Source organism: Saimiri boliviensis, chromosome 20, assembly GCF_048565385.1.
Source record: "Saimiri boliviensis isolate mSaiBol1 chromosome 20, mSaiBol1.pri, whole genome shotgun sequence".
Lineage (NCBI taxonomy): Eukaryota > Metazoa > Chordata > Mammalia > Primates > Cebidae > Saimiri > Saimiri boliviensis.
This window is the reverse complement of record NC_133468.1, coordinates 24,102,376-24,174,464: the sequence shown is the minus strand read 5'-3', so window position 1 is coordinate 24,174,464 and position 72,089 is coordinate 24,102,376.

Sequence of the window (72,089 nt, the reverse complement as noted above, 5' to 3'; positions counted from 1 at the left end):
TCATCATTAATGGTACCTCTAGTTCAGGAAAGAAAGGAAGAGAAGAATCTCTTTGTTTCTGTCTCAGAATAAACTTTCCTAAAGGTGATCTTATGCTGGCAATTTGAAGACTATTTTTTTTTAACTTCTGATAAGATAGCATGTAAACTGCTCACAAATCAAACGTGACATATGATTTATTTACTGTTGACAATCCTGGTCCTGTCCAAAGCCACAGGAATGATAAATTAAGTGCTTCTTCACTTAGTGCTGCTGATGCTCAATGCAAACCTTTTTAAGAATGATGTGGAACAATTTTACAAAGGGGACTTAGACCAACACAATAACCTTCTGGGGAGACAATTACTGGAATGGGGGTACATATTCATCCATATTTTCTTTATATACATGTGCGTGCGTGCACACACACACACACACACACACACGCACACACACACACACAATCTGGGGCCCCACAAACCTCATCCTGTTTTTACTCTACACATTGCCCATGTGCTTCATCCACTTTGGTCTTCTTTTTGCAACACATCAAATTCATTCCTAGTGTTAGGCTTGTCGGAGTTTCTCATTCTGGAATGCTTTCCTCCAAATCTTCACATTAGCCTAGTGAGTTTCAAGCAGAGGCAGTTTTGTCTCCCAGGAGACATTTGGTAATGTCTAGAGATACTTTAGAGTGTCATGACTTGGAGGTGGAGCTGCTACAAGATCTAGTGGGTAGAAGCCAGGATGCTGCTAAACATCCTGCAATGTGCAGGGTATTCTCCACCATAAAACTGATCCAGTCCAGAATGTTGTGAATGCTGAGGTTCAGACACCCTGAGTTATAATTGACCTTTTTGCACATTTGAGAATTAGTGCAAATGTCAACTCACCTCCCGAGAAAGGCCTTCCCAGCTACCCTCTCTAAAGCAACCTTATTTTCTTCCACTACCTTTTCTTTCCTTTGTGACTTCAAGCATTATCTGAAATTTTATTTTTTACGTATTTATTTACTTGCCTTTTGCTTCTCTCCCCTCTGCAGAATGTACACTATACTTGAGGGATCTTTTCTGTTTTTTGTACCACTGTCTTCCCAAAGCCCAGAATGGTGCCTAGCACATAACAGACACTCAGTATACATTTCTTCAAAGGAAGGAAGGAAAAAAGAAAGAAGAGAAAGATGATAGATTGATAGCGAATAAAGACTGAAAAAACTTAACAACATAAAAAATTCTCCCCTTTGAAATGGTATGTGCCAGAAATGTGTAATAGACAAATGCCATTTGACCATCACATGTAATTGATATGTTCCCATAAGAAAACATTTGGCAACAGATACTGATGAGTCATGGATGTATGTACTGTGAATAGCCAACAACTTAGTTTTCAGATGAACCTCACCGAGTTCATTAACAATAGTTTTCAGTCTGAAGGAGTCCTGGGCTCCTTTTGTTTGTTAATAGCACAGCTGGAATCAAGAAGACTGATTTTGGGATCTAGTCCATCAGTGTGGGTATTAATGTTTGTCTCACCGGGACAACCTGAGATTCTTTTCTGTGTATTTGTTCTGAAAACTATAGGGTTTTTCTCCATGTATTTCCTTAGTTATGGCTGTTCTTAATTTTCACTGCTTTGTTTTCGCTGCTGCTGATCATTACATCCTGACCTCTTTACATGTTGAGACTACATTTCTGCACTTGGCTGCAGCATTTATAGGAATCTCTCTGTTCTCTGGCATCATTTATGGACAGTTCAATCATATGCTAAAAGAGAATTATCATTAAAAAGCCACCTGGGTTATCATTTTCCAAATAAAGTTAATACAACGGAATGCATTTAGTGCTGATAATACACTGAACATAGCTGAATTGGTATTTGATGACTGAGAAAGCAACTCAGGATAACAGTGGCCTCGTAATCATCACAATGCATTTGAATTATCCTTGCCCTACAGATGGGTGAGAGTGCTATGTCACAGAGAGATTCCCCGTGTGTGATGGCAAATGCATTTACTCCACCATGGAAAACACATGTTTCGTGAAGACATGACTTTATCGACTTTTTCTCTGGCTTCCTACTGAGCCTCTAAACTCTGGAACTTTCATCATGCTTCCATCCCCCACTCCCAGCCTCTGTCTTTATCCCCTAATTACATGAGCTTAACTTCCCCTGACCTACAGAGAGTCAAGAAAAACTGGCATATAAAGCTCCGTTGTGTTTTGGTCTGACCTATGGGTCCTTTAAATGAAGCCAGGATACAGTGTGGGGGTTTGAACTGCTAATGTCTGGACTCTCTTAAGAAGCATAAATCTCTTCAAACCCAATGGGGACTTGAATGCAGTGATTTCCAACCCTCTTGGATTTGTGACACCTTACGGTTTGATTTGCTGACACCTTCTTCCCCCTTTTTAAAAGTAACAGGTGTGTCATATGTTTATGTAAAAAATTAAATAAATCATCATTTATACTTTTTTATTAGCTTTATTTTTGAGGGTGAGGGAAGAGGGAGGCACTTTGGAGAATTTTTTATGACTATAATTGCTGTGTGCTTTAGGGCTAGCTGAAATGTAATCCTGTTGTATCCCCAGCCCTATTGCAGTGATGCTGGCTAATTTACCCTTGCTTTCTTTGAACTGTTGTTTGTATCCTCTTGTGTGATCCTTCACCATATGCTATTCCATGTTCTCAAACTGCTACTAGTATATTCTATAGTCCCAGAAATGTCATTACCCTTAGATTTGAGTTTGAAGCACTGAGTAGATGCACCATAAGAAATCAATTGAGTAATTGGAGACATCTTTGGTTGGGGCTGAGGCACAGCCCGGATTTGGAACACAAACTCTCAGTGTTTTGGATGAGTTATCAGAGAAGACAGAAGCAAATCAGCTCCATGATAGACTAAGTACAGGCTTTTCCAGTTCTGTTGAGAGAGCAGTGACAGCCACAGCATCAGTCATACTCGAAAGAAATTAGATCTTGCAAAATGGAATCCAGAGGGCATCGAAAGAAGGAATGCCATGATGTAGCTTTTGGTTTATCATTCCAGTGGCTTGCTCCCATTCTTTGATTATCTGGGAAGGACAACCGTGGCCATCATGGCTCTCTTGGTATCTCACCAGGCATGGTAAATGGTCATGGCCTCTATTGCTCCTCCCCTGTTTCTTCTCTGCTCACGGTGAGGGTCTGAGGAGGGCTCTTTCCTTGCCAGTGTCTCAGTCCTCGCCTAAGGATTCCAAACGGTGTGGTCTTAGTCTTTCTGACCTCTCAGTTTTACAATTTTGTATTCAGTTTATTTCTTTAGCTTTCATCTCAAGGATCCTGGGACAAGTTTTGTCAATGAGGTTGAATTGAGAGATCTATGAAAGGCATCCCATTGGATACCATGCTAAAGTCTTCCTTGACCTCTATAGTTGGTCAGCAACCTGGAGTTTAGTCAGCATGTCCAATCCTTCTTTCTTCAGGATGAACTTTCCATGGGTGGATCTCTCCAAAGAGAGAGTGAATATTCCTCTTACTCTTATTTGAATGCAATCAAAGTGTTCTGGGGGCCTCCCTTTACTAGAAAGCTCATCTGGTTCCTCCCTACCCACAGTACTTCCTAAGGGAAACTTCCTTACTCCTGTACCTCCCCTCAGTAGTCACGACTGGGTAGATTAGGGATAGCTACCTGACTCAAGGGTGACCCGTTAATGAGTTTTCCAGTGACACAGCTCAGTGTGAGAAATGAGCTGGAAAAATCCAAATCTTCCCTTAGGAGTTTGAACTGGGGAACTTGAAGAGCTCAAGGCAGCTAGAAGCAGGGACAGAAAAATGTCCTGAGTTAGAGTCATGGCCAGCCAGAAGTAGATGCGAGTAGAATTTCAGGTGGAACAGAAAGTACAAGGAAACAGAAGCATCAGTTGACAGAAAAGAATGGTCCAGAAATGCAGACAGAAGCTAAAATAACATGAGGAAGAGACCAGGAGATCTGTGTGGAAGGAAAGCCCTGGAAAGTATTCAGCCCTTAGATGTGACTCTATTCTTGAAACCTTCCTGCTTGTACTCAATACGTATATTTACAACAAACTTTCTGCTTTCATGAGCTTATTTGAGCCAGCCTTTCCTTTGATATCCAAAATGCCCAACCCTGACATGCTCCTGATCCTCACCTGTATGATTATTTTCATCTGGGAAGCCCTTTGGCTTCTTATAAAGGTATGACTGCTAGTGGCTGACCCTGGCATCCTGGATTTCTCTAAAGGGACAGGCTAACTGGGTTTCTGGCTCTAGGTGTTTGAAAACATACAAAACAATATTTTAGTTTGAATGAACAATGTCACTTTTTACTTGTGGACAATACAATGCCTTCTACAAAATTGCTGCAGCCGCAGTCACAGCTCTGATCCCTGTTTACCACTTTTCTACCCATGGACCTGTGCGGTTTAGCCTTGTGACTTGCTTTAGCCAATGGAATAAAGCAGAAGTAGTAGAATGCTAGCCTGAGACTAGGACGTAAAAGGCATTGCGAGCTTCCATATGTTCCTCTTGAGCTTCTGCCATCACCAGGAGAAGAACGTGCCTCATGGCGCTCACTGGTCCCAAGAGAATGAGAGATGTGTGGAGCCAAGCATCTCCAGCCAATGCCTGCAGCCTGAGCAAAGCCATGGTAGCTGACCTGGGAGCAGGTTAACACATGCTTGTCACCGCATGCAACTGAGATTCTGTGACTGGTGTGTAAAATCATAGCTGATTAATATTGTCTATTTTTGGCAGCTTTCTCTCTCCTTTGTATACTTCCTCTTGATTTTGCCCTCCTCTCTGGCCACTCTTCAGTCTTCTGCAAGAGCCCCTCTTCTGTTACCCTTCAGATGTATTGCTCAAGCTTCTGGTCAAGGCCTCCTCTAGTTTTTCAACATGTATTGTCTTTGATGAGCTGCATAGGTGAGTTCAGTATCTTTTACAACCTGATGACTCTCAAATTTCTATCTTTGGTCTAGACTTTTCTTCTTTACATTGGATTCGTATGTATTTATACAGATGCCTGTTGGTCACCTCATTCTAAATGCTTTGCAGACTCCTTGAAGCCAGTGTATCAAGGGAAGTCATCATCCCTTTTCCCAAGCCTCGACTTGTTCCTCCTTCTGTATCCTTTCTCAAGTGACTAGCACTATAGTTTGCTTAGTTGTCCAAACTGGAAGCCAAATTTCACCTTGATTTTTTTCTCTCTCTGAGTTTTTCAGTTTGCTATGTATTCGTTCACCAACATCACAGATTTCTGCTTCCTAAATATCTCTCCAAAATGACCATGATTCCCCATCCCCAGTATCCATGATTGCAGATCAGGACCTCCATCCTCTCTGACCTGGCTCACAGGAATCATTCCCTAAGTGGTCTCAGTGCCGCTAGTGTGGGTCCCTCACCATCTCTCCTCATCCTCTGGAAGTCCATTTCTAATACTGCTGATATGAACTTTCCAGTGAGGTGTATCTTAACATGACAAATGTCTCCAATGGTTTCTTTCTATACCTTTCAGGGTAAAGCCCAAACTATTTAGCAAGGCATATAAATCACTTTCTAACTTGGTCTTCTCTGCTTTTTGCTGTAATGATAAAGACCCAGTGTCTGTCCTCAACCCTGAAAGGAATGATGCATATGCAGAAAAGTATTTGGACTATAAGCACTAAGAAAAGGGTGCTATGATGTAAAAGGGGCCACCTAATTCAGGGAGGGCAGTGGGTGATGGAGAAGGTTTCCTTGATGCCTCAATCTGAGCCAAGGCCTGAAGGAAGAGAACACATCAGCCAGAGCAAGGGGCGAATGAGAAAGAGTGGCCCAGGCAGAAGGAACTGTGTGGGCCAAGGTCTGTGCTTGAAGTACTAAAGTAATCAAGTCTGGTAGAGTATAAAGTATGGTGGTGCTAACTGGGTCTTGTGAGTTTGTCTTATGAGCCATAGGAAGGAGTTTGGAGGCTACTAAAGCAGCAATTGATAAGCAAGATTAAAATGTTGATCAAGAAAAATCACCTGTATAATTACTAGAAGAATTTCTATTTGGGGGATTCTTGGGACAAACTTGATTATGTCTCAGCTTTGTAGTTTTTTTTTTTTTTTCCAGATCACACAGTTAAGATTACTTTAAACTGAATTTTTATTGACTCTATGAACACAAAGATGCAAGAAATTCCCAGAGGTCATTGAGATTTTACCCCTGCCTTCAGGCAGAACCACACGGAAATCTTTCCACGCAGATGGGTGTTTGTCGGCAAAGGTATCCAGCGACAAAGAAGTAATAGCTGCTTTTGTTGACAGATTTAGAGATGTTTTGCCAAACACTATCTTAAAATACTATGATTAGATGTAATTTTGTAAAAATGAGTCTCTAATGGAGGTGATTTGCTTGCTGTATCAGCTTAGGAGTATCTTCTATTTACAGTTTATTTAATTTATCTTTGATTAATTTACACTGAGTGCAAACAGTTACTCCATAATTATCTCTTTGCCTGCATCAGAATACATGCAACATTACGTTTGGAAAATTGTGAAGTCAGAAGATGTTAACATAGGAAACACCCATTAGTGATCTCTTTTACCTCCTTACCATCTAAACAAATGCTTTATGCATTTAGATTCATGAGGAGTTCTTCAAATCTCTGTCTCCCACACATTCTAACACAAAATTTTATTCATCTTTCATTTCATAATGTAATAGTTAATCTGTCACAAGCAACAATTTTTGTTTGTTTGCTTAGTTCTGCTGAACCCACTGTCATTAGGCAATGCCATCATTTGAAAAATATCTTTCAGGAAATCATATACTTGGATATCCTATGAACTTCTCATGAAACAAGAATTGCGTTTTCTTTAGTCATTTATTCTTCAATTTTTCAAATATTTATTGCACACTTGAGACATTGTTCTGGATGGCACTTCAGTATACATTTAACCCCAAATAATATAAGCCAAGGGTCAGCAGATGATAGCCTTTGGGTCAAACCCAGCATGCTGCCTGTTTATGTATGGCCTTTGAGCTAAAAATGGTTTATGAAATGACTGAAAACATTCAAAAGAAGAATACTGACATGTGACTGTTATATGAAATTCAAATTTCAGTGTCCGTAAATAGTTTTATTGGAACATAACTATACTCATTCATTTACATATTGCCTATGGATGCTTTTGTGACGCAAGGGCACAGTGAGTAGTTGCGGCAGGGACCATATGGTCTGCCAAGCCTAAAATATTTACTATCTTGCTCTTTACAGAAAATGTTTGCTGATCCCTAGCCTAAGGTAATCATGGTAATCTCATTTCCTTTGTGAATGATTGGTTTGGGAATGAACATAAAAACCTAATCCTGGGAAATGGAATATCAGGGGTCTGAGGGGGCTTCTGGAAAGGTTTCTTAGCGGCTCGTAAGGAGGCACAGGAAAAGATGGTTCCTTTCTTTCTTTGTTGTTCTTGCCCCTGAATGAGGAGCCTGAAGATGTATGTGGCTGCCTTGTTGTAGCTCTGAAGGCTGTGGTTACAAAAGCTCTGTATTGAAGGCATGGCCACCTCACTAAGCATGACAGCACAGAGGTGGGAAGAGCTAGAGTTCTCATGTAAATATGTAGCCATTAAATGAGGCCTGGATGCCATTCTGCCTTTGACCTTCACGTTGTATGAGATCACATGCTTACTTCATGTTTAAGTCATTTTGAGGTGGGGGTGGATGTAAGTTTCTGTTCCTTGGTGCCAAAGCTTCCTACATGGACATCTACAATACACTAGCCACTGTGTCAGGTGTTGGGAGTGCAGCAATGCCTAAAATAATATAAAATAAAATGTCCCTATTCTTCACTAGCTCAGTGTAGTAGGGAGACATTCTAGAAAAATAGGATAGGGATCATTTAAGGCTCTCTTGGGGACTCAGGGTGAATCTCTCAGAAGTACTAATGCTTGATCTGAGATTCGAATGGTGATTTGGGTATCATCAGGTCATTTATAGGACACCAACAATCCAGGAAAAAGAGGAATTAGAAAAAGAAGCAGGATAGATAAAACAGTGTGGTGTTTGGGGATAAGCAGAAGTAGTTCAGTTAGGCTGAGATGCTGCGGATGGAAGAAGGGACTCGGGTTTCCTTAGCATAGAACTTGGATGTGCTGTTGTAACAACCACTACCAATATTGCTGCTAGTACAGGAGCAATTCTTATAACTGTTTTAAAACTATGACAGGTATACCTCATTTTATTGCACTTCACTTTATTTTGCTTCACAGATACTGCATTTTTTACAAACTGAAGCTTTGTGGCAACCCTGTGCTGAGCGAGTCTCTTAGCACCATTTTCCTAACAGCGTATGCTCACTTTGTGTCTCTGCCACACTTTGGTAATTTTGACAATATTTTAAACCTTTTTATGACTGTTCTGTCTGTTATAGTGGTCTTGATCGGTGATCTTTGATGTTACTATTGTAATGGTTTTGGGGGGCCACGAACCATATCCACTTAAGAGGAAGAATTGAATTGATAACTGTTGTGTGTTCTGACTGCTCTACTGACTGGCTGTTCCCCATCTCTCTCCATCTCCTCAGGCTTCCCTATTCCCAGAGACATAACAATATTGAAATTAGGCCAATTGATAACCCTACAATGGCCTCTTAGTGAAAGGAAGTGTACCACAACTCTCACTTTAAATCAAAAGCTAGAAATTATAAAGCTTAGTCAGGAAGGCATGTTAAAAGCTGAGAGAGGCTGACAGTAAGACCTCTCCAAATATCCAAACTGTGAATGAAAAAGAAAAGTTCTTGAAGGGAATTAAAAGTTCTATTCCAGGGAACACACAAATGATAAGAAAGTAAAACAGCCTTATTGCTTATATGGAGAAAGTTCTAGTGGTCTGATTAGAAGATCAATCCAACCACAACCTCCTCTTAAGCCAAAGCCTAATCCAGAGCAAAGCCCTAACTGTCTTCAGTTCTATGAAGGCTAAGAGATGTGAGGAAGCTGCAGAAGAAAATGTGGAAGCTAGCAGAGGTTAACTCATGGGATTTAAAAAGAGAAGCCTTCTCAGTAACATAAAAGTGCAAGGTGAAGCAGCAAGTGCTGATGGAGAAGCTGCAGCAATTTATCTGGATCTTGCTAAGATAATTGATGAAGGTGGCTGCACTAAACAACAGATTTTCAGTGTAGACGAAACAGCCTTCTGTTGGAAGAAGCTGCCATCTAGGACTTCCGTAGCTAGAGAGAAGTCAATAACTGGTTTCTTTTCCTTTCTTTTTTTTAAAATTTTTTTATTTAGACAGAGTTTCACTCTTATTGCCCAGGTTGGAGTACAGTGGTGCAATCTCAGCTCACTGCAACCTCCGCCTTCCAAGTAGCTGGGATTACAGGTGCCTGCCACCATGTCCAGGTAATTTTTTGTATTTTGAGTAGAGGTGGGGTTTCATTATGTTGACCAGACTGGTCTCAAACTACCGACCTCAGGATATCCTCCCACCTTGGCCTCCCAAAGTGCAGGGATTATAGGCGTGAGCCACTGCTAGCAGCCCAAGAAATCAATACTCGGTTTTGGTGCTTCAAAGGACCAGCTAACTTTCTTGGTTAGGGGCTAGGGTAGCTGATAATTTTAAGTTGAAGCCAACATTGATTGAGCATTCCCAAAATCCTAAGACCCTCAAGAATTATGCTAAATCTACTCTGCCTATGCTCTAGAAGTGAAACAACAGAGCATGGATGACAGCACATCTGTTTACAGACTGATTTACTGAATATTTTAGGCCCATTGTTGAGACCTATTGCTTTGTGAAAAAGATTCCTTTCAAAATATTACTGCTTATTTATAACGAGTCACCCAAGAGCTCTGATGGAGGTGTACAAGAAGTTGTATATTGTTTTCATGCCTGCTAACACAATATTCATTTTGCAGGCCATGGATCAAGGAGTAATTTCAACTTTCAAGTTTTATTAACTGAGAAATACATTCTGTAGGCTATAGCTGCCATAGGTGGTGATTCCTCTGATGGATCTCGGCAAAGTAAATTTAAAACCTTCTGGAAGGGATTTATCATTCTAGATGTCATTAAGAATATTCACGATTCATGGGAGGAGGACATAATATCCACCTTACTAGGAGTTTGGAAAGTTGATTCCAACCATCATCAATGACTCTGAGAGGTTAGAGACTTCAGTGGAGGAAGTAGAGCCTAAATACATGAATGAATCACTGCAATCTCATGTCAGCACTTTAATGGATGAGTTATTTCTCTTGGATGAGCAAAGAAAGTGGTTCTGGGGGTTGGAATCTACTCCCAGGGAAGAGATTGTGAACATTGTTGAAAAGACAACAAAGGATTTAGAATATTACACAAACTCAGTTGATAAAGCTGCAGCAGGATTTGAGAGGATTGACTTCAATTTTGAAAGGAATTCTGTAGGCAATGGTATCAAATAGTATCACATGCTATAGAGAAATCTTACATAAATCAATATGGCAGGCTTCATTATTGTCTTATTTTAAGAAATTGCCACAGCCACCTCACCCTTCAACAACCATCACCCTGACCAGTTGGCAGCCATCAACATCGAGGCCGGACCCTCCACCATCAAAAAGATGATGCCTTCGTGAAACCTCAGAACACTGTTAGCACTTTTAAGCAATACATGTTTTTAAACTAAGGTGTATACATTGTTTTGTTACACATAATGCTATTGCACACTTAATAGACTACAGTGTAGTGGGAATATAACTTTTATGTGCACTGGGAGACCAAAACATTTGTGCGACTCTTTATTGTGATATTTGCTTTTTTTTGTACTGGTGTAGAACCAAACATTCAGTATCACTGAGGTATATCTGTATTCTACTAACCTATTGGTATTAATAACCAATACTTAATAACTAATACGTTATATCAACCAATACATTAATGTCATTTATTGAGTACTTACTAGATTAGCTACTTTAAATGTGTAATCTCATTTGATTCTCGTCAGAGTTCTATGGGGAGAGTCCTATAGTTATTCCAGTTCTAAAGATAATTAACCAAGGCCAAATGAAGTTAAAGGACTTGTCCAAAGTCACATAGCTAGTAGTTGTAGAAGTGGGAACAAATCTTTGGTCTTTCTTATTCAAAGCCAGTGTCTCTGAATAAAGACCGCATGCATAAAGCCTTTGGGACCCTGTACGATAGAGTTTGGTTATATCTTGTTGCATATTTTATATCCAGTGAATTCTATGACTCCTGCCCATTATACACAACCATTATCATGGCTTTCAGGAGCTATAATACAGTTGAGTTTCAAATATCTTTTTAATTTTTTGAAAAATACGCATTTGGAAATGAAGTGAATGTGGAAATTTCAAACACACACACATGCACGTACACACACATGTACACATATATATGTGACCTAAAATGAAACTTTTCAATACACTAATTTATGAAATAGAAATCTGAGGTGCAAGGAGAAAGAAGACAGTTGCAAAATTCAGAGGTAATGGCAAATAGCTGGATCCAGTGAAAAACAGAGCAAAGACTGAGCTGTCAAATATCGTGGTGTCAAAGATAATTAAGAAGAGTGGTTTCAAATGAGTGAGTCTGATGGGGAGTGAAGAGGAAGAGGGAGAGTCTCTGGAGTCACATGGGAGTAAAGTGACAAAGAAAGGGGCCAGAAGAGAGGCAGTGGGAAATACAGGAAGTAAGTTGTAGTTGGATCTGAAAAGCATGAGGTGCACTCACAGATGGGGCAGAATCCAAATGGGAGTGAAGGTGAGTTCTGTAGTCATGTATAGCCACCTGGGCTGTGGGTCAGAGGGCCAGCATCCAAATCCCAGCTCGGCCACTATACTGCCTACGGTGGTTAACTAAATCTTTGAAGCCTTGTTTCCTCCTCTGTAAAATGGGGATAGAAGTAACCCCTAACTTGTATGGCATTAGGAGGATAAATGCAATCATGTATATTAAGTGCTTACCACAGTGCCAGACACATAGCAAAGTGTTCAATAATTTTACTGTTGATATTATTATCCTGTCAAGGCGGAGCTGATCAGTCTTCCAAGCTCCATGCAGAATCCTCTCCACAAGGCAGACTGGCGGTGCCTGTCCAGGATAGGCATTTAAAGTCATCTGTTGCATTAATGAATGACTCTTACCACTTGAATTATTATTATTATTATTTTGGTTAGACCACTTCTGCAGTTGATTTACCCATCCTCGTGCAAGTATACAATGGTGAGAATTTTAATGCATGAGTGGTTTGGGCAACAGCCTCAAAATGTCTTATTTTTACTACGTATTATTATAGCATTACATTCATAGTCAGGGGTCAGCTGCCATTTCCTGAGGTTTATAACATGCCTGTTTTAATTAACATCAAACTAAATTTTGGCATACAGGTGGTCAGCCCAGATGTGAATGTTATTTTTAAAAGTGCCTTATGGCTGTTAAATCTCTTTCTTTAAAATAGCAAAACATATATGGGTGTGTGAATGTGGTGGGGGAAGAGGGGGGTGGAAAGCAGTAAAAATATGAAATACTGATTATTTCAGGCTTTCTTTAGACAAGCTTCAATGACGAAAAGATTTCTTCAAAATTGTTAAAATATGCTTACATAGGCCACAAACTAATACATTGAATAGGAGCCAGAATAACAATAAAATGATGTGGCCACACACTAGATAGATAAAAGAGAGTGTATGGAGGGTCACATGTGCACTCTGCAGTTTAGAAAAATAAGCACGGGACCTGAGTAATATGTCACGGGGATGCAGTTAGTAGAGGTAAGAGGCAGGTACAAGGTTCCTAACTTCTAGAGGAAACCAGGCCTCAAACCTTTAATTTCTCTAAATAGGATAGCTCGAATGTGTGCGTGTGAACACACAGCATACACATAAGTATCTGGTCTTTCTCTTTACGTATACAGACCACATACATATCTTAAGCTTGGTCACTAATAGATGTTTGTTAATTTAGACAAAATTAATGTTCTCTCCCTGAACCTTATTATTTTATTTTGAATCTAGCGTGCTGATGACCCATGCAAGTCATCACTGATATCCTCCCCCCCCCCCTTTTTTTTTTATCCCTATGACCAACCCATTGCCAAGGCCCATTAATTTTACCTCCTCTGTATTAATCAAACCTTTCCATTTCTCTCTGCCACTGCTTTCTCTAAACTACTGCAATCTCAGTCTGGGCCACTGCAGTAGCCTCCAGCCTCATCTGGTGACATCCACTCTTGCCTGCCTCCACATTGGTTTTCCACACCTCTTCCAGGGTTATCTATTTGAAATGAAATCGAAATATATCACCACTCAGGTTAGGATACTTCAGTGGCTTTCCACTCACTGCTTTTGGATAAAGACAAAACTTACCATGGCCTTCAAAGTCTTGGCCCTTCTTACTTCTCCTACCAAGACTTCCTGAATGTCTATGCTCTAAACAGAAATCTGGATTTCTTCTCTTCTCTTGTATTCCTCACATTCCGTATTAATACAGAGCCTTTGCACAGCCTGTCCTTTTTGCCTAAAATGATTTCCTCCTTTCTTTCTTTATTATGAATCAATTAGACATAAAATTACATAAACTGGGGACAGAGTCTTCCTCTCTGGAGTGAAAAGGCATGTGCAAGTGCAGATAACTATGGGAGAAAGAACATCCTGATTATATGAAAGTGTAAATGACAAATCTTGGTTTTCTGACAGGGAACATATTTAGGTAGAGGAGGAAAAAATAGAATCACTGACTAACCATTATTCAAGGACATTGACCCCATAAAAATGACAAGTTACATGTATCTCTCTCTTCTCAGGATCCCATGCGATCTATATTATGAGGCAAATGCTATTATCATCCCCATTCTGTAGGAGAGGAAACTGAGACCTGGATTCAAACGCAAGCTCCTTTTGATTCTAGAATTATAGCCCATTCCTGTTAATTGCTCAGCTACCTTCATGTAGAAGAATGAAAATGTACAAGCATAGAATTTTAGGCACCAATGGTAATAATGATCAATAGTCAGTACAACTTCTGGTGTCTAGCCTTGTAAATCAATTGTTTATCCAGTGTTAAAAGAACAAAGTCCAATAAAATTTTGCTCAATGGCAGGACATCATCATTAGTCTCTAAAGTTAATTGTGTAACTGGAAATTATTTGTTTCCAATGGAACTTCCTAACGGAAGTTTCTCTATCCTTGGATGATACTCTGGAAATAGCAAAGTAAGCAGGTCCCACCCACAGAGAAGGTAACCCTGGCTCTCTTGCCATGTTTATGGCAAACATTCAGTGAGTCTGCTAGAATTAAATGGCAAAATTCATCACAACTAATTTCTATTTGTCATCTATTAGGCTACATTGTTTTGTCCTCAACGTCAGGTTAAATAATGAAGCTCTCGCAATGGAGTAAATTAACTTCCACTTTATGTTCATGTCATTGTCAAATGGAAACATCACTTGCACAAATGAAAAAGATTCATTAGTAACACAGATGCACCAGCTCCACTCTAGTAAAAGATAAGAGCGATTGAGACCTTGTCATAGTGCACTGGCGCTAAGCCCCTTGTTATTTATGACGCCTGCTGTAGTCTTTGGAGATTATTTTCAGCAAAGGCAATTAGCCCACCGTGTATCAGGGGCAATTATAGGGCAGAGTCTGCCTCTGACAGGTATGCTGCCGTGGCTTCCAGTGATCTTTGAGAAATGCAATCTCATCTGCGTGCTGCCAGGAGAGACTCAAATCCCTGCTTTCTCGTCGGTGGAGGTTAGGGAAGCTACTCCTAAATGCTTAGCTGCCTGACATGAAAGGCCGTTCTTGATCATACTACTGCCTGATTTGGGAAGGTCGTAGCCCTTGCTCATAGATGTAGGATAATCTGTCATTTCACCTGAATTTATTCCTAGCTCATCAGTCCTAACGTTTCTCGGCTGTTCAGATCCTGATTGTCTAAGTGGTCATTTATTTGGGTCTTTTACTTCTCTTTACTGGTTCATTTGCCTCCATAGGCTATTTTATTACATGTTCACCCTTTGATTAGGAAGCACATAAAAATGATAAAGTATCCACATATAGGTGTGAACATAAATTTATACTTCCTTTCTGAAAAGCATGTTAGCAAAGAGGATCAAAAACTTCAAACAAACAAAAAACATTTGACCCAGATATTTTACTTTTGAGAATTTTCCTATGGAGTCAAATGTGAGTGTACACAAAGGGTTAGCTACAAGTTATCTTTGTATTAGAGGGCTTAAGACAAGGAGGGAATAACATATTAACATATACCTCTTTTTGCAGTTTAAAATTTTTTAATTTTTAATATGAGTATATAATTGTATATCTATGAGGCACATGTCATGTTTTGACACAGGCATAGGATGTGTGATGATCAAATCAAAGTAACTGGAGTATTTATCATCTCAAGCATTTATCATTTCTTTGTGTTCAGAACATTCTAATTCCACTCTCTTAGTTAATTAAACATATATGATAAATTATTGTGAACTATAATCACCCTATTGTGCTACCAAATACTAGATCTTATTCATTTTCTCTATATTTCTGTACCCATTATGGCTACCTCTTGGTTGCTGAGGTTGAAGTTTTCTTGAGCACACAATGTTGGGTGGCTGCTCAGGCCACAGCAATTCCCCAGTCGGTTATGTTTATTCTAATTCTCTTTCTTCTTCCTGGTAATATTCTCTGCTTCCATTGGCCATGGGGGTGACCATGCGGTCCAGACCTGGCCAATCACGGTATCCCTGTTTCTGGCCACAGAAATTGGTCCACTGTGGGCACCCACCCAAATCCCTCACTCAGATTTCCTCTCTGAAGTGTTCAGGTGGGATGGATGCATTCTCCGTGTATTTTTGTTTGTAGAATTGTAAAGATGTGAGCTATCGACTGTCTGCTTATTTTCAACCTTGCGGGGAAGGCATATGGTGACCAACAAAGCAACACCTTGCATGGAGTATTTGCAAATGAATTATGTCTGACATAGTATCTCAGCCAATGGCATTTATAAGATCTGTGATTTAAATGAGCCCCGCTGTTCCTTAATTCCTCTCGAAGTGGGAAATTGGAAGTGATGGCATTCTCATCTTTCTTGAGAAGGTCCTCAGTTTCTCCATGTTGTAAAATGAACTGAACAATACCAATCTGTTTCCAGCAAGGGGTGAAGCAAGGTCGTGTGAAATGAGAGTTCATCACATACTTTGAGATCCTGGACTGAAAGAACATCTGAAGCTCTAAAGTGCAATTAGCACTTCCCTCTTTCTTTTCTTTTTTTCTTTTTGGCATAAAGTTTGAAAAAGTTACTTTAAAACGTTCTATTAAATCGATTTTCAGGATCATGAATGCTGCAAGATTGACAGCTCTGGGAAGAGCGCCATCTCTCAAGTGTGCATTTTACGAGGAGCAGTGAGTTGAGGTTCCCTGCTATGAGGCCTCTGCTGAGGTGACGTGCCCAGCACTCAATGCAGGAGCTAAGTGTTTCTGTGACTTGTGTAGCTTTTGCTCTATTCACCATTGACTCCAAGTTACTGTGACTTCGCAGCACATCTTCGTGAATGTGAACTGAGTCACCTCCAACTTGTGCCGTCTGGGTCACTGAATGTGGTAACTAAGGAGAACTGGGAAGGAGGTCCAGATTACCTTCAACATCAGCTGTCTGACTCAGGCAGAGATTGCAAATACCAGAAACATAAACATACCCCAGCTGGCCAAAGTAAAGGAGAAAATGGAGTTTTATTGCAATTGGCCATTGTATGTTTACACAGGAAGCAAAGTACAACTGAACCCCTAAGAGAAATCTAGGAACTGAAGGACCTCTCTGTGTTTCAAAGGTCCCCAGATCTCTTCCATTATTGCTTTTCTCTGCTCCAGCTTTCCTTTGCTTGTGCATAGTCTGAATGGTTGCCTCGACCTCACTCAGTCTCTACTTTCTCAGCCTCTACAAATCCCCTCAGACATCTAACTGATAAGGCTCTGTGTGTTTCTTGGTTTACATGAGAGAAATTGAGAGAGAGAGTGTGTGTGTGTATGTGTATGTGTGTGCAAGTACAGCTGATGGCTTGGTGAACCTTTAGAATGGATTTCCTGGTCATTCCTAGTGTAATCCAGAGGTGATCACAGCTGTGTGTGCGGGAGCAGGGTAGAAGGGGATGGTGGTGGATAGGCAGGACTTGGCATTACTAGTCCATTCTTCAGTTGATGGATGGATTTGTAATATAGCAACTTGAGTAGGCTGAACTGCATGTCCCAGGATTCCAGAATCCCTTCCCTGATACGTTCCCATTAGGGTAGGCTACAGAAAGATTCTTTGCATGAGATCTGGAGACTGGAGGTGAAACTGTAGCCATTTTGCAGCTCACACACATTGTCAGTTGTCTGCAGGCTCACCTCTTTGGCATGAGGCAGCAGTTAAGCAGGTCTGTATAGCTTCTCCAACTTTTGGGCCACATGTGTGCCTAGGTCAAAGATGAAGGGCTCTTGCTTCTATAGGAAAAGCAGAGAGACCATCAAGGTCAGAAGCAATGAGCACTGACAGGTTCCAGTGCATCCTCATGAGCATCAGCTTATGCAGTGGCTTTCAGCTTCTTGCTCTCTTTTGCTTTATAACCATCTTCCTTTCTTCATGGCCTGTCTTGCAGGCTCTAATCTCAAGTATGAGATGGGAAGACAACAGCCTTGAGAGAATGCTTAACCAGCACCACAATTAAGGGAAGTTAAATCCCTGTAAGAAATCCTTTCACATGCTTGTATATATATCCCTTCTATTAGTGCTGCCCCTATGATTGAGTCCTGACATGCAGTTGATCCTCAGCCCCTCACCTAGCTGACAAAGTGATTTCTTTCTTTCTAGCAAGATGGTGATTCTGTCTTCTTTTTGGTATCCAGATCCTCTGCTCAAAACTGTATTCTTTGGGTGGAAATTTCTTGTATTTTTGATATTCTTTTCCTTATCCTTTACCTATAGGTGCAGTAAATTAATTCCCATGCAGGTGTTCACAGTTAGAAGACCACTGAGTGATTAGGGACAACCCCCCAAATTTCCTCCTACCCAGCCTTTATTTCCTACTGCTTCTCTCTGTGCTCATGACAGTGCAGCTATGATTATCTTCAACCAGAGTCTTGACTATGCCATTATGACTTCATATTTGCTACTTCTTCACGTGCCGTTCCCTTTACCTGGAATATTCCTCCTCTGTCTCATTACATGTCTTCTGTCTTCACTTTATTTTTAAGTCTTATTCAAAATGGAACCTTCTTGAAGAAGACTTCCAAAATCACCACATTTTATATTGAACCCGTGGAAGGATAAAAGCTGTTTGGAGCATTGTCTTAAGAAGGAGCCAGAGGCTGTATTTGGGTTTGAAAGGAGAATGTACGGCAATTGATTAGCGATGTCTGCCATGGGTATAGGCTATAGAGCTGTGGGATTGTTTCTGTGTATTTTCTTTCTTTGGCTTAAAGGATCTTGCATTAACTAAACCCCCAAATTTTAGTGTTGCTGCTGACTTGTTGCGTGATCTTCACTTAGTCATGTGACCAGTGCCTAACCTACCTCACCAACAAGTCCCCACAGTTAGCTCATAGATCACCTACACACGTGGGTAGTTGTGGGTTGGTGGGTAGGGGTGGAGGAGGGTGTCGAAAAGATAAATGTGAATATTCAATGACATTTGAAATTCTTAAGGAAGCAAGACAGTTTTAATGCTTAATTTTTAGAAATTAAAAGGAAATGAAAAATCCACATGAAGAGGACTTCTGTCTGCCCATTCTCTGAGGGAACTAAAAGGAAGGAGGAAAGAAAGGGAATATCTTACAGTGCTGGTTGTGCAGTTACTAACAAGCACTGTGAACTTTTCAGCAAGTCCATCAACCTCTCAAGACATTGGTTTTCTGATCCATAGCAGACATATTGCACTTACTGAAACGGAGTCAGTCAAACTTTCTATAATAAAAATGTTGGCAGGATGGAGAAATTCTGATAGTGGTGAAATTAAAGGATAGGAAAGAGATTCTCTGGGGAAAATAGTGGGCTTGCTGGCTGCTGATGCAGGACTGCAGCATTGCTTTAGGGAAGGGGGGAGTCTTCAAATCTCTTTTCCCTGATGCGTCTCCCCAGTTTTGATCTGTGACTTCAATTTAGTGTGTGAATGACAAGACACTACAAAGAAACATTAGGTGTTTCTGCAGGTATCCTTCATGTGTCCCGGGCAGGAGAGAGGGCAGAGCTGGGGATTGGCGTTGGTCCAGAGAGATACCACTGCCTGCCAACTGCCCCTTGGGGAGCTCAGCAGTAAGCTGGGGAGTTACATGACTCCAGGCAAGTCTGATCAATAAAGGGCATCCTTACTATAGCAACACAGCACGGTGGCAGGGCTTCCGTCGATCACGTGCCCCCTTCCCCACACGCTGTGGAGTTTGGAGCAGGCAATTAGAACTTGGAGGCAACTTTTCTTGAAGGTTGAAGAGCTGACAGATGAGCAAACAGCTTTCCTGCTCCTCCATCCCAGTGTGGCCATGGAAGGCTTTTAGCTTACTGACCTTTGGTATTAGTCACTGTTGGGTTATATCAGAAAAATCACAGAAGAGGCTTAGGAAGGAGTCTTAGCATGGAGAAGTCACCAAAAGAAGAGAATTAAAAAAAAATAATAGCAATAACAGTAATCATAGCTAACTCTTATTGTTTACATGACTATTTAACTAATGTCTCCCCCTCTAGACTGGTGTTTCCGGTAGCACAGAGAAGACAACTATTTTCATGTACTCTGATATCCAGTGTCTTGTGGCCATTGCATATTTACTGAATCAGTGAGTTAACTGTTAATTGTGAGATTGGCACCACTGGCATAGATCCTCTTGTTCAGTCCTGACAATAATCCTCTAAGTCAAATACTATTATTATCCCCGTATAATTGACAGAGAAACAAGAGGCTGCAAGAGTTTTATAGTTACTAAAGCAAGGTTTCTTAACTCTGGCAACAGTGTCATTTTGTGCCAGATCATTTTTTGCTGTAGGGGCCTGTCCTGTGCATTGCAGAATGTTTAGCAGCACCCATTGCCTCTACCCACTTGAAGCCAGCAGCACACCTTCGCCTCCCCATTTTTAACAGCAAGAAATGTCTCCAGATAATTGCCAAATGTCCCCTTGGGGCAGAAATAATCCCCACTTTTTAGTAGGAAAGATGACATGTCTTGCCTGGCCTTCACAGAGTGTGTGAAGGGGTGGTATGTGCTACACTTATTGTAGGTGGAGTGTTTCTATGGTGCAGATTAAGCATGGGTCTTTTATAAGGCTGCTTGAGTGTGTTTGTGTGTGTGTGAGCAGAGGATGCTCAGCCAGGAGGCGTATCATGTTTGGGCTCTGGGTTCATGGCACATTAGTGATAAACTGGGAAGGTCCCTCAGCCTGAAACCTGGAAGAAGGGAGAAAACTCCAGGGCATCTGGGAGGTTCCCTGTGAGAATTAAATTAGGTCTGAGAGAAAATTGTATTATCTGTCCCGGAATGATTTTTGAAAGTGGACTAATATATGCAAAGAGCAAAGACTTAGGAGACTTTTAGACTCTGATGTAAATGCTTATGCACAGGTTGTTTAATTCCTCTGAACCTGTTTCACATCTGTACATTCAGGGAATCTGGGAAGACTGGCTTCAATGATAGTCAGTTTTGTGGTACCCAGGCTGACAATGGCTCCTACATGGAGCTACTGGGGTGCGCGTGTGTGTGTGTGTGTGTGTGTGTGTGTATGTGTGAAAAAGGGATAGGCCAAGCCAAAATTTCCCCAGGGATGACATCCTTATCTCTGTTCCTCTCCTCATAATTTGTAACCTGCATTGGGCGTTTTCTATGTGCCAGACACTGTTCTAAGAGTTTCATATGTATTAATTCACTTAATCCTCATAATCCCTGACAAACACACCCTTTTCCAAATGCCCAGCCAGCTGGTCAGAGAACTGGATTTCAATATCTTTCCTTCATTGACATTATTTAGAGAGCTAGTAGAAGTTCTTATTATGAATGAATTCCAAAAAATAAAACCACAAAATACATGATTTTAATTTCTCCCTGCTGTATATGGAATTTTGGGATCCATGATGTTTTTTATTTCATATAATATGTATAGGAGGAGTGTTTCATAATTATTCTTAAAGCAATTTGGGACCTCCTCATTGATGGTAGAAGGAAAATAATTTCATGTGATTTCCCCTACAATACATATTGCATAATTTTCCTATTTGGAAGAATGATGTTTTCCAGATGCAATCATATATAAACCTAATTATGAAAGGTCCAGCAGGGTATAATTTAAATTAATTTATTCTACTTTTTCAAAAACTACTTATCTTCCATACTGAGATATTTCATTTATACTTTAGAAAATGATAGAATTTGAATTTTTAACTATTATGCCTAATTCCTCAAAGGAAGGTAATTGCTTTCGGAAAATTCTTTTTTTTTTTTCTTTTTTTTTTGTAGCAAATATCCTGTTCATTTTGTTAAGTATTTTCATTCTTTGAGTTTGGAAGTCCAATAGTCCAGGTAAGACAGTTGGGTTAAGTCTTCCCTGTGTAGCATACATAGACTTATACTGTAATATATTCTCTTCTACCAGCTTGTTTAAAGCAACTGTTTACAAACTTTTCGATGTCACATCACTATCAGCAAATATTTTTCTGTCATGTGTCCCTGATGTGTGTACAGTCCTTTATAAATTATATACACTCTCGTTGTATATTAATATCAGTGAAGTTCTGCTTGTTTCATTTTTCAAAATTAAAATGAAGATAACTATACAGTGTAACATTTCCATATCCATATGAGTCATTGTCACAGACCCCACTTGGGAATCCACTTTGACAGAGAATAGTTGCACCATTTATTTTCTTATTTAATTATGGGAGATATTATCCATTCTGCTTATCTCACAGAGTTGAAAGAGCATCAAATGGAATAATAGTGATTATTAGAACTGTAATTAATAGAACTGTATCAGTTAGCTATGACTGTGTAACAAACCACTCCAAAACCAATTGGCTTAAAGGGATAATGTATTAGCTTGCAATTTTGTGGTTCAGCAATTTGGATTGTGCTCTGCTGAGTGGTTCTGCTGCTGGTTTTAGCTGGGCTCATCTTGTGGTGACATATCAACTGGTGGCGAAGGAAGGACTAGATAAGCTAAGATGGCCTCATTCACCTACCTGAGGCTTGGTGTTGGTTATTAGATGGAATCCCCTCTGTATGTGGTCCTTATCCTCACATTGGCAGGGTTGGGCTTCTTCATTTGGTCATTAGAATACTCAGAGAAAATGCGAGAAGAAATGGCAAAGCCTCTTAAGGCCTAAACTTAGAATTGGTATGTTTATGTGTCTGTCACTTTTGTCACATTTTGCTGATTAAAGGAAGTCACAAGTCCAGTTCAAATTCAAGGGTTGAAGAGAAAGAATTTTTTCATGAGAGTTGCAGAGTGCTTGAAATTGGGTTAGTTTAATGATTCTTACAAATAAGACTGAGTTTAGTACTATTAACATGTTCATTTTATAGACAAGAAAACTGAAGTGCAGAGAGGTTAGACTATAGTCTTACCAGTACATAGCGCTATTATTCTCTCTATTTAACAGATGTTAAAACAGAGACATAGACCCAACTGGCACATTCAGCAACATGAAAGAAAGAAATAGTGGAATAGTAAAGCAACCCTAATCTTCCTGCAACAGCCTGGGTTGGCAGCAAAAGTGACTAGTTAGCTGAATATTTTTGTCTAAAAGCCTCAATCTGCAAACATTGATTTGGAGGTCATAGCCCTAAGTTTCTTTCTCTTTTTTAAGAGTTGGGTTCATATTCTGTTGCCCAGGCTGGAGTGCAGTGGTGCTATCATGGCTCACAGCAGCCTCAAACTCCTGGGTTAAAGCGATCCTCCGGCCTCAGCCTCTCAAGTACCTGGGACTATAGATGCACACCAACATGCCCAACTTCCATTTTTCTAACTTAAATATACACCCCTGTTTCCTAAACATTTTGGATCATGCTTCCTATACATAAAATAAAAATTCTGAACATAGACTCCCCCCATCTATATGTATTTATGTATAAATTATAATGTCTTATTGTTCTTTATTCATTGGTATAGCTTGATTTTCTTATTTTTATAGACAAATTGAAGTAGAAGAGAATATTCTTTCTTCCTTCATTAAACCAAACTGTCTTGCCCTTCTAGAGTACACACTCCCTATTTTGGAGACAGCTAGAATAGAATAAGGCCCATTCATTAGCATGGCAACAACTATGTCTGAGATAGCAGAGAGCAGACCACCCCTCAGGTACTCTGAAGTAGCTATTTCAGATTACATTGAAAGCCCAAAAATACCTGCATTAACTTTAGTTAGCACAGAGCTACCAAGGAAAGGAACACATGTAGATTTTATTTGATGAAACTTCATGACCCAGCACTTAGGAACAATATGTGTTTGGATAAGTTTACTTAATTTCTGCATATCTTGGTCTGTAATCTGTAAAATAATGGAAAATAACCTAATGCAGCACAGAGTTGGGAGAATTACATAAATAAATGGTAAAAATAATGCTTGGCACATTGAAAGTGCCAGTGTATGTTAGCTGTTGTCATATGTCAATTCCAAATGATTAACTATGATTTTCTAGAATGCCATGCTAGATTTTGAGACCAGGTTTGTGCTTAGCAGTTGAGTCCCCTGCTTGATTTGCAGTGTTTATTATAGACACGGGCTAGTGTTGAGATGGTATATACCAAGCACCTTATATGAAAAGAGAAACTCTTCCTATTTTCCTGGTATAAACAATTTAGTTGGGTCATTGCCTCTTTTTCTGCCAATTGACTGTGTGTAAAGATGGCTGGGTCATCATGGGGGAGAAGTTCTTAACAGTTTGGCTGTATCTCTGGGTTGATAAGGCTTTATGTAGTGGAATTATCATAAATTTTCAACTGTGTTCCACTATAAGTTTAATTCTTCTTTGTATTGCACTGTTAGAAAATTTAAAGCCACAAATGATCATCTAGTTAAAACTTTTCTTTGACAGATGGTAAAATTGAGGCCCATGGACATTTAAAAAATATAATTATTTATGCCTGACATACTCCCCAAAGATCTTAGGCAGACTATAATAGAAAGTACAGGTATTTTAGAAGTGAATATATGGATACAGTTTTTTTGTTTTTGTGTTTGTTTTTCATGAGACAGACTCTCGCTCTGTCCTCTAGGCTGGAGTGCAATGGCAAGATCTTGGCTCACTGCAACCACCATCTTTCAGGTTCAAACGATTCTTCTACCTCAGCCTCCCGAGTAGCTGGGACTACAGGTGCATGCCACCATGCCTGGATAATTTCTGTATTTTTAGTAGAGATGGGGTTTCACCATGTTGTCCAGGCTGCTCCTGAACTCCTGACCCCAGGTGATCCACCCTCCTCGGACTCCCAAAGTGCTGGGATTACAGGTGTGAGCCACCATGACCAGCCTATGGATACAGTTTTTTAAAGGAAGATGAAAAGAGGAATGAGTCAGAAAACAGACTGAGGAAAGCTATTGCAATTGGGCATAATATAGGCTCCAAGCTTATGAGCAGCAAGGACAAAAGGATAATGTGTCTGAACAGCTTTTTTTAATCCAATAAAATATAACAGGAGACACAAACTTTTTATTCCCTAAATTTGAACTTAGGGAAGAATTTGCCTTGCAGTTTTTTTTTTAATATCAGAAGCATCATGTCTTAATTGCTGTGGTTATTATGAGAAATTCTACATATAGCTTTTTTAGTGTCAATCCTCAATGAGAGAGAATTATGCTGAGAGCACTATTATAAGTCACGTTCTTAAAAGTCAATCTTAGATCCTTGTGGTATTTAATAGCAGGCCACATATGTGTCAGAGGTAGAACTTTCTGATGATCAGATATGATATGGGAACAAAGGCAGAAAATGTTTCAGGGGTGAAGAGTGAACATACCTCTTAAACTATTCCTCTAGTATATTGATTGTATAGTCTGGGCTTGTAACTGAAGTGGTGTGTCAGATAGGTAAGAACTGAGGTTATTAGCTACTACCTAAAATGTGGGTATTCTATATTATTGATTGAAATAAAATTGTATGTCTGAAGAAGGGAACATGAATACATCAGAATATATTTTATTGTGAAAATTAAAGATCTAATTTTTGTCTTACTAATGACATCCCCTAGTAACCACTACCCCCACCACACACATATAAGAAGATAAAATACCTATAAGGCCAGTACTTTCCTAACATATTCCATTGCATTACTGATAGAAGTTTGGGGGAACCAAAGCCTGGCTATTTGTTATGGTCTGAAAAATCCCAAGTTAAGAATGTGCTATAAAATGATCTGTGGTTGCTAATGTCCCAAGCATTTGACAAAAGCAAATGATAATCATGTCTGAAAAAATGTACCATGACTTAGACCTCAAAGAGTAATCACAGATAAAAAATTGAAAGAACACAATGTCCATCAAAATCACTAAACACATAAGGAAACAAGGTATTATGAGCCAGTCAGGAGGAACAATAAACAGCAGAAGACGACTCCCAAAAACTTCAGATATTGGAGCTACCATATTCAGAAAATAAAATTAGAATTTAAAATTTTAAAAGAAATAAAGGAGTAAATAAAAACATGAATGATAAATGTAGACTATAAAACTCTTGAGTAGATTTGAAAAAGAAAGCAAATAAAACTTATTGAAAAATATAATTATTGAAACAAAAATCTTAATAACTTAAGGGTAAGATTGCAGATTAGATACAATTAAAAAGAAAATTAGTAGACTGGAGGATAAACCTGAAAATACATAGAATGCAGCACAGAGAAACAAAGAAGTGGAAATGTTAAGATAAATAGAAGATAGAAAATTTAACGTGTATCTAAAAAGAGTTCAGAAGAAAAGAATGAGAGAGAATAATATGGAGGAGGAGGAGATAATTGGAGGAGATAATGACGGATAATTCTCTAGAATTAATGAAAGACATGAATTTTCAGATTAAAAACGTATGATGATCAGAATAAATAAAAATAAATTTATGACCAAACATACAGTAGCAAAACTTCAAAATATCATCACAAAGAGATGCTAAAGCAAACAGAAAAGAAGCCTCCAATTATCTATAAATGAGAGGTAATTAAATGAAGATTGACTTTTAACAGAAACAAGATGGGCCAGAATGATATCTTTAAAGAGCAAAAGGAAATACTTGTCAACCTATAATTATATATCCAATGAAACTATCACGAACAGATGGCCAGGTGTCTTGGCTCATGCCTGTAATCCCAGCACTTTGGGAGGCTGAGGTGGGTGGATCACCTGAGGTCAGGAGCTTGTGACCAGCCTGCGCAACATGGCAAAACCCCATCTATACTAAAAATACAAAAATTAGCTAGGCATGGTGTCATGTGCCTGTAATCCCAGCTACTCAGGAGCCTGAGGCAGGAGAATCACTTGAACCTGGGAGATAGAGGTGTGGAGGATGCAGTGAGCTGAGATTGCGCCTTTGCACTCCAGCTTGGGCAAAAGAGTGAGACTCTGTCTCAAAAAAAAAAAAAAAAAAGGATGAAATAAAGAAACTTGCTGACAAGCGAAAGCTGAAAGTGTTTGCAAGCTACCTACAATTATTAAGAAAATAACTTCTGAAAGATGAACTTCAGAAGGAAAAAAATAATCTCAGAAAAAAGAATGAAATAAAGATTACAAGCAGTTTGAAAAATGCAAGAAAGGAGCAAAAAGAAATCCACACATGTAAAAATAGCACAAATAGAAAACCCAAACTAAGGCAGCAACAAATCCAAATATAATTGTAGTCATTTGATCATAAAGTGGGCTAAATGTTTTCGTTAAAATACAAGTGTTTTCAGATGATTAAAGTAAAACAACACTACAAACAAAGCAAAACCCAGCTTACTTTTTAAAAATGAGACTAAAATATAAGGACATAGAAAGGTTGGAAATAGTAGGATAGGAAAAGATATACCAAACAAGCAGAAGAAAGCTTGTGTAGCTATGTTAATATAGGAAAAAATAAGGCTGAAAGATGACTGATAACAAAGAGCATTTTAATTGAAAGTGTCCCAATTCATCGAGGAAAGATAATATTCTTAAGTTTGTATGTATTTAATTATATAGCATATATATATATGTGTATACACACACACACACACACACGTAATAAAAGTGGACAGAATTACAAAGAAGGTAACAAGTAAACATCACAAAAGGAAATTTAATGAAACTTCTCTCAAAATACTCAGATCAAATAGGCAAAATAGTAAGAATACAGAATATTTGAATAGCATGACTAATAACATTAATCTAAGTATTATGCATAGTACTATCACTTATCAATTAAGAATACTCATTTTTTTCCAGGATATATGTAACATGAAAATTGACTATTGAGTCATAAAACATGTTTCAATGAATTTAACAGAACCAACATAAAAAAAAAAAACAGTCTGGATCATAGACATACTGATTTATACAGACTTCATTCTCTTACCATAGAAAGAGATCAAATGAACCTTATCTTCAAAACACTTTATATATAGAAAGTAGAAAAAAAATTAGAAATAACTCATAGGTCAAAAAAGTAGATTATAGTGGAAATATAAAAAAGAAAGGTGTTACTAGAGGAAGTTTCAAAATTTCTATATTTGCTTACAACAGAAAAGGAAAAAGGCCACAACTTCATAAGCATAGCATCTCATTTAAGTCAGAAAAACAACAGAAAAACCTGAAGAAAATAGAAGAAAGAAACTGTTAAAGCCAATAAAGACATTAATTTAGAAGATTGCTTTGAATTTTTTTCTAATGCTAGTTGTGGAGATAGCCTCCAGTGCTGTTCATCGGATAGTTCTGCTTCTGGGCAAATGGTGAGTTGGATATTTCTGCTTCTGGGCAAATGGTGTATCCATCTGTTTTGCTGTAGTTGTGTCGTTTGCACTGAGGTTTATAGCCAGGGTCTCTAACAGTGTTACTTTGATTTCTATCTGTCATTACTCCTTGAACATATATATATATATATATCCCCAGAGCTCTCATTTGGGAGGATGCCTGTGCTTTGAAGATAGGACGAGGGTATTTTAAGACCCCTTAGCCATAATATTATGGCCAAATAAACCTAATTTCTAATGATTTTCGTCAGTGTAATTCTCCAATTTAGCTAGCCTAAGCTCATGATTCCTCTTAGTAGAAAACTTTTATCCTTGTTCCCAGTATTCTCAAGCATGAATTAGTTCGTTATCAGCTAACATATTTCCAGTGCTTATTATTTACTAAGCAGTAGCATAGCCTCTTACACGAATTATATAACTCAAGTCACAGGAACCCAATCTTAAGCACATTTTATTACAGTACTTCTTTACAGTGGGAAGCAGGAAGTGTAAGGAACTTGCTGATAAATAGAACAGTCAGCAGTGCAGTATGCCTCTCTGACTCCGGAGATGGTGCTCTAAACCTCTATGCCACACTGCTTGTCGTATATCTTAGATTATAATCATCCCATTGCAGTGGGTGGTGGTGGTTTTCCTATGGTGGAAGATGTACGCAAAGGAAAGACGCATCCTAGGAAGAGCTTGCCGTTGTCCTTCAGCCAAGCTTATCCTGCCTGAAACAGCAATTTGAGACACTGGGTCTCTACGTCTCTTCCCTCCTCAGAAGTCGAAGTGGAAAACTGACCTCGTGCGGCTGCTGTGCCTGTTTCTCTCACACTAAATACAAAGCCTTTGCTAGAACCTCAGGGGACATCAGATAGAAAAGCAAGTACGGGCTGATTTGGGAAATTGGTGCTGTAAGCTCCTCGGAATCACAAACCTAGAGTTTCCTTAATTAGAGAGGTGGTCCTCCAATCAATATTCTTGCTATTCCTGCTATGCCATTCGCCTTGCTTTCCAGCCAGCCACTCTAGGGATTTTCAGCTGACGACGGTGCAGTTCTCCTGGGGCTGTGCAAGGTACAGAGGGGAAGAGAGAGCATAATTTGTTGGCCTGTTATATGGGGTTGCTAAAGCGCAGGATTGCATTCATCAAAGCCAGCATAGCTCCCCCCAGTTTTATATTCAGAATGCATATTACGTGGTTCACTTAGGAGTGATGGCAGGATGCTGCAGATATGCTGAAGCATTTGAAATGTTTAAGCATTTTGAGTCTTTTTCCTTTTGCTGCAAGAAGAGAATATCCAAAACTCCAAGTAGGAAACCACACTGTCCCAAGACCTGAACTCTGCTCAGATGTCTGTTAGCTGCTGCTTAAGAACATACAAGTATCTGAGGAAGGACAACAGAACTTTCCTATTGCTATGGGAATCTGAAATTAGTTTGAACTTTGTCTTCCTACCCAATAAAGGAAACAGAGATAAGAAGGAAAACACCACCACCACATTTCTTCCTAATATTTATTGAATACCATGTTAGGCACTGAATGATTAATGCATTATCTCATTTAATTTTTACAACAATCCTACAAAGCAGGGCCTACACGTGAGGAATTGAGGATTCAGGTGGCAGAGTAAATTGTCCATACGCCCACAGGATTTGAACTCTGGTCTTAGTTGGCAGCCCCTTCTCTGAACCATTGATTCAAATTATGTTTCCATGGAATTAGGAATTTCCATTCCAGATTTGATTGATCAGGATTCTCTCATAATCCCTCCTGCTGGCATGTATAGAATAAAACTAATTCATCTTAAGGCATCATCAAAAGAGGTCACCCAGGTGGTATTTGTAGGGATAATGTAATTATAACAATTTTTAGGAGTGTTCAGCCTCCCCTACAGTAAACATTAGTGAGGGAAAGTAAGTTAGGGGCCCCAGTTAAAACCGATCGGATCGGTTTTACTGGCTTGATGCATAACTCTCTAGTTCCCTTCTCTTAAGTAAACACAGCTGTGATGCACTAGCACATGCCTTGGTATGCCAGAATCCAGAGGTAAGATGGAAGTCCTGAAAGAGAAGTCTAGAAACTGTGTTTGTCATCTCGTCCCTTGCTACCTTGCCTTAAGGCCCTGTATTTATTTGGCATAAGACTAAAAAGAAAACACAAGCTCAGCTAAATGGTTCCTTTATAAGCTGGAGAAACAAGGCTTTGGGTAGTGACCTCAAAAGGGTTAACGGTAATAAAAAAAAAATCCCTTAAAATACTTGTGTAACTTAAGTTCTTTGCTTTGTTGTTAAAGAATGAATTGGCATAAGAATTCGCTTGCTCCCCATATAGGGTTAATGAATATCCTAATAAAACGTCAGTTTGCTTTCCCAGAGTATTGTCTAACACTGAACATATATATGATTCCTGAAACTTAGTCTTGATTTAGGAAGTCAGTTAATGCTGATCAAAGATCACGTCAAGAGAAGCAGTGAAGAGAAGGAAAACAGAGAGAATTAAGTTGGAATAGGGGTGAATTTACACACTCCAGCTTCAGGGCTTGAAACGGAAATTCAACAACTATTCATTGAGGACTTCCTCAATGTAAGGGGTTAATGCCCTGTATTGGGGATGAAAATATGGGTTTATTGGCTTTCAGTGATCCTGTATCCTGAGATGAACGGAGCTTACGGCTGAGTAGTTTAGCCTAGTTCCTATTTTTAAAAAGCATTCACAGAACCTTCTGATTAAAAAGTGTTCGTTCCTGTGCTAATGCTGACATAGGCAAAGGAGGAAACCAATTAAATATTGAATGACAAATGGAATTCCTTTCATGTGGCAATAGTGATCAATTGATACAGTCAGTTTTGAGAAGATGACTGAGGTCAGTCTAGGCTTGGTTAGTAATGTCTGTTATAGGCATAGAAGGGAAAGACAGTGGCATGCAAATGGTATATTTGATATCCCTGATGTAAATTGTATGATTTGATCTCTGCCTCTTTCTCAGATAGCTTTTTCACTGTTTTACCCCAGCACCTGAAACTCTTGTACTTTATTTACTGACTGGTCTACATTATTTTAGTAATAAAAGCTAACATGGATTGGGTTCTTAGTACACTCCAGGAAGTAAGTTAAATACTTTGCTCACAGCATTGTATTTATTCCTATTTTACAGATGAGGAGAGTGAGGTCTATTCTCTAGAAACTGAACACAGCTGCTTTGGTTTCCAGCCTTTGCCCAAAGTCACCATGTTTTGTTGTGGTTCTCTTCTTCATGGGGTTCTATGAGATGCTTCATGCTTCTTCTCTTCATGGTTTTAGGAGAACATCTCTCCTGAGAAACCAGAGAAATGTTGAACAACCCATATATAGCAAGAGCATGGGGAACTGAAAATACAAAACAAAGACCTAGAGCAAATTTAACTGTAATGTCCTATTAGCCACAATTTCCTAGGTTATGGAAGCCACAGGCTCATCAAAAGGCACTGGCCTACTTAGTGAAGGGCCTTCCTGAAGATCCACTGTATTTCCTAAGATCTGGAGGTTTTAAGTTTTGCTTTTATTAGGAAATACCTTAAAACTCTAGAGGACACAGAGTGGGGATTGTCTTAGTTCAGGCTACTCTAACCAAGTACCATAGCCTGGGTGGCTTGCAAAGAATAGCAGTTTATTTCTTACAGTTCTAGAGGCTGGAAGTCTGAGATCAGAATGCCGGTGTGGTTGGGCCTTGGTGAGGGTCTTGTAGGTTGTAGACTGCTGATTTCTTGTTATATCCTCACATGGCAGAAAGAAAGTGAGACAGCTCTCCGGGGTCCCTTTATAAGGGTGCTGATCTCATTTATGAGAGCTTCACCCTGATCATCTATTTATTGCACCCCCCCACCCCATGGCCCTACTTCCTAATACCATCACATTGGGGGTTAGTATTTCAATGTGTGAATTTTGGAAGGATATGAACGTATCAGCCTGTTGCAGAAATACAGTGATGGTGGAGGGGTACTTAGAAAGCTACGTGAGATGCTGCAGTGAAGACAGGTCAGAGGGGAACATGGTTGTCACAGAGGGAACAGTGTTCATTCACTTCTTGATTCAATTGCTCATTTATCCAACAAAAATACATTGAGTACTTACTTTGGTCTAGGCACTGTGCCAAATGCTGGGGATATAGGTTTCTGTTCACAGGGAGGTCTCTGGAGGGAGGAGGCAAACTCTAAAAATTAATGATATATTTACAGATTTTGCTTAAGGTTGCTCTGACTCTCTGCCTTTCCACTAAAAGAGTTGGCTTTCTTCTGATTTGGTATCTCTATTATTACAACACTCAAATCACTATTCTAATTCTAAACTGCATTGATGAGACATGAAAATGCATATACATCCTACTAAGTCAAGAAAGGTCAAATACAGTATTTTTTCTACAACATGATCATAGGCCTGTGATAATTGTATGCATGAAACAGGATGACCTAACTTGAAAATGTTTCTGAAGATGTTGAAACATTTCTGTTAGAAGCTGAAAAATATAACCTGTCATTTAAAAGCTGCAAAGGTTTTCTGTCTCATAAGAAAGTCAGCTTTCCAAATTTCACTGAGTCAGACTGCTTCTTTATTCTAGAAAAGTCAGTGAATTGTCTTAATGCTATCCATAAGTTAAAGAAGAGCCCAGCTGTTATTTTGGAGGCTTGCAAAATCACAGGTGAGAAACCAAAAGCTCTGTGTAGCCATGTACCTTTTTGCCTATGTATGAAGCAAATCTCCTTTGGTTTCTCGTATCGGTGTGAGCTAAGACAGCACTGTGCCCTAACTGTGGTTACCTGTATCTCGGGTGGCCTGGGGATTATTATTTGAACTGTTGCCTCCCAGGGAAGTGACTTCAAGCTTAATATGCAGATACGGTCTTCCTTTCATGTTGGGAGAATCAGACTGGGATGGGAATAGTTGATACCTATTCCAACCCAACCCAACACAAACCCCACCCTCACCCACAACCCAGAATCAGTACACTTCTCAAAGTCTGAATCAGCAGATCTCAAATCAGACACCAGGACTGGACTGGACTGTTGATGTCTGATTTGAGATCTGGTGATCCAGACTTTGCGAAGTACATTCTGGATTCTGGGTTGTGGGTGAGGACAGGGTTTGCATTGGGATGGAATGGGTATCACTGCTGTTGATCATCCTGGTAAGAAATGGATCCCCTGGGAATAAAGATTATGTCCTGGGCTGGGGAGAGACTTTTCTCCCTTGGAGACATGGCTGTGAGATCTGGACTATAAGAAAAGATGGGTTTGGCTACACTTTCGTTGAGATCAGCCTGGGAGGTATCTTAGGGGTTCCCAGAAACAGTATCTGGGCCTCAAACTAGGTATAGAGGAAGGTGTTTCTGTGTTGTAGTTTCCTTCTGTTTTTCCAGGACTTTATATACAATGTTGTTAATAGTTGGAGCCAGGTCCTAATACTGCTGTGGGGAATTAAGGGAATTAGTCCCGGATCTATTAGTCCTGAATTCATTTTGAGGATTCAGGACTAAAAAGAAGGCTCACCTCTCCTTTCTCTCTGAGACCACTGTGTTGGAGTCAACAGCAGCCAAAGAGACACCTGGAGCCCTACAACCACAGGAAAGGTGGCTGCTGTGAAAGCTCATGTAATTGCCACCTCCTCTTCCCAACCCGCTACTTCCCACCAATTGTCCTAAGTACAGAAAGGCGAGGGAACTTTCAGAAGGAGGAGGATGGATGCTAAGATCTAGCGGTCGAGTTAGTAAGGGTTTGGAGACCTGGATGGGCAAAATTAATTGTAAACAGAATGGAGAAGAAAGGGATGGTAAATGAAAAACAGTAAGAGGGATTACAGAGAATGATTTTTGTCATTTAATTTGTATAGTTGTAATATTGGTTTTCCAATAAATCAAGAAGGCTTGGCGACACTATTATTGTTACTCTACCATCTACAAATGTTGTAGGCCCTGTGCAAAAAGCGTTAACATTTGACATTAACTTGGTCAACTAAAGTCCAAGATAAAAACAGGTGGTGTGTTAGCTGTTATGATCTCTTTCATATAAACCTACTAATTGAGTTTTTTTTCAGCCCCAGGTGGGAGTTTCTTGTGTTTTAAAATATGCCGAGATCCTTTGTGTAGTTCTTGTGAGTCTCAGCAGGGGCGCTTGCTGGTCAGTTAGCACAGCCAGCCTTATGAAGAAAAATCACTGAGTTTTTACTATGATACATACAATAATTTTAATGTTATTTCTTTTTAGGATATAAAGTACTTATTTGTGGTTCTAAATTAAGCGGTATCAAAGGTAAACAGTGAAAACAGTGCCTCTGATGTGCCTCCAGCCTTCCAGCTCTCCTCTTCAGAGACAATTTTGTTACCAGTTTGTCATGTAATTTTCCAAAGGTATTTTATGTATACATAAGCAGATTCCTCTATCTATGATATTCTGCACATTGAAATGCTTCTGTTGAGCCTGGGACTCTGCTAAGCATTTTACATGCTTGATGTTATTCAAATCTCATAATGAACCTGTGAGTAGTTACTCAGATAATGTTAACTGAGACTCAGAGATGGCGGTCTGCTGGGCTGGCTTGTACCAGCTTGGGTGAGCCAATAGTTAAACTGTTAGGAATTTTGTGATCTGGGTTGACTATAGGTTAGTACGTTAAAAGTGGCCACAGTGGGAGCATTTGCATCCGTAGAAACTGGCAAGTGCTACAGATCGCATTTTCTCCCTCCAGGGCTGGTTAGTCAGTGTTTACCAGCTCACTGCTTCTTAGAGAGGTCAAGTGACTTGTTCAAAATCACAAATGAAAGGTGGCAGATTCAGGATTTGAACTCGGCCGTCTGACTCCAGGTCCTATGCTCTGAGCTAGGATCACACTGAAAAGCAGGAGAAAAATGAATTTGAACTTCCCAGTGCCAGGCCTGGTGATTTCTCTGCACTCTTCAGATCCAGGCTGCATTAGCCAATCTCTCCTTCTGTTCTTAAACACTTTCATTTTTATGGTTAGCATCTCTTTTTTTTTTTTTTTTTTTTTTTCCAAGATAGAGTTTCGCTCTTGTCACCCAGGCTGGAGTGCAATGGCACAATCTTGGCTCACTGCAACCTCCACCTCCGGTGTTCAAGTGATTCTCTTGTCTCAGCCTCCTGAGTAGCTGGGGTTACAGGTGCCTGCCACCACACCCAGCTAATTGTTGTATTTTTAGTAGAGTTGGGGTTTCACCACATTGGCCAGGCTGGTCTCGAACTCCTGACCTCAAGTGGTCCATCCTCCTTGGCCTCCCAAAGTGCTGGGGTTACAGGCGTGAGCCACCATGCCTGGTCGGTTAGTGTCTTAATAGTTTGTTTTCTTCTCAGAAAACTAACCCATGCTTATTGCAGACAAGCTGTAAAATGAAGAGATATATGAAGAAGGTAATAGCCACTGCCCAGGAAATAACCAGTGCTAACATTTTGTCACCTTCCACTGACTTCGACCTTTGTTGTTTCTGATCACTTGAACCCTTGATCCCTATTTGGTGCCTCTGTTTTGCCTTTGGACTTTTTCCTCTCTGATTTGCACCTTGATGTTCCTTAGTACCTTTCACCTTGTCTGTACACCTGGGAGTCCTGGCTGTGACATGGACTGTAATTAACCCCATTTTAGAGCGCTCACGTCAAGGACCAACATGTAAGGTGAACAGGCGATGTAGTCAGCTTTATTCTTGACCCATACCCAGCATGGCGAGAGGCTCACAAAGTAGGAGGCGCCAGGGAGCCAAAACCAGGGGAGGAAACCACTGACTCATGCAGCCTGATTCTCCATCATTAGGATGTGTGTGTGTCTCTTGAGCGGAATGGAGGGCAAAATCACACACACTATTTAAATTGTTATTTTTCTCCCTCTCATTATCCACTACCCACACCAGCTCATGCACAGTCATTGAATTTATGTAATTCCAATGTGCAAATGACATGCTTTCTCTCTCATAAAGCAAGAAACCAGAAGAACGAAAACACAGCCTTCTGAAACATTGACAATGGTTTGCTCAACATTAGTGTATTGTTAACTGTAACAGCAAGCAGAATATTATATTTTACCTCTGGAAGCATCTGTAATACAATATCTGGTTGTGTGTGTGCGTGCACACAAGTGCGTGTGTGTTTTACTGTATATATAAAATCAGAGTAACTAATTCTGTATCGGGTAAAAGGATTGGGGGAGTTAAAGAGGAGCCATTTTCTTCACAACATTTCAACAATGAGTAAATGGCACAGAGAAATACAGGCTGTCCCGAGATGCAGAGCCTGCCCTTGGCTCTGGGCTATGGGAGCCCCGTGGGTTCGGAGCACCAGTGATACAAATTGTGCCAATCTGCTAAAGCAGACCTAGCTTCCCAGTGGTTTTGTGACTGTCGCCTGCCTCTGCATCTCTTATAATGAAATGGTTCTTGGACAGCTGGGTTATCAGCAAAGAGCTATGTAGGAAGTACCCTGCCCAATTAATCAGATGTCATTCTGACCAGATTTCTTTAGCACATTGCTTCATGGTGAACAACAAGAGTATTAATAAACTAAAATCAAAAAGAGACAAAGGAGAAAGGCATCATTTTTATGTATACTTGTCTTAAGGAAAATTTTTTATTTCTGAAACTTGAAAAATAACCATCTGGAAAGAATCATATTATACACAAGGCATGTCATGACATTTATAGCAAATATTTTTGCTGTGAGGATCAGTATTCTCTCATTGCCCCATCAGCTGCCATATAATCAGATACCCGTAAAGTATTCAATAAATAGAGGGTTCCTGCCATAAATCAATAGTGCAGGAATAATATGTTTTAAGTGTTCACATTTTCCTTTGTTTATCCTTCTTTTTAAACACACATTTTTGCATCACAGACCTCCTTTAGCATTCATCTTTGTTTCTTTGCCTTTCAGCCACCCAGTCTCCGGCAAATGACATTAAACTGTACCACTGCACAGAGATCTCTGGCATAAATAAATGTATCAGGAGGTCAAGAGGTCAAGAGCATAAATGAGGCAAAGATTTCAAAGAAATCACCGACCAAATGATTTATAAATCATGGAAAACACTGCTCTGGCCATAAAAGAGAAATTAAATTTATACATCATGAGCTTCAGGATGCTTTGGGTTCTGGTGGGTAACTGGGTTAGAAATGGAAGAGCTTATGTCATCCTGTTGTTGGTTTGGAGCCTTGTTACAGCGGCATTTACCCCAGGACTCTAAATCAGGAGGACTGAGATTAAACTCTCTCTCCCCTCTACTACGTCTCCAGAAACATTTGCTTTTACCTCTGACCTGAAATTCCCACTGCAGCAGGCTTGGCTCTGGAGTGGGGTGGGAACCAATTCACTGTTGGATAGAAATGATCATACCTGTGAGTGAAGATGGGCACTCTCATGCCTCCCATCTGTTGGTGAAAGGCTGACAGCATCCTACCTTTGTCTTTAGGAAGGCAACACAGAATTCTAGCAGCTGCCCTGGCTGGCCAAGGAAGCTGTGAAACCACAGATTGCTGGAACCTAACAGCCTAAGCATCTATAGGAGAGAATAAAAACGAGCCAGCCTCTGTAAAAAGAACAATAATACTTTATGCTATAATGATCTGTAATGGGAATCTGTCCAGAACTTTTACAACTTAAAAATAATCCTTTCTCCTTTTTGCCATATTTTCTTGAAAGACATGCTATCTAGCCATTCCTCGGCTCTACTCCCCTCTCCACTTCTTGTCCTATTACGTTTGGGGAAAATATCAGATTGGAAACTGTAAAGCTTGAAAATGTCCATTTATTTTAGCTTTATATGAATTCACGAACTGTACACCATGATCTCTATATAAAACTGCAGTAATTTAATGGGGAACTTGCCGAAAACACACTCAGTTGAGAACGTCACTTCCGAGTCAAACAGATGTGAAGCAGCAAATGACACCATGAGCAGCCATCAGACTTTGGAATTGATTGCTGTTCTTTATGACCTAACTGATGGAGACTTAAACATGAGGCCCATTTTAAAGTTTTCCTGGAAACAAATTTTGCTAATCCTACTCAATGGAAACAATATGCTAGTTCTGAGCTTGAAATACAGATTTGCAGTGATGACAGAGGAAAAACAATATACGGTGTCAAGATTCTTGTGCTTTCACAATTCAAAGTAGGATTTCAGAGGAGCTGTAAATTTCTTCCCTCTCTCCCTTCTTTCCTTTCTTCCTCCCCTCCCTCCCTGTTTTCCTTCATTCCTCCCTCAGACTCTTGGTTCCTTCTTTCTTGTTCTCTCTCTTTCTTTTTTTCCTTCTCAAGCTTCTCTCTTTAGCTTCTAGATATTTGCAAGAACAAGATCTTTGGGGGTCAGTAACTTGCTGGTTATGCGCTACGTCTTAAACGTCTTCAGACACTATTTACTAAAGCATTTGGGAGAAGGAAACGTAACGCGCACTTTTTTTCCTTGAACTTCTTTTTGTAGAATTCTAAATTTAGGCATATGTTAAAGGAAATTTAATCCTCAGCTTGTGGCTGCGTTTATGCTTAAATCATCAAAATTGTATTTGGAGTCAACTTGCTTAATGATGAGTCTCTTGAATCTCCCTTTCTTTGTCACTGGTAAGTTGAGTTTCATGGCTAAGGCCACACACTCATGTTCTGTTTGGAACTCAGGTTCCTAAGAATTGGTTGGCAAAACTTCCGCTGTTGGAAAATATTTTCAAACTAAGCATTCAACAAAGGCCTAGCACTTAAAGATCTAACATCCAGAATCTGTATGGAAATTAAATCAACAAGCAAAAACCAACCCTATTATGCTCATTACCTGGGTAATGAAATAATCTGTACACCAAACTCCCACAACACATAATTTATCCATGTAACAAACCTGCACATATACCCGTCCCCCACAAAAAAAAAAAAAAAAAAAAAAGAATTATGGAGTCAGTTCATGCAGACTTGGGTGAGGTAGACTCTATTGAAGTAGTTGCCGTTCAAGTAGACATTGGTAAGCATGTCTTTTATGCCTCTAAGTTTCTAAATCTCTACAGTATGTTTAAATCAATGATCTTAAGACTTTTCCACCATAACTCATAGGAATAAATACATTTTAAAATTTCATCCCAACATTCATATACGTGTTAGTTATTGAAGCAATACTTCCCCTTATTACATTTCATATACTCATTATGTTCCTAATATTTCCTTCCTTCCCTCCCTCCCTCTCTCTTTCCTTTTTCCTTTCTTTTCCCTCCTTTTCCCTCCCTTTCTTTTCCTTTCCTTTCCTCTTTCTCTCTTTCTCTCTTTCTTTCTTTCTTTTTTTTCTTTGTGATCGAGTCTTGCTCGTGTCACCCAGGCTGGAGTGCAGTGGCACAATCTTGGCTCACTGCAACCTCTGTGTCACGGGCAAGTGAATCTCCTGCCTCAGCCTCCTGAGTAGCTGGGATTACAAGTGTCTGCCACCACGCCCGGCTAATTTTTGCACTTTTAGTAGGGATGGGTTTCGCCATGTTGGCCAGGCTGGTCTTGAACTCTTTACCTCAGTTCATCTGTCCACCTTGGCCTCCCAAAGTGCTGGGATTACAGGAATGAGCCACCGTGTCTGGCTTCTTTTATTATTTCTTTCTAGTCCAATTCATTCCATTAAATAAAAGTATCCTGGTCTTGACCCACTAAAAAACAACCAACTGACCAAACAGAAACTTCCCGTGTCATATTAAAAGGATACTTTGTTTTTCCTACCTTGGAATCACCCTAAATTTTCCAGGGGTTCATCTATTCTTCAAACCATTCCTTTTCCAAAATCAATTATATATATATATATATATATATATATATATATATATATATATATGTATAAGGATTATAAAAATAATAAATAATCTCATATCAACTACATCTGCTTTTCTGTCATTTTCTTTTTATACTTTAAAGAGAAGCAAGTCTGAGGGAAATGTTTGAGGTTTTGCAAAGATTTGAATGTGACACTGCAAATTTTTCAATGGGTTTCCCATTTTCATAGCAATTAGCTTGCCTTATGTCTTGATTAATTAATAAAGCCAAAGGAAGATGCTAATTCACATCTTAGCAAAAATGTATAAAGTATATGTTTGCAAAGAACCAGTTAAACCATAGGGCCAGCCTAGTGATCAGTACATTTGCGTTTTTGAAGGAATTGTTAGGAGTTTTGAATGGTTTCTACAGAGCCTGGTTGGTTGTCCCTTTAATATCTTCCCACACAGGGTTACGAGTGTTTTCAGACTCAGTTACGTATCTCAGAGTTGAACTTAAATGTAATGTCTGTTGTGTCAAGCAAGAGGAGAGACAGTCTCTGCTACCACTAGAAGAAACTGCTGACATTATTACATTTAAATTTTTATTTGTTTTCACAGAAATGAGCAACTTATACAACCATACTTGCCTTTTCTGGCCCATTGGCTTTTGATCACAACTCATGGCTTTTTTAGTCCATGATATTTTGCTTATCCTGATGAAGTTGTAATCTTAAACAGACAAATTGAATGAGGGTTGAGATCTCTGTGTAAACAGACTGTGTGTTGGGGTCCATCTATTCTTAAATGATTGCTGTGGAACATACAGCACACACATGACAGGCAGGGTGACTGTAGGGTGGGAGCCTGAGTAGAGAATAGGTAATGTAGTAATTCAGTAATACTCTCTGACTTCAGAGATAGGAGACACAATTCCTCAGGGCCTGTTTTAAAGAACAGAGACAAGCCTTTTATATTTAACGTATCACGTACTGAGAACTGAGCTTTAAGAGTTCTTGACATTATGTTTTTCCTGTTGTTGTCTAAATATATGCTCCCTCAATTTCTCTTTGTCCTTCTGAGAATCGTACTTGCTTCGTAGTGAAATTGACTAGAAGTATAGCCTCTGCAGTTCAGGGTTCAAATCCTGTTCCAGATCCAGACTTGTACAATTGACCTGATCCCTCGGTGCCTCAATCCTCTTCCTCGTAAAATGGTAAAAACAATATTAGCCACCACATGGACTCATTGAGACTAAAGTACGTGAAAAGCAGAAGAGCTGTGGGTACAGGGTTAACACTTATTAAATGTTAGTTCTTTCAGCCATTATTATGGTGATGGTAGTTTAACAAATTGTTTAGCCCACACTTTATTCTTCCATAGACAGTTTAAGGCAAACTGGGCCAGTCCAGTCTAACATGATTTTAAACTGGCTAAGTGTGAATTACTAATATTATTAAAATACTCCTCAGTTAAGGCTCTGACATCCCCAAAGCAAATGACAAAGTCAAGCGTCTGGTTATGTATCGGGTGATACTGGTGGAAGCACCATTATTTTACTATCGGAAAGCAGAGTGGAAATCTGATATGGAGGGAAGAACGCTGGATTATGATGAGTTGGATCATGTGCCACTAAGAAAAGTGTGACCTTGTGCAAATCATGTGTCCTCCCTGAATCTTGTTAGCCAAATGAGAGTGGGAGTGATGAGACCCACTCTGTGCGTTTCCCAGGGTTTTATGAGGTCCAATTAGAAGAAGCATGGGCACAGGAAAGCTCTCTGAAAAGACGAATGTGCTGTTCAGGTAGGAGGTGATGCAAGTTGAATGACAGAGCAGATTCCTGCCCATCAATCCTGTACTTACGCTGGTTACTGTTCCAGCCTGGGATGCTGGAGGATGGCCCGATTGCACATTCCAGGGCACGCACATGGCCTGTTGATTGCAGTGGTGCCTGCCGTGCAGAAGGAGCCGGGGCGCGTTTGTCTGTGTCAGTTCCAGGTAGGCAGATAGCTTTGCTTTGGAAATACAAAGGCTTTCCTGGGTGAAATGAGACAAATGGATAGACCCCAAATACTCCAAAACAGCGTCTAAGTGTTTGAAGTACTGTGCCCTTTGTTGTCTGAATGATACTCTAGTAATTTGGTGACGGCGTATTCCTTAGTCAGAGTTGCAGAGTTCAGCAGCCACCCCCTAGAGCCCTGGCAAAGGCAGTTTCTGAAAATGCCAGAAGAGAGAGGAGTTAATGTACAATGTGGAAGAGCAGAAGCCCAGGGAGCCCAGATCCAAGCCAGGAGACTGTTTTCAACAACGTGAGTGAGAGTGTGCAAGACGCAGACAAACAAGGAGGACCAGAAATCTCGCCTATGCCACCAATCCAGACGCAGGAATAAGAGGAGGTAGCCCTGTCGGGGTCCTAATCCATCACTCTTTGGAGGCTGCTCAGCCTGGCTCGGGCAGGGAAGTCACGAGCCTGGCACCAGCCGCTCTGGGCCACCTCCCGGCCTTGGGCAGCAGAAGGGCCTCGGGCTGAACTGTGCTGCCTGGGCCTGCGCTCCTCAACAGATGGCACTGTAAATCTGAAATATTCCACAGGAGAAAGACAAATGGGAATCCGCCGAGAAGTCCTGGAGCCTGGCATACGGAGTGGAATAAATAGAGGCGCAGCATCCTTACCAAGCCGTTCTTTTCTCCTGCTCTTAAATATCACACTTCTGAAGTCATCTCCCCCTGGAACTCCCAGCAGCTGAATAGGTTCATAAACACAGTGCTCTCTGGGCAGAGGGAAACCGGGAACTGAGGTGGTTGCCCCTATGAATCCAGCCTACGGTTAGGTGTGGGGTGTTTGTCTTGAACTTTCAAATGGTATTATACCCACCCCACTCAAGCTAGTGATTCTGTGCCCCGACCCCCACCGCCTTGTCATTCAGATATAAACAAGCCCTTCTATTCCTTTTCTGAAACGTTTGTTGACTGCAGGCCATACAGGAGGAATTGTCATGCATCCAGTCACGAGCCGTCTTTTCCTCTGATTGGGCACCTCCTCTGTTCTGTGGGCTGTGCTACGACTAAGACTAAGACCATGAAAATGAATATGATAGGGTCTTGCCCTCCAGAAGTTCAAAGTTGGGGTTATGGACAGCCACTAAATAGTCTTACAAGGTCAAATAAAAAGGTTCAAGGGCTCTCCCTGCAGAGCGAGAGAGAAGCTCTGCTTGTACCACTGAGATTTGGAGGCCAGCATTATCCTTTCAGTGATGTGATAAGCCCCTTGATGACAACTTTCAACAGTGACGTTTTTGAATCTCTGGTTTGAGACTGATCGATGTGGCTTTTAGAAAACATATTTAAAATGTTTGTATTCTACACGTTCAGAAGATAAAGTTCATCTCTCACTCCCCATGTGGCCGCTTGGCCTGCCTCCTTGAATGCCCGCAGGGTTCTTGCCCCTGGAACTTCATGCACACCGTTTCATCTTTGCCGAATGCTGTTGTCTGGGTGCCTGCTTCTTGTTTGGGTGCCTTATTGCAAGCTTTCAGCTATCGGAGTAAATAGCATCTCTCCAAAAAGGCAGTGTGGTGCTGTGGTTGAGTGTGGACTCTGGAGCAGGTCTGCTGGGGTCAAAATTTGAACCTGCTAATTGCTAGCTATGTGTCCTAGGGCAAACTCCTTAATCAGTGTGATAACTCTGTTAATCAGTTTTCTTACCTTAAAAATATAGGTTGTTATGTATCTACCCCATAGGATTGTTAAGTTTAAATAAGAAAATAAATGTACTTAGAGCAGTGCTCAATACATATTACCTTTTATTATTCCCTAACGCATATCAGTTGGTTCCCTCCTATTCTCTATTATCTCTTCTTTTAATTTTCAGCTAAATATGTATTTATTTACTTGTTAATTATGTGTCTTCCCTAGTAGAGGCTAAGCTTCCTAAGCGCAGATCTTTGGTTCCTTTATTTACCAAAGTATCCTCATCACTGTACCTGGATACCTCAGTGTTGTACATGGATATAGTAAATTCTCAATAAATATTTGTTGATGAAGTGAATTAATGAAGAAATAAATCGAAGCTCAACCCAAATATCATTGAGTAGAGGGTTTATACAGAAGACATAATTAGAGAAAATTGTAATGGGTATGAGTTTAAGAAAAGCGGGGGATTGGTCTTTGAGGTATGGGGCTTAGAAATCATTCTGTCTTGGCTTCCTAATAATGGGGAGTTCTCTTTGCTACAGATTCCCCCAGTTTTTGACATGTTGATATAGGTTTCTGGATCTTCCAGTGGGATAATTGTGAAACATAGCATATTCCCAGTGGGAAGGGGATGTCTGTAGGAAGGTGGGAAGGTTGTATTGAATCTTCCTAATGAAAATCAATTGCCTAAAAATTAAATGAAGTTGATGCAACTAACTCTTCAATCCAACTTGCTCATTAGCAAAAGCACCCGATCTACGGCAGGGATCCCTGTTGCTAAGTTGTCTCAAGAAACGAATTGATTAATGGATTTTCTTAAGTGGGTCAAGCAGCTACGATTTCATTAGGGCCATTCTAGTCAGTGATAGCTGTGCGATTTGGTTCCAAACACCCAATTTATAGATTGGTCCAAGCTTCATGGAATCAATTGTGTTTGGGGGACTTTGGAAGCCACCGTGTTGTCATTAAGGATCCTTAAGGAATTTGGGGTCAAAAAGGGAAACAGCACTGCTAAGAAGCGAACACTTGCCCATTTTATTCAGTGAAATCAGCACTGGGGCCAACACACCACACTCCCCTTGCCGCCATATACTCTCAAAACCCCAATGTATATTAAAATTGTTTGAGAACATCAGTAGTTTTCTGACAAAGCTTCTTACATGGAGATGTTGGTTGGGAACCAGCAAAATATAGTCATACACTGTTTGGAGGTCTGGAAAGAACAAAGGAGATGATAGTGAAACCCAAAGGCTGAAATTTGATATGAGAAAGTTTATTTTTGATAACTGAGACTTCTTTTTACACTTAACTAAGTCATGAACTGTCTATCTACTTAAAGTGCCAGCATGACTTTAAGGGTTTATAACTTTAGGACAGTAAAACTAAAATATTTACGTATCTACCTGACTTTAGTGTTTGTGTGTGTGTGAGTGCATATGTGTGTGTGTACATGAATACACATAGTTGTATATATTGTACGTATGTATTGTAGACCAATATAGTAAGTATGTTTAAGACTTGGGAGTAAGGATGGCTGAAAAAATCCCAAGACTCTGCAACAGAAGATGCCCAGAGCTAAGTGCCTCCAGGATCCAGATGAGCTTAATTTTATAAGATACACCAGTATCAAAAACCATTTCAGAAATTAGAGTTTTCCTCTGCATTTCTCAGGTTTAGTGGGAAGTCAATAAATGGCAAACTAGAATTTTAACCAAAGAAACTCGAAAGATTTACCAAGGTAACTTTCTTTAAAGGATAGGTAGCATCAAGTGCGTTTTAAAGCTGGACTATCGGTCAGGTTCAGTGGCTCACTTCTGTAATCCTAGCATTTTGGGAGGCTGAGGCAGGAGGATTGCTTGAGGCCAGGGTTCAAGACCAGCCTAGGCAATATAGTGAGACCCTGTCTCTACGAAAAGTAATAAGTTAGCTGGGCATGGTGGTGTGTGCCTATAGTCCCAGCTACTCAGGAGGCTGAAACATGAGGATTACTTGAGGTCAAGGCTGCAGTGACCCGTGATTGTGACACTGTATTCCAGCCTGGGTGACAGCATGACAGAATGAGACCCTGTCTCAAAACAAACAAAAAAAGTTTGTGAGGCTCAACTTTTAAAAACTTTAATAAACTTTAAAATATTTAATAGTTTTTGATTGACAGAAAAGCTGTAAGAATATTCCAGAGGGTTCCTGTGTTCGCCACACTCAGTTTGCCATATTGTGAACATCGCTTTGGTACACTTGTCACAACGAATTCACTGATACTGATTCCAAATCCCCTCATTTTGCAGATGAGAAAACTGAGTCCTAAGGGGTTAAGTGATTTGCCCAAGGCAATGGCAGGGGAGGAACTGGGGCCCAGTGTTCTCAACTGTGAGCCAAGGTCTTTTCTTAAATAAACTGTGTTTCTCTATCTTGTGATTTCATACTCTTCTCATTTGAATGAGCCTTTAGGAACAAACCTAGTTCAGAAATTCAAGGTGCGAAGTCGATAAAAGCAGAGCCATTCTGGATGAGGTACGCCCCCTCCCCATCACTCTCCCTCCCACGGGGCACCCGAGGCATCTTCCAGTGACTCTTAGGGATCAGAGGAAGGGAGTTTGGCAGCCTCTCCACAGTTTGATTGCAGAACTTGCTGTAAGTTTACCATCTGGCGCCATCTGCCCCGCGAGGCTTGAGGTGGGGCTGTGACAGAATAAATCGCGTCAGCCCGAGAAGGGAGGCGGATCAGGTATACCATTCATTGTGTGGGTTGGGCTAGCTGATATGAAGCATTTTCTTAACGCTTTGAGATTAAACTGACTAAAGAAAGGAGTCCAATGACCATCTTCGAGTTCAGACAACTCTCCTAGTTGCATCTTTAGCATTGTGCGTTGCGGGGGTCAAGGGGAGATTGGTTGCAAACAAATTTGAGTCCTCTGCAATGTGTCTGCATAGCTGACTCTGCCTTTCCCATTCCTAGGACTACAATGACTCCTTTACTTTTTTAGGTTTTTCCTTTTACCAGTGTGGACTAGAGGAAAAGTGATCGACAAAGAGGCAAGGAGAGAATGAGATACAGGCAGCATGATACGGGGCCTGGTGTGGCAGCTCAGACTCAGAAAATGTAGAGCTCAAGTGCCCAGCCCTGCCTTGTACTATTGTAACTGTGTGACTGTGAGAGAGTTACTCAACTGCTCTGTGACTCAGTTGCCTCATCTGTAAAACAGGAATGATAATCATGGCAGCCGCTCCAATATGTGGCTTTAAGAATTAGGTGAGATAATGCATCTAAACTGTTTTGCCCTGGGGCTTGGGACACTGTCAGGACTTTATAAACATTGACGGTTATTACTTTCATTAGCAATATAACTGTCTGTATTATTACCGACAAGGGAATTAAAGCTTGAGAATGCATGGACAGTTGTTCAGAGGGCAAACCTATCAGTCTTCTGCTTTCCCTGGAATGCTCACCTCTTCCAAAGCACTTCCTGTTTTCCTTGCATCCTCTTGGTGGTTTTAAAATTTTAGTAATAATGTAATAACATCTTTCATTCTTATAATATGGTTAAGTTGCCAAGGAAGTTTAACTACTATTATAGTTTTTGTTAAAAGAGAGAAATATTTGATGGCTGGATATGCTAGCTCACATTTGTAATCCCAGTGTTTTCGTAGGCTGAGGCAGGAAGCTTGCTTGAAGTTAGGAGTTCGAGATCATCCTGGGCAATAGCTAGACCCTGTCTCTACAAACATAAAAAAAAAATTAGCTGAGTTTGGTGATGCCTGCCTGTAGTCCCAGCTACTTGGGAGGCTGAGGTGGGAGGATCACTTGTGACCAACAGTTTGAGGCTACAGTGAGCCATGATTGTGTCACTGCACTCCAGCCTGGGTAGCTGAGTGAGACCTTGTTTTAAAATAAAACATAAAAAAGGAATTATTTGACTTTTAGCAATTTTTACAATCAGTCATTTATTAAGGAAGTCTACATTGAGTGCCTACTATGTGTGAGCACTGTTGTAGGCATTTGGAACATGCAAATCAGAGTTATGTCCTGAGGCTTATCTGCATCCAAGATAAGATAACATGGGAGTAAATTATATGTTGGGAGGTTGTTAAATGCTATGGACATAGTAGGGCAGGGTGAGGCGAATTGGGAGCACAGAGGCTGGGTTTTGTTTAGTTCTGTTTTTATTTACCAAATGTGACCTCCTAAGAACTCCTGGAGCTCTGTGAGGCAGGCTCAGCGTCTGGGGAAAGATCGCTAGATGCTGAAATTGCTGGTCTTTCACCTTCAGCTTCTGGCGTCTCTGTTCTATTCTCATCCGGTTACGGGGGCCAGCTCTCCCTGCTCCCGCTGCCTGGCCAGCTCTGCTAGTCTACTCTCTCACAGCCTCATTCCTGCCTGCTCAAGGGGTCTGCTACCAATCTCAGTGGAGCCATTCTTTTTGACAGGTCAGAACCAGGCCCACCTAATTACTCCTGCCCATAACCCAGCCAGAGGAAGATGAAAAGTAACATTCTAGAGCATGGGCAATTTCCCTCCTCCCTGTGGTTTTCTAGGCTTATGGGCAAATGAGGGGACTTCATCTGGGTGTTAAGTGGAGACTCCTGGGTTTTCTAACTCCCCTCTTCTGGGAATTCCAGCTTATAGTCCCAGGTGAGCTGCCAGAACACTCAAGCCCGAGGTAGCATTATCATTAATCTCCCAACCAGGGCTCCTATTAATGTGTCACTGAAACAACCCATTTTCTTATACCAGTCCCCACCCCTTTGATATACTGGACATGTGTCAGAAAAATCAGAGGCCATCCATGTCTTATCTTACATTAGGTAGAGTCATGTAGAAATGTCCCTTCATTACCAGGACAGTCATGTCAAAAAGAATCGACTTATTGTCAACGTTTCCAACCTAACAATGTTAATGGAGCCTTTAGACATCCTTTCTCCTCATTTGTTTCTTAGATGCCTATCAAGAAGACAGTTGCAAGAGTTTCCAAGCTCTGGGGAGCCCTGTGTATGGGTATTAAATGACAGCACTCAAGGCTGCTTATTATAAAAGGATGCAGGGGTACATTGGAGGATTGAGATGGGAAAAAGCGTGCTTTTGGCATGGTGCCAGGGTGGTGAGCGACTCCAAGCAAGACTTCAGGCTCCAAAGATAGCTATTGTTTCTCCGTTTTCTGCTCTTTCCTTCACAATTTCCTGGCACTGTGTAACAAATATATTTACCGAGTGAAGGCAGCTGTTAAGACAGTGCCCAGCAGTGTTTCAAATACCTCTCTCTCTCAATTCATACATGGAGGCACTCTTTTCTTTTTTTCATCCTCTGAGGCAGAGGAGGCTACAGCGTAAAAGTCCATTGGCTGGAGAATTTTCTGGAGCTCTCAGAAAGTACCTGGCACTGGGCAGGAGGATTTTCAGGTCAGAGCCGATCTTGGAGGAACCAGCTCCCTGTCAACACGCTGGTGGCCAGCCTGTGCTGGTCAATAGTAATGAGATGACAGGTTGGTATCAGTGAATAAAGTACTAAGTCATTTCCCCTGTAGAAGTTACACAAATGCCTTGCCTTAACAGCATGCAACTATTGGAATTTTTCTAGGAAATTCCCATGGGCTCTTACAGTAAATCTCTTTTGAGTATGGATAATTCATTCTTCTTTGTCCTTAGGTCTGTGGTCCTCATCAGCCCTATTCACAGGCAGTTGAACAGTGCCTAGTCAGCACAAATCAAAAAGATACTGCTATCCATGCTGTGCAAAATACTCTCATGTCCTTTGGTGGGTATTTTGCATTGGGGGACTGCTCAGCACCCACATACCCCTCCAACCGGGGGCATGGAGGAAGGCAGTGCTTGGCTCCCACTTTGGAAACTGACAGTGTCTAGATTTCCCTCTCCCCAACCCCTAGCAGCTGGAGAGTGGACTCATGACCTAGGCTCAGACAACTGGCTGTTCCTGCCTGGGCCTTTGGGTTGTAAGCCAGGATGTAAATTTGGAGGGAATTAGTTACTCATGGTGGTGGCTGCAACTTTCTGTGGTGAGGGCCTTGGTATCTAGCAGTGACTGTGTTCTCTGCAGGTGTTCCTTTTGCAAGTAGCTGTGGGGCCCTTGGATACTGTGTGTTTTCCAGCCTTTGGGCTGGTAGTTTCAGTAACCTGATAACCTTCTAAAATTACCTTTCTGCTTAAGTTATTCAGAGTTGGCTTCTGATCACTAGAGATCCTTTATCTTATTGAAGTACCATTCAGCACAGAGGGTGTGGGAGGCCAGATACCCCTTTCTAAAGGACAAAGCTGAGGCTCAGCAAGCCCAGTGACTTGCTCACATTTTCACCAGGCAGAGACAGAATTGAGATTTGAAGTGAGTCTGTGAGAACTGTGTGGGCGGGCCCATGTCTTTTTTAATGTAATATGTCCAGGACCTGGCAAAAGATCTTGCGGGAAACAGACTCTTGAGAATAATTCGACTCCATATTCAGCCTGCAGGGTATACTATTACCTCTATTTGGTGGGTGAGAGACCATGTTCTACAGTACATCAGGGTATATGTACTGTATGGAAATGATAGTTGTTTTTCAGGAGACTGTGCTTGAGACTGGACCCCAATTATAACTGGGCCTATTTTTCTCTCCAAATCGATCCCGTCATTTGGCGTTCTTGAAGGGGAGCATAGCATGGAAGGGCATGGTAGAGAAATGGTATCTAAAAAGGAGAGACAGTGGAATGACATTTAGTTAATTTATTTAGTTTCCAGCCAACATGCATAGAATGATTATTCCGTGCTAGTAATATGCTAGGGACCTGACATCTATTTTATTTCATCCTAACAATGGTTAACGATACGACACAGGTGCTATTATTGCCCTGAATTTACAGAGGGGGAATCTGAGACTTAGGAAGGCCGCGTTCCTTGCCCCAGATCCACAGCCAATAAGCCATAGCACCTAGTATAGCTGACGTCATGGCCCAAGCCCCTGCCAATATATTATACCAATGGGGCTTGTTGACATTTAGGTCTGGGGTTTGCTGATGATGGTTGACTGCTTTTGAGCACATTTCACTACAAAAAAAGGGTATAGAATTGCTTATGTAATTCCAAGATCATGGTCTTAAAAGACATATACCTTCCTCTGATATTTTTATTTTTTGTGTAGAAAAGTTGAAATTTGGAAGACTTGGCAAAGAGAGTGTTAATGTGCTAACATCAAATGAATTCCATGGATTTTCTATTCATTAAGGCCCATTTCCCTGCACATAACTCACCTCAGCTTGGTTATACTACTCCAGGGTATGCTAGTAAAAGGAGGAAAAACAGGGAAGCCAGCCAAAAAGAGGTGTTTTTGGCTGCAAAAATCAACTTACACCTACCAACAAAGTGAAACAGAAAAACTTTGCCAAACAGTAAATATCAAGTTCATTGCCTAAGCCCCAGAAGAGCACGTATTAAGCAATTTATGATACCATTTGGAGTCTATGGTCATCTGATAGTACTTGGCTGTGAATTTTGGGAATTGCAATTCAGCAATTGGAAGGTGAATCAAAAAGTAGAAATTCTGGTCATTTCATAGCTTGGCTAAACCATTGGATGATGGCAAGGTATGAGTCTCCTTTGCCCTAGATAACAAAATATGCATTTATTTATTCATGCCCTGATTAATTTACTAAGCAGCTACTATGTTCCAGGCAATCTTTTAGCACTATAGATAAATCAATCACCTATACTTGAAATATACCCCTCTTGCAGAGCTTACATTCCAGCCAGGAAAAATGGATAAAAATTAGAAAATGAATAAATGAATAATCTCAGAGAAGGGTAAGCGACTTAAAGAAAACAAATCAGGTACTGTGATGGATGGAGGATGACAGGTGGGGAGGGGTTATTTGAGGTTGGATGGTCTGGCGGATGTCCCTCTGGCTCAGTGTTAAGGAAAATCTGGACATTCAGAGGTCTAGAGTGGAACATTCTGGACAGGAGAGTCAGCAAGGGCAAAGGACCCCAGAAAAACGGAACCTGGTGTGCTGGAGAACCAGAAAGAACCATGGGCCAGAACACAAGGAGAGGAGGGAGTGAGAGGGGTTGAGGTCAGAGGTTGGCACAGCCAAATCCTGCGGGGCCTCAAGTCATCGTCTGTTCCTCATCGTAAGAACACTGGGAGGCACTTGAGGGTATTCAAATGGAGTAGTGATGTGTTTGATTTACAGTCACTGAAGGCTTCCCAAGAAGTCTAAGCAGGGGATGGTTTGGAGATGCCTGGGAATAACAGCTGGGAGAAGGGATAGAACATAGTAGCCCTGACCACAGTGGCATCAGTGTTGCTGGACAGCAGTGTGTGTCCAAAAGGTTACATCCAGAATCTTTTCTCTAACCCTGCTTGCGCATTTTAATCACTTTTGAAACTTTTTAGACATACAGCTACCTGAGGTTTGCTCTTGGATATTTTGACTCAGTAGGTCTGGGAAAGTCATCTGTCTTTGTAAAAACAAAACAAGTGAACTGAAGCATAGCCAGTATTGAGAACCACTGGTTTAAACTCTTTTCACATTCATAATTTATTTTGATTATCCTATAATCTGTGAAGTAACGTTTGTTGTCATGCCCATTTTATGGATGAGGACACTGAGGCTCAGAGAGTAAGTGACTTATTTAGGGTCACATAATTAGTGAGCAGAAGCCAGAACTAGTTTTCTACATGCAAACCTAAAATGTCTCTGACTCCACCACATATCCCCGAAAATAGTGAGCCATTAGGTTACCATCTTTAAAAAATTCAAAATACAGGTGGATGTTTACCTTCAGGAAGCAGAAAACAAAATAGAAAAAAATTGGAAACAAAGTGGGAGCCCATGGCCGAAGGGTGGAATATGGAGGTGTCCCTGTATGGAGGTGCCCCTGTATGTTACCATTTACAAAGATGGATCTGACGGCAGGGAATCTGGAAGAGTGGTGAGAACTGTCAGGTCTGAGGGCATGTGTTGGGGACAGTTGGGAGAGCTTGTGGTGGAGATGATTAGGTGTGGGGAGAGGAAGATGCTTCTATGAATGAATATTCTAGTGGACATCTGTTGGTTTTTGGCTGATTAGTATCCGTTAAAAAAAATGCACAGGGAAGAAGAGGAGCAGACAGGTGGAGGTTTCTTCTTCATTGGCTCCTCTACCAACGATCTGGAGTTGCTTGGACTCTGTTCATGATAAGCCTAATTTTATAGCTTTCCCTTTGATCCTAGGATGCCTCCACATGACAAATTCCTTTTTTGCTGTACGTGTCCAGAATGAGTTTCCTTTGCTTTTAAAAAAAAAATTACTCTTGTTGCTATTCAATATGGTAACCATTTAAAGAAGAAAGACTTGGTGTGCAATTCTCTTAAGTTGGCAAACAGGCAAAATTTGCCCCCCGTCTGGCCCTCTCCCACCACCTAACTTCTCTGCACCTCTCTCTGTGAAGACAATCACTAACTTCTTCCCCTGGGTGCATGTCCTCCCTTTATTTACCATGAAATGATTGTCAACAAAGAGAGACACTGGGTATTTGAGAAAGGACATTTCTCCAATCTATTCTTTATTTAGCAGCCAGAGAGACCTTTCTAGAATGAAATCGAATTATGGCATTTCCCTGCTTGAAGCTCCCCCAATGCCTTACTATTATTTTTAGGATAATCAAGACCGATTCAAATTGGCATGGCCCTAGGAGATGTGACACTTAACAGCAATCCACCTCATCTTGCCCGGCCTTTGGTATCTATGCTCCAGCCACACACACAGTTTTGCAGTTTTATAAAAAGCTGTGCTCCAGCTGTCCCAGGACCTTTGAACATGCTTTTTCCTGCACTCAAAAAACTTTTCCTTTCCCATTTAGCTTAGTGAACTCCTTTAGATTTCAGAACTGCATCATTTTCTCAGGTCAGCCTAGTCTGACCATCCTGATTGGATTAAGTCCCAGCTCTTCCCTACTAATCAATGCATGTTATGAAAGTAAACCCCTGTCTGTTTTGTTCATCATTGTCTTCCAAATGTTTGGTACGTAATGATAAAAATGTGACAACAGTAGCAATCATTATGCCGTATACTATTGTAAGTCCCTTTCATATATTAATTTCTCTAGTCTTCTCAACAACCTTATGAGGTAGATTCCACCATTATTTTCATTTAAATATGGGGAATCTGACACAGATAAGTTATATGACTCCATAAAGATTACACAGCTAGTAAGCATTGGAGGTAGGATGAAAATTGAAGCAGTTTGTTTCTAAAATTAGCGCTTTAAATGATAATGGTATCCTTCTCTGTACATAGTAGGTGCTCAGTAAGAATTTGTTGAATGAAGAAATGAGTGAGGATATGAATGAATGAACACATGGCTTCGGAAATCTGGAGTGGAATTTCCAGAGGCGAAAATCCAGGTCCCTACTCTGTGACTGACACCTCCATGTAATTTCATATCTGCAGACCTTTACTTCCCCTGTGTGAAGGAGGGGAACTGAGACAGACAAGCATTAGGCACCAACAGTCTGTTACTCCAAGCTGGCTTGACTTAAAAGGCTACATCTGGATTCAGCTTTTGGGTTCTGAAACCTTAAAAAAATGATGAGATGGAGAGCTTATTCTTTAGATCACAAGAGAATTCAGGGCCCCTGGGAGATGAAACAATGAAAGGAAAGACCATATTAATGGAACTTACGTCGTGCTTACAGACCAAGCAAAGAGGAAGTTGTTGGCCCCTCTCTGCCTATCATTTTAGGTATTGCATGAGGTGGGATTTAGGGGATAATTATGGACAATCACTTCCTTCTTGAGATATATTCATTATTAGCAGTTGTGAATGCCTGCTGAAGAAACACAGTTAATTTTTTTTCATTTTCCTAATGTAGTTATACAAAAGTCTCATTGCATTAATACTTTTGAAATTCTGCTGTAACTGAAGCCACAGAAAACTGCTCACCAGGGATTCTGAGCCTTGCAAACAAGTCTCTCTAAGCCTGCATGAAAAATGCAGACATGCCCCTCTGTTGCTAGTTAAGCTTGCTGGGACTTTAATGCATGCCTCCTACAGGATTTTAGACCCAGGCCCCAGGCCCAGGCTCCCACCCCTACCTCCAAGGCTGCCACCAGGGTCCTATGTGCCTCCTAAACACTTGGCTGCAACACTTGGGACATTTTATTGAGGCAGCTTTACTGGAAGGATCCAATTACAGGGTATGGCAAGTTAGATTCAGTGCCCCGGTTAACAATGCTACAGAGAACACTGAGGTTCCTTTAGCCCTTCCTGGTCTGAAAGAAATGAACAGAGGTAATGACAAACAGTCCCTGAGATGGCTGCTGCTTCTGGACATGAACACTCCATTGGGTTTTTAAAAATCTTTATGTGTGTATTCATGTATAAAAAGCAATACATCATAGTTGCAAAGAAAAAAAGTCAAATAATAGGAAGTAGAAAGAGTAAAAAGCAAGACTCTCCCCTCCTACCCTTAAAACCTCCCTCGAGATAGGCACTGTTTTCAGTTTGTTGTATATTCTTCCAGATCTTTATGACATTTACAAACAAACTCATATTATAGTTAAAAAGTTTTCTGTCCATGTTTTTCTGCAACTTAATTTTTTTCCTTAACAATAAATCATGGATGTTTTCAACAGCTCATACAAAGGTACCTTATTCTTTTTAACAGACGCATCGCAGTGCCTAGTGTGTCTATATTACTATTCTCTTAACCACTTCTACTGTTGATACATATTTAAGATGTTTCCAAAATTTTGCCTATTACAAATAATGCTGCAGTGAGTATCTTTGTAGTTTCTTTGAACACACTGTGCACACATGAAAGAATTTCTATAGGGTAAATTCCGGAGAGTTATTCAGAGTGTTAAATAAAAATATTAGTTCTAGGACATTCAAGCGCAGCTCTCCCCAGAGCTCAGACAAACCTTCTGAGGGGCTTGATTTTTTATTAAAAAAAAATTTAAAAAATAAATAATGCTATAATCACATGATATAGATTCATATATTCTTTCTTTCATAACTCTCCCTCCTCCAGTCAGTTCAACCGCCAGCCCCACAGGTAACCACTGTTATTAGTTTCCTAGGTTTTCTTCCCATGCTTTTTATGTATAAACAAGTGAATATGAATGCACATTTATTTCCCCCATGTTTATGTAAAAAGCATCACATTTTTACACTATTCTGCCCTTGCTGTTTTCTCTTATCCATGCACCTGATAGATCTTTCCATGTAAATATATAAATTTCTCATTATTTTAAAAAATAATAGATCATTTTTAGGGAAGCTTTTTGGTTTACAGAAAAATCGAGTAGAAATATTTATTGCAATTGACAAATCAGTATGGACATACTGTTAGAAGTAAAAGTCATAGTTTACATTAGGGATCACTGGTGTGGTGTACACTTTTATGAGTTTAGACAAATGCATAATGTCATGTATCCATTCTTGTGGGGTACCAAACAGAATAGTTTTATTACCATGAGAATCCTGTGTGTTCCACCTATTTGTCCCTTCCTCCCTCACTCCAAATCTCTGACAACTGCTCATCTTTCTACTGTCTCTATGGTTTTGCCTTTTCCAAAATGTCATATAGTTGGAATCATACAATATATGGCCTTCTCAGACTGGCATCTTTCAATTAATAATATGCATATAAGCCTCCTTCATGACTTTTTGTGGCTTAGTGTGTGTGTGTGTGTGTATATATATTTTGGTGTTACTGAGTAATATTTCATTGTATAGATATACCAATTTCAATTTACCTATTGAAGGATATCTTAGTTGCCTCTCAGTTTCGGCAATTATGAACAAAGCTGCTATACACATTCATTTGCAGATTTTTATGTGGACATATGCTTTTCACTCATTTGAATAAATACTAAGTAGTGTAATTGTTGGATCATGTAAGACTAAGTTTTGCTGTGGAAGAAATTGCCAAATTGTCTTCGAAAGTCCCTGTTCCAGTTTGCATTACGACCAGCAGTGACAGTGAGTTCCTCTTGTTCCAAATCTGTGCCAGCATTTGCTGTGGTCTCTGTTTGGGAGGTTAGCCATTCTAATAGATGTGTAGTGGTATCTCGCTGTAATTTGCAGTTCCCTGATGACATATGATGTAAAGCATGTTTTTACATACTTGTTTGCCTCTGTATAACTTCTTTGGTGAGACATCTATTCAGATGTTTGGCTTATTTTAAGATTTGTTTGTTATTTTATATTGTTGAGTTTTAAGAGGTTTTTTTTGTTTTTGTTTTTGTTTTTTTGTGTGTTTTTTTTTGAGACAGAGTCTCGCTCTGTCACCCATGCTAAAGTGAAGTGATGTGATCTTGGCTCATTGCAACCTTTGCCTCCTGGATTCAAGGGATTCTCCTGCCTTGGCCTCCTGAGTAGCTGGGATTATAGGTGCCTGCCAACATGCCCAGCTAATTTTTGTATTTTTAGTAGAGAGAGGGTTTCACCATATTGGCCAGGCTGGTCTCAAACTCCTGACCTCAGGTGATCCACCCACCTCGGCCTCCCAAAGTGCTGGGATTACAGACATTAGCCACCACGCCTGGCAAGAGTTCTTTGTATATTTTGGATATAACTCCTTTATCAGATATGTTTTGCAAATATTTTCTCTCAGCATATAACTTAGCTTTTCCTTTTTAAGTGTCTTTTGAAGAACAGAAGTTTTAAATTTTAATAAAATTCAGAATCCATTTTTTTTTCTTTCATGGATTTTGCTTTTGCGTGATATCTGAAAACTCAAGGCCAAACCCAAGGTCACTTAGATTTTCTCCTACATTATCTTCTAGGACTTTTATAGTTTTTAATCTTACATTTAGGTCTGTGATCCAGTTGGAGTTCATTTTATAAAGTGTAAGGTTTGCGTGTAGATTTGTTTTTGTATGTACATGCCCAGTTATTCTCACTGTTTGTTAAAAATAATACTTTCTGTCATTTAATTACCTTGGCTCCTTCATCAAAGATAAGTTGGCTATATTTGTGTGTTTCTGGGCTCTCTATTGATCTATATTTCTATTTTTTCATCAATACCACATTATTTTGATTACTGTCATTTTATAGTAAGTTTTGAATTTGTGAAATGTCAGCCCTCCCAAACTTGTTCTTTTGTAGTGTGTTGTTGGCTATCCTGGGTCTTTTGTATTTCCTATATAAACTCTAGAATCACTTTGTTGGCATCTACAAGATAACTTGCTAGGTCTTTGTTGGGACTATGTTGAATCCCTAGATTAACTTGAGAAGAACTGACAACTTAAAAATACTGGGTCTTCCTACACGTGTATATGGACTATCTCTCCATTATATAGCCTTCCTTTGATTTTTTTCATCAGAGTTTTAAAGATTTATTTACATAGATCTTGTACATATCTTTGTTTTATTTATACACAACTGTTTTACTTTGGGGGAAATGTTGATATAAATAGTGTTATGTATTTTATTTTAAAGCCCAATTGTTTATTGCTGCTATGTAGAAAAGTGATTAACTTTGAGTATTAACCTTGCATCCTGCAACCTTACTATGTGCACTTATTAGTTCCAGGATGTTTTCTTCTGATTACTTTTTTGAATTTTCTGTATAAACAATCGAGTCATCTGTGAAAAAAAAGACAGTTTTATTTCTTCCTTCCCAATCTGTATATCTCTTATTTACTTTTCTTGTCTTATTGCATTAGCTAAGACTTCCAGTAGGATATTGAATAGAAGTCGTGTTATGGTCTAAATGTGTATGTCTGTCAAAAATTCATATGTTAAAACTCAATCCCCAGTACAATAGTATTAAGAGGTGGGGTCTTTAGGAGGTAATCACGTCATGAGGGCTCTGCTCTCATGAATGGGATTAATGCCCTAATAAAAGAGGTGAAAGGAAGCTTGTTTCCCTGTCTACCATGTAAGGACCCAGTGTTTACACCTGAGCAATGACATTTCTGTAGTTGGTAATTTATCCAATCAAAGGTTAATTATTAGAGCAGCCCTGATGGACTAGCACAAATGGTGAGAGGGGATATCCTTGCCTTGTTCTCATTCTCAGGAAGAAAGTATCTAGAAAGTCATAATATGTATGATGATAGCTACAGAGTTTTCATAGATGCCCTTTATTTAGTTGGGTAGTTCTCCTCTTTTCTTAGCTTGCTGAGAGTTTTTATTATGCATGTGTGCTGGGTTTTGACAAATGCTTTTTCCAGATTCATTTATATCGTCATATGACTTATTTACTTTCTTGAGTAAAGGGTATGGATTACACTAATTGGTTTCTAATGCCGAGCTAGCTATGCGTACCTAGAAGAAATCCCTCTTGTTCACAGTGAATAATTATTTCATACATTATTGGATTCAGTTTGCTAATATTTTGTTGAGAATTTTTGTATCCATGTTCATGATGTTAGTTTGTAATTTTCCATTCTTGTAATGTCTTTATCTGTTTTGGTATTAGTCTAATTCTGGCTTCGTAAAACAAGTTAGGAAGTGTTATATCTGCTTCTACTTTCTGAAGGAGATTGTAAATGATTGGTATCATTTCTGCCATAAATATTTGGTGGAATTCACCAGTAAAACATCTGGGTTTTGTGTTTTGAAAGGTTTTTAACTACTGATTACATTTCTTATAGATAAGTCTGTTCATATTGTCTGTTTCTTTTGGGGTGAGTTGGAAGTTTAATTGATGGTGTCTTTCAAGAAATTGTTCCATCTCCTCTAAGTTATTTAAGGCATATAATTATTAATAATATTCATTTATTATCCTTTTAATATCCACAGAAACAATACCAATAGTCTCTCTTTCATTTCTGATATTAGTAATTTGTGTTTTCTCTCTTGTTTTCTTGGTTTGCCAGCCTAGAGGTTTATAACTCTCATTGACTTTTTCAAAGCACCAGCTTTTGATTCTTTTAAATTTTGTAGTTTTTCTGTTTACAATTTCATTGATTTATGCTCTAAATAGTATGTTTTTCTTCTGTTTACTCTAGATTTCATTTGATCTTTTTTTCCTAGTGTTTAAGGTAGAAATTTAGATTATTGATTTTAGATCTCTCTTCTTTTCTAATATGTGGTTTTGCTACAATTTGCCTCTAAGTATTGCTTTCATTGCATCACACATTTTTTTTCTTCCAAATTTATTTAAGGTTAAGGAGATACATGTGTATGTTTGCTACATGGGTAAATCATATTTTATGAGAGTTGATGTACAGATTACTTCATCACTCAGATAATGAGCATAAATGCAGTTTTTCATTTCTCACCATCTCCCACATTCCACCTTCAAGTAGGCTCTGGTGTCTATTGTGGCCTTCTTTGCATCTATGTATACTTAGCATTTAGCTACCGCTTATAAGTGAGAATATGCAGTAATTGTTTTTCTGCTTCTGCATTAATTTGCTTAGGATAATGGCCTCCAGGTGCATCCATGTTGCTGCAAAGGACATAATTTCATTCTTTTTCTGTGACTGCATAGCATTCTGTGATGTATATGTACCATGTTTTCTTTATCCATTCCACCATTGATGGGCATCTAGGTTGAGTACATGTCTTTGCTATTGTGAATAGTACTGCAATAAACAGAAGTGTACATGTGTCTTTGTGGTAGAATGATTTAAGTTCCTTCATGTGTATACCTAACAATGGGATTGCTGGGTTGAATGGTAATTCTGTTTTAAGTTACTTGAGAAATCTCTAACCTGCTTTCCATAGTGGCTGATCTAAATTTACATTCCCACTAGCAGTCCATAGGCTCTTTTCTCTGCAACCTCACCAGTATGTTATTTTTTGACTTTGTAATAATAGCCATTCCGATTGGTGTGGTTTTAATTTGCATTTTTCTAATGATTGGTGATGTTGAGCATTTTTTCATATACTTGTGGGTCACATGTATGTTTTCTTTTCAGAAGTGTCTGTTCATGTCCTTTGCCCACTTTTTAGTGGAGTTATTTGGTTTTTTGTTGTTGACTTGTTTAAGTTGCACATAGTTTCTGGATATTAAACCTTTGTTGGATACATGCTTTGTAAATATTTTCTGTCATTCTGTAAGTTGCCTGTTTACTCTGCTGATAGTTTCTTTCCCCGTGCAAAAGTTCTTTAATTATGTACCACCTGTCAATTTTTGTTTTTGTTGCAGTTGCTTTTTGGAGTCTTCATTATGAAATTTATGTCCAGAGTGGTATTTCTTAGGTTTTCTTCTAGGTTTTTTTAGTTTTAGGTTTTATATTTAAGTCTTTATATTGTTGATTTTTGTATATGGTGAAAGAGAGGGTCTAGTTTTAATCTTCTGCATATGGTTAGCCACTTGTCCTAGCATATTGAATAAGGAGTCCTTTTCCTATTGCTTGTTATTGTCGACTTTGTCAAAGATCAGATGGTTATAAGTGTGCATTTTTTATTTCTGGCTCCTCTGACCTGTTCCGTTGGTCTATGTGTCTGCTTTTATACCAGTGCCAAATTGGTCACTGTGGTCTTGTAGTGTAGTTTGAAGTCAGGGAATGCTCCTCTGGCTTTGTTCGTTTTTGCTCAGAATTGCTTTGGATATTCAGGCTCTTTTTTGGTTCCATATACATTTAAGAATACTTTTTTCTAATTCTATGAAAAACGTTGTTTGTAGTTTGCTAGGAATCCACTGAATCTGTAAATTGCTTTGGGTAGTATGTTTATTTTAACAGGATGATTCTTCCTATCTATGAGCATGAAGTGTTTTTTTTTTAATTTGTGTTATCTGATTTCTTTCAGCAGTGTTTTGTAATTCTCAATGCAGAGATTTAGTTTTGTATCCTGAAACTTTGCTGAAGTTATTGATCAGATCTAGGAGTTTTTGGGCAGACTATGGGGTTTCTAGCTATAGAATCATATCATCTACAAAGAGACACAATCTAACATTCTCTTTTTCTATTTGGATGCCTTTTATTTCTTTCTCTTGCCTAATTGCTCTGGCTAGGGCTTTCAGGATTGTGTTGAATAGGAGTGGTGTGAGTGGACATCTTTTTCTTGTTCTGGTTCTCAAGAAGAATGCTTCCAGCTTTTGCCCATTTAGTATTATGTTGGCTGTGGGTTTGCCATAGATGTCTTTTATTATTTTGAAGTATATTTCCTTGATTGGCTTAGCTTATTGAGAGTTTTTATTATGAAGGGATGTTGAATTTTGTTCAAGGTTTTTTTGTGCATCTATTGAGATGATCATGTGTTTTTTTATTTTAGTGTTTATGTGATAAATCACATTTATTGATTTGCATATGTTGTTTATGTTGCATACATTGAGTCAACCTTGCATCCCAGGAACAAATCCTACCTGATCATGGTGTATTAGTTTTTTGATGTTTGCTGGATTCAGTTTGCTAGCATTTTGTTGAGGATTTTTGCCTCTATGTTTATCAGGGATATTGGTGTAAAGTTTTATCTATTTGTTATGTCTCTGCCAGGTTTTGGTATCAAAATGATGCTGGCCTCAGAATGAGTCCCTTCTTCTTGCTTGTTTGGAATAGTTTCAGTAGAAATGGTACCAGTTCTTTATAGATTTGGTAGAATTCAATTGTGAATCTGTCTGGTCTAGGGCTTTTTCTGGTTGATAAGTTTTTTAATACTATTCAATTTCAGAACCTGTTATTGGTCTGTTCAGGGTTTCAGTTTCTTCCTAGTTCAATCTTGAGAGGTTGTATGTTTCCAGAAATGTATCCATTTTTTTCTAGGGTTTCAAGTTTGTTTGGGTAGTACACATAATAATAGTCTCTGAGGGTTTTGTTTTTTGTATTTCTGTGGGATTGGTCATAATTTCCCCTTTGTCATTTTTGATTGTGTTTATTTGGATCTTCTTTCTTTTTTTCTCTTTATTAGTCTAGCCAGTGGTCTATCAATCTTATTTATTCTTTCAAAGAACCATGTTTATATTTTATTTATCTTTTGGATGTTTTTTTTTATATCTCCATTTTGTTCAGTTCATCTCTGATTTTGGTTATTTCTTGTCTTCTGCTAGCTTTGGGGTTGGTTTGCTCTTGTTTTTCTGGTTCCTCTAGGTGTGATGTTAGGGTGTTAATTCAAAATATTTCTAAATTTTCGATGTAGGTGTTTAGTGGTATAAACTTTCCTCCTGTCACTGACTTAGCTGTGTCTCACAGATTCTGGAAGTTCTTTGTTTTCATTAATTTCAAAGAATTTCTTGATTTCTGGCTTAATTTAATTATTTGCCCAAAAGTCATTTAGGAGTCAACTATTTAATTTTCATAAGTTTATGGTTTTGGTAAATTTTCTTGATATTGATTTCTATTTTATTGTGTTATAATCCAAGATTGTGGTTAGTATGATGTAGGTTTTCTTGAATTTGTTGAGAATTGTTTATGGAAGTATGTGGTTAATTTTAGAGTATATGCCATGGGGAGATGAGAAGAATGTATATTCTGTTGTTGGGTGGAGTGTTCTGTAGATGTCTGTTAGGTCCATTTGGTCAAGTGTTGAGTTTAGGTCCCAAATTCTAGTTTTCTGCCTTGATGATCTGTCTAATAGTGTCAGTGAAGTGTTGAAGTCTCCCACTATTATTGTGTAGTTATCTAAGATTCGTGTTAAGTCTCTTAGAACCTGTTTTATGAATTTGGGTGTCCAGTATTGGGTGCATATATATTTAGGATAGTTGAGTCTTCTTGTTGAATTGAACCCTTTATTATGTAATTCCCTTCTTTGTTCTTTCTTATAGTTGTTGGTTTAAAGTCTGCTTTTTTGTTTTTTGTTTTTTGTTTTCTCAAATAAGAATAGCAACCTCTGCTCTTCCTTGTTTTCCATTTATTTGATAGCTCTTTCTTCATCCCTTCACTTTGAGCCCATTGGTGTCACTGCATGTGAGATAGGCCTCTTTAAGACAGCATACAGTTGGGTCTTGCTTCTTTATTTAACTTACCAGTCAGTACCTTCTAAGTGGGATATTTAACCCAAGTATTTTCAAGGTTAATATTGATATGTGCAGATTTGATTTTACCATTGTGCTATTAGCTAGACTTGATTGTGTAGTTGCTTTATAGTGCCATGGTCTATGTACTTTAAGTTTTTGTGGTGGCCAGTAACAGTCTTTCATTTCCATGTTGCACACTCCCTTAAGGACCTCTTGTAAGACAGGTTTGGTGCTAATGAGTTCTATTAGCAATAGCTTGTCTGAAAATGATTGCATTTCTCCTTTGCTTATGAAGCTTAGTGTGGTTGGATATAGAATTCTTCATTGGAATTTAAGGATGATGCATTTAGGCCCCCAGTGTTTTCTGACTTTTAGGGTTTCTACTGAAAGGACCACTGTTAGCCTGATGGGGCTCTCTTTGTAGGTATTTTTTCTTTCATGTTCACCTTGGAGCATCTGATGACTGTGTATTCTTGGGGATGGTTGTCTTGTGTAATATCTTGCAGGGAGTCTCTGAATTTCCTGAATATGAATGTTGACCTCTCTAGTGAGGTTGGGGAAATATTTGTGGACAGTATTCTCAAATTTGCTTGCCCTCTCTCTCTCTCTCCTTTTGGGTTACCAGTGACTCATAGATTTGGTCTCTACATAATTTCATACTTCTTGGAGGTTTTGTTCATTTAAAAAAAATTCTTTTTCTCTATTTTTATCTGAATGAATTGATTTGAAGAATCAATCTCAGAGTCTTTGAGTTCTTAATTTCTTTCCCCAGCTTGATCTAGTCTGCTGTTAATACTTCCATTTATATTACGAAATTCTTGTAGTTCATTTTTCAGCTCTATCATATCAGTTTGGTTATTTTCTTAAGATGAATATTTCATCTTTCAGCTCTTGAATTATTTTACTGGATTCCTTATATTCCTTCAATTGGGTTTCTACATTCTCCTAAATCTCAGTGATGTTTATTCTCATTCTGATTCTGAATTCTATTTCTGTCATTTCACATTTCACAGTCTGGTTAAAAACCATTGCTTGAGAGCTGGTGTAATCATTTGGAGGTAAGAGGACATTCTGGATTTTAGGGTTGCCAAAGTTCCTGGGTTGGTTCTTTCTCATCTGTGTGGGCTGATGTTCCCTTAATCTTTGAAATTGCTATTCTTTGGGTGGTGCTTTTTGCCTTTATATTCTTGATGCCCTGGAGGATTTGTCTGTAGTACAAGTTGGGTTTAGATGACTGGCTCTGTCTTTGGATGGTTTTAGGGGGCCAAATCTCAGCTCAGTACTCCTGGGCTGTGTGTTGTAACCCTAAAGGGCTTGGACCATGCCTATGAGTTTGTTAGGCTGCTCAAGGTTAAGCATCTGCTGCACTAAAGGGGCCAAGGTGTTCCCAGTCTGGTGGCAATAGCACTTCAATGGTGGAGTTGTGGGGAATGCAGTGTCTGGAAAAGCACTTCTTTAGGATGATGGCAACAGGATCCGTGCTAGTGTGTGTGCACCTGTGGTGTTGGTGTGGTGGGATCTGTGTGCATATGCACCAGAGGAGGTGAGGTGATGACAGTGAGGTCTGCACATGTGCACATGCTAGCAAAAGCAATGGGGAGAGACTACACACAAATGAACGTTGTTGGGGACCCATCTACAAAAGCTCTCTGATAGTTAAGTGGAATATGCCAGTGAAAGAGCTATGGTAATTGCCACTAGGAAATACCCTGGTTGGGCATCTGAGGCTGCAAGTGCACGCAGCCAGGCAGGAACTTGGGTGGTGTTGGGCAGGGGGGTTGCTCAGATCATACTGGTCCAATTTCACAGGTGAGATATACTTGTCCTGTCCAGTCAACAAAGGCAGTCAACAAAGGCCAAAGCCACCTATAGGATTGTGGCAAGCCTTGGGGGATGTGCATTCCTTGCTGGGTTCCACTCAGCCGTTCCCATGTCAAACCCTCTGGGCTCCATGAAGGCTGGAGTCCTGCTCCTGCCAACTCTCTAAGCAACACTTCCTGTCAGCTCAAATGTCTGTGGGGTCATGAGGTCCCCTGCAGTTAGGATTCTGGAGGTTTGTGGTGAAAGTGGGCCGCTCATGCCTATTTAACTCATCCTTCCCAGGAGCTCCACAGGGCCGGGAGTGAGTCCTGGTGCTTGATAATCTTGTGCAGTGTTCTCAGCTTCCTCCATTTTCAGCCCATAGTATTTGTCCTCCCTCTGTCCATTCTCAATGCCTTCCTTCTGAAGATCTGCTCAGAGTGTGACTTTCTTCTTGATGGTCTGTTCTCTCAGTGGGAGAAGCTCTTCCTGGCTGTACCTAGTCAGCCATCTTGGCTCCTCTCTCCACCCCAAAAGTTTTGATAAGTTGTCTTTTTATTTAGTGTTGAATATTTAACAATTTCTCTTGATACTTTGGCCCATGGATTATTTAAAAAAAAAAAGAAGAAAAAAAAAAGAACAGTTTAATATCTAAATATTTTGGGATTTTTCCAGCTATCTTTCTGTTATTAACTTCTAGTTTACTTCCACTGTGACCTAAGAACATATTTTGCATGATTTCTATTATTTTAAATGTGTTGGTGTGTATTTTATGGCTCATAATATAGTCTATTTTAGTGAATGTTTCATGTGAGATTGAGAAGAATGTGTATTCTGCCGTTCTTGGATAAAGTATTCTATAAATGTATATTAGATCCAGTTGATTGATGATGCCGTTCAGTTTGACTGTACCCCTACAGATTTTCTCCCTGCTGTATCTGTCAATTACTGAGAGGGGTTTTGAAGTCTCCAACTACAATAGTGGATTCATCTGTTTTTCTTTGCAGCTCTATCACTTTTTGCTTAACTTTTTTTTTTTTTTGATGGTTTTTGTTGTTAGGCACATACACGTTAAGAATTACTGTGTCTTTTTATAGAATTTACCCTTTAACAATTACGCAATGTCCCTCTTTATCTCTGATAATTTCCTTTTCTCTGAAGTCTGTTTTGTCTGAAATTACTATAGCAACTCCTGCTTTATTTTGATTAGTGTTCGCATAGTATGTCTTTCTCCATTCCTTTACTTTTCATCTTTCTGTGTCTTTATGTTTAAAGTAAGTTTCCTTTAGGCTACATGTAATTTTGTCTTGTTTTTTTTTTTTTTTTTTTTTTTTTTTTTTTTTTTTAAATCCATTTTGACCGTCTTGGTCTTTTAATTGGTATATTTAGACCATTCACATTTAAAGTACTTACTGATATAGTTGTATTGATATTGGTCCCATTTATAACTATTTTGTAGTTATTACCCTTGATATTTATTTCTTTTTTGTCTTTCACTTTTTCTTGTGCCTTTACTGACTTTAATTGAACATTTGATAATTCCTTTTTCTCTCCTATCTTAGTATATTCTTTATGCTTGTTTTAAAAATTCTTTCATCATTTTCCCTAGAGTTTGCAATATACATAGATCATTAATTTCACTTGTATATGGACACTGAACCATAGGCAGATATTCTGTGTGTGTGTGTGTGTGTGTGTGTGTGTATCTCAAGATTTTATGTTGATTTTCTACAGTTTGAGTATAATATCCTTATGATGTTTGCCGTTATTTTTGGAAAATTCTCCTCAATTATGACTTCACTATTACATACTATTTCTTTATTATTACTTATTATTTCTTTTGATCTTTTCTTATTTTCCTTCTGGTATTCTCATTACATATATGTAATCTTTTGTAACTGTTACATCACTCTTAGCTATTCTGCTTCTTTTCTTAATTTTTTTTCTCTTAGTTTTTCAGTTTGAGAAGTTTGGGTTGACATATCTTCAAGTTTACTGATTTGTTTCCTCAACTATATCCAGTCTATGCATAAGTCCCTCAGAGGCTTTATTCATATCTGTTATAGTGGTTTTGATTTCTGCATTAAAAAAATTTCCTCTTAAAGATTCCATCTTAATTTTTTTTTTTTTTTAAGTTGGAATCTCACTCTGTTACCCAGGCTGGAGTGTAGTGGTGTGATCTTGGCTCACTGCAAACTCTGTCTCCTGGGTTCAAGTGATACTCATGCCTCAGCTTCTGAGTATTTGGGATTAGGGTGTGGGCCAAGTGCCCAGATAATTTTTGTATTTTTAATAGAGATGGGATTTCACCATGTTGCCAGGCTGGTCTCAAACTCCTGACCTCAAATGATCCACCCACCTCAGCCTCTCAAAGTGCTGGGATTACAAGCGTGAGCCACCTCGCCCAGCTAAGTTTCCACGTTTTGCTTTCATTGCCCATCTCTTCTTGCATGTTGTCTACTTTCTCTATGTCCTTAGCTTACCGATCAGTTATTTTAAGTTCTCAGTCTGATATTTCACAAATCTCTGCTGTATCTGAGTCTGGTTCTGATACTGGGTTTGTTTCTTCAAGCTGTATTTTTTGCTTTTTAGCATGCCTTTAACATATTTTTGAAAGTTAGACATTATTTATTAGGTAAAAGGAGCTGAGGTAAACAAGCCTTTAGTGTGAGATTTTATGTTGATCGGGCTAAGAGTTAGGCTGGGTTTACTGCTTGCTATAGCTAAAATTTCCTGTAGTGTCCTTGTTTTTGTCTCTCTGTGTATCTATGAGTTTGCTGAGACGCTCCTTAAATAGAGTCTGAGCTTTGGAGTCTTTCAGCTGTAATCCCTCATTATTACACATGAGCCATGTTGATGTGATGGTAAGGTTTGGGATGTGGGGAAGCATTCTATATACCTATGATTAGGTCTTAGTCTTTGAGTGGACCTCTGCTCTTGTTCTGTAACATTTACAAATGCATCTTGGCTTTTTTTTTTTTTTTTTCTGGTTAGGTGAGGCAGGAAGGCTAGCGGAGGCTTCAAGGTATTTCTCACCTTTGAAGTTAGCTGGGCTCCAGTAAAATAGTTTCTTTCCATTGAGGATAGGCCTTTGCTAATGAGAATACAATGCTCTGGGTGTATTTCAAAATTGTTACTTTTCCCCTCCCTAAGCTGACAGATTGGGGGTATTTCCCCTATCCCATCTTCACTCTGAGAACCTACTGGGGCTCTCGGAGTTAAAATTCATGAAAGTGTGGGATCCCCCTGAGGGTGGGCACCAGGAATTTTTAATCTCTCAAGCTAGTCCAAGCTCAGGTTCCAGTAATTAGTCAATTACCTTTTGAATGTGCCTACCAGTTTCCAGCTATAGCTGCTATCCTAAGTCTGATTCTCTGTATCCTCCCATCTCTCCAATTTTGGGTGACAGTTTGACAATTTGCTCTGTGATCTTAGATCTCTGACATATCTTAGAAAAGTTGTTTACTTGCAGTTTGTTCAGCTGTTTTCTTGTTCTGGAGACCAGATGTCTTCTCCTTGTTTATTTATTTAGTTTTTTAATAACTGAATAGTTCTATTATATGAGTGTACCATAATCTATTTAATCAATTTCTTATTAATACACAATTAGGATAATTACTTTTTTTGCTATTGTACATAATCCCCGGTAAATTCAATTTTTTCCTATTATGAATAATCCCCAAATGTAGTATACTGTATTTGGGAGCCAGTTCACTGGTAGAATAAATTCCAAGAACTGCAATCACTTGGACAAAAAGTAGTTATAATTTTTATAGATATTGCAAAACTAGCCTCCATATGGAATTGTACTAGTTGGCCCTTCTATGAACAGTACATGAGAGGGTATGTTTTCTCAAAGACTCAGTAAAAGTGTGTATTAATGAATGTTTGGATTTTTGTGATTGTGTTATTATAAAGGATACTATCTCATTTTACTTTTAATTTGTAGTTATGATGTTATGTTTATATTCCATTTTATGTTGCTGCACCAAAATTACCACAGTCTTAGAGATTTAAAATAGACATTTATTATATCTGTTTCTGTGGCTCCAGAATTGAGGCATAGCTTAACTGGGTTCTCTTTAAGGCTGCAATCAGTGTGTCAGTGAGGACTGAATTTTTATCTGGAGACTCACATGGAAAAGAGTCCATTTCCAATGTCACTCAGTTTGTTGGCAGAAATATATTTTTTGCAGTTGTTAGTTGGTGTTTTGGTCCTTGCCTATGCCTATGTCCTGAATGGTTTTACCTAGGTTTTATTCTAGGGTTTTTATGGTGTTAGGTCTTATGTTTAAGTCTTTAATCCATCTGGAGTTAATTTTAATGTAAGGTGTCAGGAAGGGGGCCAGTTTCTGTTTTCTGCACATGGCTAGCCAGTTTTCCCAACACCATTTATTAAATAGGGGATCCTTTCCCTGTTGCTTGTTTTTGTCAGGTTTGTCAAAGATCAGGTGGTTGTAGATGTGTGGCGTTGCCTCCAAGGCCTCTCTTCTGTTCCATTGGTCTATATCTCTGTTTTGGTACCAGTACCATGCTGTTTTAATTACTGTAGCCTTGTAGTATAGTTTGAAGTCCAGTAGTGTGATGCCTCCCGCTTTGTTCTTTTTGCTTAGAATTGACTTGGCTATGTGGGCTCTCTTTTGGTTGCATATGATGATGACTCAGGTGTGCATCAAAGGTTTATGGCCGCATCGGCTTCTACTGGAATAACTGCAACAATGTCTTTACTGCATTCTACTGGCATATATTCCTCTCCAGTTCATTCCACACCCAGTTATTCAGTAACTTTACCCAGATACCATTTTCTTAATCACATAGCATATGCTGTCTTGTACTGCACCTTGGGGTAAAGCATAGAAAGAAGACCTTTAACAATAACTTTTTGCATACTTGACATTGAACGTAAAACTTAAACTTGAAGCCTTGGTTTTCTCATGGTTTTGTGCATCTGTCCTTTTTCACTGGTGAGACTATACAGTAATAGGAATATTTCTTGTATTTTTCTGAATTCCTTAGGATCCTCAATCAGTATCAAACCCTAAAATGACAGTGTTAAAGATGATTAGGTGTGAAGGAAAAAAGAGAAAGACAGGCTTCTATTGAACATAGTCACACATAGATTTAAGAGTTTGCTTCTTTTACTGTTGATAACAAATATATCCCTAGTTAGGGTAGGAAGAAGGGGAAAGTTTTATTACTTTAACCTGTTTGCAGTCATTATGCACACATCTAACACTGTCAGTTGTTCCTATTAGGTGCTCAATAATTGCTTGAAGAATTAACATCATGAGTATAAATGGATTATAACAGGGGAAATGGAAAAAAAGCAAAAGCAAAGCTCTATATTTTAACCATAAAATTTTTCTTTTTTTTATTTTTCTTTCTTTCTTCTTTTTCTTTTTCTTTTTTTTTTTTTTTTTTGAGGTGAAGTCTCACTCTTGTTGCTCAGGTTGGAGTGCAATGGCGTGATCTCAGTTCACCATAACCTCTGCCTCCCAGGTTCAAGTGATTGTCCTGTCTCAGCCTCCTAAGTAGCTAGGATTACAGGCATGTGCCACCTCACCCAGCTAATTTTGTATTTTTAGTGGAGATGGGGTTTCTCCATGTTGGTCAGGCTGGTCTCGAACTCCCGACCTCAGGTGATCCGCCTGCCTCAGCCTCCCAAAGCGTTGGGATTACAGGCATGAGCCACTGTGCCCAGCCCAGTTTTTTCTTATTGCTACATGAGTTGGGTGCTTTCCCATATTAAGATCCCATGCCCACCAGTTTGTATAAGACAGGGATCCTGTCCTCCAGCTAGTTATAAAGAACATGAAATAAAACTTGATTCTTTGTGAGCATCAGACCTTAAGTTTATTTTTATTCTAGATTTTAGACCCACTTTTATGACCCAGAATATGCTTATTAGAATGGGCAAAGGTTTTCCTTTCAGTTCCAGTTACTTTCAGTACAGTCTTATTGCTGTTTATTATACGTTTTATTATTAATTATGTGTTTCTGCTAAAGGACCTATTCTGTAAACAAATTCAGCTTCTGATTTTAAAAATTCTGTTGAGGTGAGTAAATTCACAGGGAACTTTCTGCTTTGTTCTTCACTCAATCATTAATAACCACTATAATCATTGTGATGTGTTTCAATGTCTGGTTTGGGCTCTTGCTATATGAATCTTGCAATTCAAAACTAGATTCTTATTTTTACTTCTCTTCTTTAAAATGAGGAAGGCATATCTTTGCAATACATTTTTATTTCCTTTATACAGGGATAGAGAACACCAGCTGTGTTTAGCCTGCCCAAGGTTCAAAATCTTACCTGGGGTGTGAAGAAATAGAGCAGTATCTTGGTCTCTGAATGAGATGATTACTGAAGCTATCACATGCTGGCACTGTAAGCATCCCCAGCTGCAGCATTTATTGAGGCAAAGAAAAAAAAGCAATACTGGGAAAAACTAGGGTGATCAAAAAATCTCTTTGGTTCAAGGATTAGGTGGTGTCAGACATCTCAATTTAAAGACAACTACTGTCTGGATTGAGAAAGTGTGCCATTTTATTCATATGATGGATTTGGGGTTCTGGGATGTGTGTGTATTTAATTTTACAAGAAGTGGTCTGATCAGAAAAGGCCTTCTCATTATGTTAAAGGCAACACGTGTTTTGTGAGGGCAGGGAAGGAAGGTACAGACGGATCACATGGTTAATTCAGCTCAGTGGCCAAATCAGGGCTCAGTAGCATCTTCTGAAGGCAACCAGTTTGAAAGTAGAAAGTGACTTGTCCATTTAAAAAGCAGGGAGGGGCAGTGAGAAAGTTCTTTGGAAATTAAATCTGTGTAATATGGCATAAAAGCTTTAAAGATCACAAAATAACAATGCTGTTTCCACAGACCAACTTTTTTGCTAAGCAAACACCAAAAACATAACTCAATTTCCCAGATGCAAGGACTAGTTTTCAAAAGATAGATTCATGTTACCCTGGAAAGCTCCCAAGCAAATCATGTGTCTTTATTGGAAGCAAATGAAGAAAAAAGAGAATCTGTTGGGGAGTGGAAGCTACACAATTGTATTAAAACATAAACTCAGCAGTTCAGATAGGGATTCTGGGGAGGGATAGTTGCCCTGGCTTTGGGAGGAGAAAAGTTGTGATTAGAACCACTTGATAGGGGGAACCTTATTGGTGAATGAGAAGATGAT